The sequence below is a fragment of the Phoenix dactylifera genome, chromosome 3, assembly GCF_051530095.1.
Source record: "Phoenix dactylifera cultivar Ajwa chromosome 3, Ajwa_hap1_PhDact_Kaust_v1.1, whole genome shotgun sequence".
Taxonomy (NCBI): Eukaryota; Viridiplantae; Streptophyta; class Magnoliopsida; order Arecales; family Arecaceae; genus Phoenix; species Phoenix dactylifera.
Genome location: NC_143192.1, coordinates 10409642 through 10480961, shown reverse-complemented (window position 1 = coordinate 10480961; position 71320 = coordinate 10409642). Strand labels below are relative to the sequence as shown.

General features: G+C 41.8%; 3 protein-coding genes across 13 annotated transcripts; 2 read left to right on the top strand and 1 right to left on the bottom strand.

Annotated features, from left to right (window-relative positions):
• Positions 1-5361: 5361 nt before the first annotated feature.
• LOC103714800 (alpha-galactosidase) lies at positions 5362-12911 on the top strand. The gene is made up of 15 exons (XM_088717292.2): positions 5362-5633; positions 5880-5938; positions 7017-7073; positions 7212-7246; positions 8354-8457; positions 9054-9129; positions 9278-9336; positions 9491-9556; positions 10569-10652; positions 10742-10806; positions 10932-11014; positions 11136-11226; positions 11323-11372; positions 12301-12441; positions 12610-12911. Exons 1-15 carry the CDS (start codon positions 5458-5460, stop codon positions 12694-12696), a joined length of 1233 nt encoding a protein of 410 aa, XP_088573418.2. The 5' UTR covers positions 5362-5457; the 3' UTR covers positions 12697-12911.
• Positions 12912-18253: 5342 nt separating this feature from the next.
• On the top strand, positions 18254-33197 carry LOC103714799 (nodulin MtN21 /EamA-like transporter family protein). 5 transcript variants are annotated; one of them, XR_016399757.1, is made up of 8 exons: positions 18254-19047; positions 19224-19271; positions 25511-25633; positions 30571-30720; positions 31534-31705; positions 32388-32491; positions 32569-32741; positions 32829-33197. XR_016399757.1 is itself a non-coding variant. In XM_089929447.1 (7 exons), exons 1-7 carry the CDS (start codon positions 18313-18315, stop codon positions 32675-32677), a joined length of 1398 nt encoding a protein of 465 aa, XP_089785573.1. In that variant the 5' UTR covers positions 18259-18312; the 3' UTR covers positions 32678-33197. The 5 variants fall into 5 exon arrangements, 1 of the variants encoding a protein (XP_089785573.1); XR_016399756.1 differs by lacking the exon at positions 32388-32491 and adding an exon at positions 32255-32315 and having other exon boundaries at positions 18255-19047; XR_016399758.1 differs by having other exon boundaries at positions 18255-19047; positions 32255-32491.
• Positions 33198-40129: 6932 nt separating this feature from the next.
• Positions 40130-63638, bottom strand: LOC103714801 (uncharacterized). 7 transcript variants are annotated; one of them, XR_016399755.1, is made up of 8 exons: positions 62952-63091; positions 62668-62851; positions 61676-61893; positions 61388-61574; positions 61221-61306; positions 60817-60908; positions 60556-60722; positions 40130-41169 (listed from the first exon to the last, which is right to left on the bottom strand). XR_016399755.1 is itself a non-coding variant. In XM_088717726.2 (8 exons), exons 2-8 carry the CDS (start codon positions 62755-62757, stop codon positions 41100-41102), a joined length of 852 nt encoding a protein of 283 aa, XP_088573852.2. In that variant the 5' UTR covers positions 62758-62851; positions 62952-63091; the 3' UTR covers positions 40555-41099. The 7 variants fall into 7 exon arrangements, 5 of the variants coding, with proteins under 5 accessions (XP_008800439.3, XP_088573852.2, XP_088573850.2 ...); XR_605274.5 differs by lacking the exon at positions 60556-60722 and adding an exon at positions 41273-41401 and having other exon boundaries at positions 40261-41169; positions 62952-63638; XM_088717726.2 differs by lacking the exon at positions 60556-60722 and adding an exon at positions 41273-41381 and having other exon boundaries at positions 40555-41169.
• Positions 63639-71320: the final 7682 nt, after the last annotated feature.

Sequence of the window (71320 nt, the reverse complement as noted above, 5' to 3'; positions counted from 1 at the left end):
CAGGAAATAATGGGATAGACAATCTGATAATTAGGTAAAAGCACAAACACTCAAAGACATATATTATGTATTGTTAAAAATTCCATGTGTCCACATATGCTGTTAGCTGAAACTACTTGTATAGAATATAACAATAAAAAAGAAATGGTATTATAAATATGGATACTCTAGTTATTGGATTAATAGCTCCATTATTATAATATGGTTGTCCATGTTTGAGAAAAGTGTTAAATAAAATACAAAAATTATTCAAAACTTATTATAGAGATATCGGTTATCTACTTACTGGTTAAAAACTAATTCCGATTTCAATCCAGCCTGTTAACATATATATATACACTAATAATTTGCATTTGCACTAAGGTCAAGATATCGGTTCGAATATGCACTATATAATATTTGTAAAATTTGATGTTATTCTCATGTATTGATCAAGATTTTCCAATCTTTCTTTTACAATCAAGTATAGATGTTTCAACAAAGTAGAAAAACAAAAACAAAAAAAAAATCGAAATGGATCAATATCTTAGAAAGAACCGTTAATCTTGATTTTGTTAAACCAGACCGTCAATCGAGAATGTTCAAAGCTTTCATATATAAACTGAGATTTCGGAGTATCTGAAACATCAAAATTAGGAAATTTGGACAATAGCGCAAGTATGTCAAATGCAAAGCGTCAAACAATGCGTCATCTCCAATGCTGCCGGCTTTCTTCGTTTTTGTCTCGCCTCCGTCCAAGGGCCATCCATTATATATCCATTTGGATTTATCCTATCATACAACTTCCTTTGTTTTCTTTGCATGGCATCCATTAGCATCATTCCATATATATATATATATATATATCCATACACGCCAGATCTGTAACTATATGATGGAGTTTCACAATGGAAGCTTTGTGCTCACCGTCATCCTCCAGCAAAGTGATAGTCCTTCAGGCTCTCTTTCTCACTCTCTCTCCTGCAGCTACGCTATAAATTAATATGCCATTGCCATCCCATTATTATGTGGACTCGAGCACCAGTTCTCTCTTCCTCTGAAGCGATCGAGAGATGCGAAGGCTGAGACTTGTGATGGGCACCCTCGTGCTGCTGCAGCTGATGATCGTCCTCATTGTGCTCCAGATGATGGTCATGACAGCCAGGAGAGAAACGACGAGCGAAGTAAGGAAAGCCATCAGGAGAAGCTTGTCAGATAACCGGCTCGGCCTTCCTCCTGCCTATCGCTTCATGTAAATCAGTTCGGCCAAAAGAAGAGAAATCTAATAAATGAGAAGCTATGGGAACGACCAGGAGCTGGTGAAAAATAATTGAATGAAGCTATCCTCTAATTCCTGTAATTATCTTATGTAATTGCATGGATCAATAGTGTATGCTCTCCCATCTCATGTTCTGAGAACGCAACACTTCCCATTACAAGTACCTTCCATAATAGCTGATGTACAACTTAGTGGATTGGACCATCTAATACTTGTGGTCCAGGTTGCAAATGGGTCGGATCGGGTTGGATCATGAGTGACTTTGATCCAAGCCGATTTTTTGTTCGGATTCTAATTTTGGACTTAGATCCAACCCAATAGAATATTGGGTCAGGTCAGGTCGAGTTCACCGCTACATTTTTTGCTTCAATGGATCATTCAAGTCAGGTCAAGTCCATATATAATCCGGACCCAACCCAAAAAATTCGGATCAGGGTCGGGTCCGGGTCGAGTCCGGTTCGGATCAACCCATCTATAGCTTCAGAACTTCTTTGTACCTCCGTGAGTTGTGGCCCGCGGGCCCAAATATTTTTACAAATTTGGGCCGGATCGGATCGTAGGATTGAAAATCTAAAATTATTCAAATTTTAAATAGGTCAAATCGGATTGGATCGGAATTCGGTAAATCCAGATCCGATCCAGAAATAGAACGGATCCAATTTTAGGACCCGACCTAGTCCCACGGGTCCTCCAAAATAGGTCGGATTAGATTTAAGCGGGTTGGGTCGGATCGGATCACGGATCAACTCGACCTATTTGTACTCTTACCTATGGTGAAAAAATTGTGGGCCTGAAATCCAGCCTACAATCCTTGAACGATTATTAATGTTGCTTTTTAAAGCTTTTATTGAAGAATAATGGATTGACAATAAAAACATTAGCTAATAATTAATTAGAGTTGCATCAATCCCTTCTCGCCTTGTGTACAAGAATAATGGACCACCTAAACCGTTCATTTCACAAGCCAAACAACCTATAATCTTCGTCTTACACTTTTTGGTTACCTCGATGTATCATGCGGGTCTTCCCACCTTTTTATTTGTAAAATTTTCGTAGGCCAACGCCACAAATTGTATATCCAAACAAGCCCTTTGAATCTTTTCCATGTGAATGCTTACATGATCCTAATTTGCCATTAAATTGTATTGCAAATTTATCTATATAGCTGCTCATCGTGCCACGATAGTTCATTATTTGACTGTCATTTACCTTGAAACTAATATTCTTGAAGAATCAAGTTCTCTTCCTCTTTTCCTCCTCCTTCCATGCACGCATGCATGCATGCATCAAGGGACGGTGGCACCAATGGCCGGAAAAAGGGGAAAAGAGATCGAAAAAAAAAGGAAAAGGGGGTTTCCATGTCTTTTTCCAGTGATTCCATGCCGGAATCCGGCTGGCAGTGACTCAATTCAGAAGGGAGAAGGCCAAGGAAGAAAGTATAGGGAGATGAAAGCACTACGTACCTCATCTGCGACAAGGTTCGACTACAATCTCAAGAAGAGCACAGACGGTCCGGCAATGAGAAGTCTCAAGAATTTGGAAGAGAAAGAAGAAGAGAGAATAGGGGAGTTTGGCACAGCCTCTTGAGAGGCGATGGGGGTCTTAAATAGCTCAGTGATCCAAGAGAATGAGGAGTTCGACTCTTCCTCGGATTGGAACAGGGGCTCTACCCTGTTTTATTTGGAAACAGACCTTCGGGCCTTATTTTAGCTATAAGGCCGGGCTAGAGCCAGGCACTACGATCATAGTAATGCCATCTGAAGCAGCACAACTATCTATAGATGCTACTACATTTGCCCCTAATGGTTGTTTTGATCGTTGCACGAAGTACTGTAGAATTCACAAACTCTGGTGGCTCTGAGATATAGAAAAATATAAAATATATAAATAAATCTATCCCATTCTATCCTATCAGCTTAAGTTTTTGGAATAAGTGGTCATTTCAATATGGTACCAGAGTAGAGGTCTAGATGGTGATTTCAACATGGGGCATGTTATGCAAGCATGGATGCACTGAAAATTTCCATCATGCAGAGTGGCAACTTCCCTATCCATACATCATGTCAGAGTGAAATCTGACTCCCATTCCCAACCTTCAGAAACAAGCATTGTTTGAATAAGCCATTGTTATGCATCCTAGCATGGCTGCATAACAATTCATAAGCATATAAAACAAATTTGAGAGTGTTGAGGCTGGAACTCTCCTGCCTTGCAAAACAGCAACATGTCATCAGCAAATTGAAGACACTGAATGGGAACATTAACTTCGAGAGGACCAATTCCAGAGTTGAGATTTTCCGAATTGGCAAGCTTAAGAATTCCAGTAAGAGTGTCAGCTACAAATATAAAGAGAAGAGGAGATAAGGGATTTCCTTGCTTTAACCTCTTCTATTATTAATCAGTAACACGGAGCTTGGCAAGTGAAGTAGGGAGAACATCCAGTCGACTTATTTCTTATCAAAACCCCTCCGGTTCAATGAGTTTGGCCAACAACCCACGATTTGCAGTCAAATGCTTTTTCTAGATTACTTTTTACATAGGATGCCTGGAAATTTAGAGCGTTTACAAAACGAGATAATCTCTGAAGTAGCTATATAACTTTCAAAAATTATCTATCCTTTAACGTAAGCTGTTTGAGAGTCAGAGACCAGCTCTACAATCTTCTTTTGTAGACGAATGGATAAGGGTTTGGCGATTATCTTGATCATCCCATTCTCTATGCTGGTTGGGCTGTAATCTTTAATGGATTCACAGTCCTACTTTTTTTTTTTGGAATGAGAAAGAGAAACGTGTAATTCAACTTAAAAAGGTCATATGGAGCGTTATAAAAGTCATTAAACAATTTAATATTTCTGATAGAATGACGCTTGAAACCCATGGGGATTATTTTTGACCAGTTACCACCATTTGTCGTCATCATGGTGTCCTCACTATCAATTAAATGGAATATGTTGTTGTGGTCTTACAGCACTAGCTAAAATTCTTGTTCTCGTTGTGCTTGCTGTCGTGGACAAGTAATTTGCAAGTGAAATCTCTGTGCTTTCTGGAAAAACATATATGTTTTTCATAAGAAGAAAGAGCGACCTGAAATGATCCAAGGAGAGTGAAAAGAAAATAAGGAGCTTTGGATCCGAGGAAGAGCTTGAGCACCTTGATAACATAGAGGCCAAGATACAATGATTTTAATGCCATAGAAACACATATCTTTATACAATGGGGAGGTGAAAATACGGAGCAAGGCTTGAATTTTAATGTCTTCATGGCCATTGGTCTCTAGAATTCTCCACACTGGCTGCCAAAGATGACAAAATCAAGAGAGAGAAAGGAATGAGCACTGAGGAAACTCAGCCCTCTCCTGCCTGCCTTTACAATTACAGGCACTACAACGTTGATGGTTGTATGAAGACCAATTACAACGGGCCATGATGTCTCTCATCCAGCTAGATCATGTCAGAGTTTGTTTGCATGAATTATATCTTTCCCACCTACAATACGTACACTGTTATCTAGATTCACACTGACGTCATCTCTTAGGTGGAAGGAGGGAACAATGACCTCTTCCAACATATCTATCTCTAGAGCTAAAAAGAAATAGATAGATCTTCGAACATAACCTAAAAGAAACTTCCTAAATCCGACAAAGCCTAGCAAACTAGATGCTAATAGCCACCGTTTTAATTACGCTCAGTCCACCAAGTGTCCTCCCACCGTCCAAGCTCCTTTCAGGTGTCGCTCCCCGGCCATGCCATGAGAGCCCCTTCTCCCTCAGGACCGGCCTCCCCTTACCTCTTTCTCCTAACACGTAACCCCACAGGCCACAGCCTCTCAAAGCTAACCATCTCTTGCCACCTTCCAGCAGGAAGACATGGAAGCAAACCATGAGCTAAGCTGCCTGTTTAATGTTTTGTTGGGACAGGAATGCACCGAAGATGGATGTATAGCCGGGGGTCACCCAACTGGCACGCAATACGGAGAAGGCCAGAGGACAAACACTATCCTAACCAAGGTTTACTAAATCCCAAGTTGAGATATGATAAATTACGGCAGTAGATGGCTTCCACCGAGTACTTTGGCCTCTATATAAGGCCTCGTACCTGGGACCATAGGGGCATCATCACTGTTTCACACGCTCTTGCTCAAAGAGTGGGTGTGGAATTACTAGCTCTGCCCGGCCGGCAGTGTAATTGTGCAAGCCAGCGATGGCACGACCATGGACCGGGCTGGGTGGGGCTATGGTGGTGGTATCCTTCTCCTTCCTGCTCCTTGTTTCGACGGCCGTGACGGCCGGTCGAGTCATGAAGGATGCCGAGCCGGTTTCCGAGACTTATAGGAGGACCATGCTGGAGAATGGCGTTGGCCGTACTCCTCAGATGGGGTGAGTCTCACATCCTTTTTTTTTTATACCAGTATTACATTTACTGTAGCTGTGCTTTTATATCATGGTAACTCTAGGCTTGTTCTCGGATTGTTAGCCATTAAAATCCATTGGTTTCGAAGCATGAGCCAAATTATTTTGTGGTTGGTTTTTATGCGCCTCTAGTTTTCATCTACTTTGTATCTTTCTATGATTCCATTGTTCTTCTCGCCTTAAGACTGCGATGGATGAATTGATGGCTCGCAGGTGGAACAGCTGGAATCACTTCACCTGCAACATCAACGAGCAAATGATCAAGGAAACTGGTAGGCCTGCTCAAGAACTCTTTCTCTCTCTCTCTCTCTCTCTCTCTCCCTCCCTCCCTCTCCCTCTATCTTCGTGAGTAACGAGGGCATGAAGGTGGGATCCATGGCGGATTGGGAGAACGTGGGATCCATGGTGGATTGGGAGAACGCGGTTGGCGTTTTGTGGAGAGTTGGTATCCGTGGAAGAATTATTTAGAACGGACGCCGGCCTGGGTTGGCGTTGGTGCAGGTGCGTACGTGTGGGGCACTGTAATATTTGCGCCGACACCACCGACAGCATCGGCATATTTATACTTGATAAATGAGATGCCATCGAGCTAGTAACTTAACCTCCGTACTCGTTTAGTTTTATTTACGGGCCACGGGGTTGTGTCCATAGCCAAAGTAGGGAAGGTTCCACCATATTTGCTAAAAGATATATAAATAGCTAAGCAATTTGGCTGCTGGCGATCTTGGTCAAAATTAGCTGCATCTTGTTTTTCCAGTAAAACAGAAGGAAAGGAAGAACGAAAAGCTTTACTACATCAAGGTGTACTCTGACCATATGGTTAATATGTCAGGAGGACCGGGTGTGGATTCATTCAAGGGAAATTCTTTTCATTTTATGCAATCCTTCAAGCTGATTACCATCAACATTCCATGCAGTATGCGTAGCTACAGAAGAAAATTATCTTGATATGATATCTAACAAGCTCAAGCATTTCAACCTTCATTAATACCATTAAAAGAGAGGAGGAGGTAGTGTGATTTATGTGAACATCTACTATGTGCAAAGGTGTCTCTTTTTTTCCCTTTTGTTTGAAGAAAAAAAAAACAATGATAGATTAATCATTTCAAAAAGGATATGTTTAGGTCAAACGCTTAGGGAAACACCTTATAAGGTTTGAGGAATCTCCCCACTTTCCTTAACCAGATTAAAAGCATGTCCCTCTAACACTGTGGAAAATACTTCTTGGGTTCAAACATTTCACATGCAACTTAGCAGTGCTTTTCTACACTTTAAGCTGCTGATATGCTTAGCATGCATGCAGGCATCCATGAAATAGTAATCATGACTTCCATTGGTTTCTTGATGCAGCTGATGCACTGGTGTCCACTGGTCTCGCCAAGTTGGGGTATCAGTATATCAATTTAGGTCTCTCCATTCCATCCTTCTTTTCACTTCTCATTACAAACATTCTTTTTTTTTAAAAAAAAATTATATGTACTTAATGCTACAACCATATGCTAAATTACTTTTCTTCTTTCATGATTTTGTTTGGGTAAATATCAGATGACTGTTGGGCTGAATCGAGCAGGGACTCAAAGGTGATCATGTCTCTTGTCTTCTTTCATTTTGCTTGGATTTTGTTAGGTATCATCCTGTGGCAAGTGGCATGCTGGTTCTGTAATACCTTCATTGTATCTTTACCAACGTAAGAAGTTCCATTATATTGATCCCAGGGTTGTTTGACAAGTGTTAGGCTTTGCTGGCTGACTCCCCTCATTTTCCGTAGTCCATAGCACGCAAAGTGCGACCAGGAGAGAGCCTTTTGCTACAAGAGGCTGATCATCCTTGTTCTCCACTTTAACACCTACAAGTGCTTAAAAGCACAAGTAGACGGGTGGTTGGTATTAGCTTGCGTTTCTTCCTCCCAAACAGTCAGAGGTGCTAACAAAAAGACATTGGTCACTATTTGTTTTGGATCATCACCTTTTTTTTTTGTTGTTGTTATTCTTTATTTTTAGTTGCTTTCTGGAAATAAAACTTAACATCTTAAATCTCTTTCTATTTATCATGGTAGGTTGGCCAAGCCTGGTGTTTCCCATTTGGCAGCAGCCACACATGAGCTGCTACTGCCGGAACATTCATTGGAGCTTTAACTCTGTCATAAACCATTAATGGAGAGGGAAAAAAACTTACTGCTTGCATTCAGTACTGTGAATAAAATTTATCTTCCAAAGAAGTTTTGTATAATTCCATTACCATAATTAACACACAATGGAGCAGCCTTTATCTATTAGGGGTTATGGTTTCTTAAGGCTAGAATTACAAGAACCTAATATTCTTGCTATGGTGTATTTGCAAGGCAAAGCAAATAGTTGGCGGAACTAGGAAGGAGCTTGTGACCATTTGTGTGAGCAGACAATTCTGTTCCCTTTCATGATTGAATCAATCAACTGTAGAGCATGCCTAGCGTTTTGGGATGTCTTTTGTGCAGCATTTTAACTGAAATAGGAAAATGATTTAAGTAATTAAATATCACAAATAATGAATTTGCTAATTAAGCTATAATTAACTTATGTAGTGGTACTTATTTTTCCTTCATGAGTTTTGGTGCTTATGGATCTGACTATATTTTTAACCTATTTTGAACTATAATTGATTCTTCTTGCCTTTCCTATACTAATTGCTACTTTATTCCAACTTTACAGGGTAATTTAGCTTCCAAGTCATCAAAGTTTCCCTCAGGCATAAAGGCTCTTGCAGATTATATCCATGCGAAAGGGCTAAAGCTTGGAATTTATAGCGACGCAGGGTAATGATGTTTAAGCAAAACTTAACGAGCAGATAAACTGACAATACATTTTACATGTTAGAATTAGTTATGATCAGTAAATTATTTTCTATGATAATGATTTTACTAGATGGAGCAACTTGGAATATATTTTGCACACTTGGTTTGTTAGCAAGAACCAATATCTTGCACAAGAGTATTCAGATTAATGTAAAGAGAGATCTTGACATTTCTTGGTAATTTCTTGAGATAAATAGCTAATCGGTCAATGCTATTTTTTGATTAAGAGAAATGGCTATTTTGAAACATTAATTGTTGCAGAGACTGTTTCCCGGTAGGCCATTTCGAGTATTACTGATTTATTTCTTATTCTACCAGCTTCAACAACATACAACTCCACATGACATAAATATAAAGCTAATATATTTGAGAAAAATGATTTTCAGAACATCGTCTATCATGATAATTGCCTAATCCTGCCAATCTTTTTATAAGTATGCTCTATTAGAGACTCAGGTCTCGCGAACTAGTCTCCACTTGTATCCTGAAGCTTTACCTTTAATTCAATATTTTTCCATTGTAGAGAGCTGAATTGTGGATGATGTCTTTCGTTTCAGGTTTTATACATGTAGCAAACAGATGCCTGGGTCACTTGGATATGAAGATCAAGATGCAAAGACCATTGCCTCTTGGGTATGTTCCATTTATTAAGCGTCAAGCTAGAAGAACTTATCCACTCTTATATGGAGTAACATCTAACAAAATATAAACCATTAACACTACAAGTTGGTATCTTTTATTGTTATGTCTTGACCGATGATTTTTATAATTTTATTTTCAGGAGGTTGACTATTTGAAATATGATAACTGTTATAATGATGGCAGTAGTCCAAAAGACAGGTAATTATCTAATCCTTCTTCATAAAATTAGTTGCTATTTTTTCTTCAAAAAAAGAGAGAGAAAGTTTTCATGTGATTTAATTAAACTTCACACATGGTTTAATTAGTCATGGAATGTATGAATCATTTTCTTAATTGTTTGATGACTACACAGATATAATAGAATGGGCAAAGCTCTTCTGAATTCTGGGAGAACCATTTTCTTCTCTCTATGTGAATGGTGAGTTTCTTTCTCCCAATTCAGTCATAAAATTTCAGTTATAGAAAGCAGACAATGCAATTTTTATTTTCCTTTGCGGAGAAATACAACGAAATATCATAGAATTCCTAATTATACATGCTTACTGTTAGCTGTTAGAAGATTAGAAAATGATTAAAATAGAACCATTAATCTTACTGATACATGGATTATCCGTAGTGGAACCTTGTTCTTCGAATTAGAATTAACTTGTAATTGGGACACGAAAAGCACCATAACTTGAGTGTGTCAGCTGGTTGGGTTGGTAAATTCTCTTGGTGTTGATACAAGATACCTGTGTTCAACTCCCTCCACCACACTTCAATTATCTCAATAAATCATCAGTGGGCTTCCCTTTCTTCCTCTCAGGGGACGCATAAAAAAAAGGGCACTATCACCTTATAATCTTGTACTGCTTAGGAAACACAGTCACCTTATAATCTTGTACTGCTTAGGAAACACAGTCATGCTTCCTTGCCAGATTCATAGACTTTGTTATGCTTGTACCACTTGCTATTTTCTTCTATGAGTTTCTTTGAATTAATCAAAATTGATGCTCTGTTACATTTCTTTTTCAAATGATGATCTAGATAATAATAATCTTATTTACATGATCTCATAGAATCTTGTTGCAGTATGATTTTTCAATAAAACGATATTCAGTTTTATGCTCTTTTAGGCCCTTGCCAATTACATTTCGGGAGCTTGCCTCCCTTCTCCTGCTTCCAGTGTTGTTCCTCTTGCATCTTTATGAATATTTGGAGGTCACAAGTTGCTCGAGAATTAGACTCCAAAAAGCTGGGATCTAAGAATGGTTTCATCTCATAAGAGCTCATTGGCATTCCTTATACAATTCCTCCTGCATTATAAAATGATGCATTAACTGCACAAGAGCACTAAGGCCTAGATGTTTAATTTTGCCTAGTGTTTTATTATCATAGAAATATTTATAAAGACTCACTACTTGATTTAAAATGAAAAAAAAAAACTGCAGGGGCGAAGCTGACCCGGCGACCTGGGCACGCGGCGTAGGAAATAGTTGGAGGACAACAGGAGATATTCAAGACAATTGGGACAGGTAGAAGCAGTTAACTTATATAAGCCTTTTTTGAAGCATCATGAATTTTTATAATCTGATTTGGAAACTGATGTTTCCTATGTTATTAGTATGACATCTTGTGCGGATGAGAATGACAAATGGGCAGGTTATGCAGCACCTGGTGGATGGAATGGTAGCTTCTCACAACCTTTTAGAATTTCTCATGTTGCTTATGATCACAATTTTTTTTTAGTTGTCTTCATTTGAGCTTATTTAGTATTAATTTCGATGCATTTCTCATATCGATGATACATTCAGATCCCGACATGCTTGAAGTTGGAAATGGTGGAATGACAACAGAAGAGTACCGCTCACATTTCAGCATATGGGCATTGGCTAAGGTATTCAATCAAAACCAAGTGTTTCATAATATGTTAATGAAGTCCTTATAGTTTCTTTTCTCATTTTCTAATAATCAAAGATTTATTTATCCTTGAGCCACATTACCTTGTATGTCTTCAGGCTCCTCTTTTGATTGGGTGCGACATTCGTTCGATGAGTGATGAGACCAAGGAGATACTAAGCAACTACGAGGTGATTGCAGTCAATCAAGGTAAACACCAAATGAACAATTTTCTGCATTTCAAATGTACATGATTAATATCGCATTAGATGAGTATTCCGATGTGATATATTTTCGTATGAACAGATAAGCTTGGAGTGCAAGGGAAGAAGGTAAAATGGGGTGGTTCTGACGAGGTATGGTTTCTTAATCCTCTTTTATCAGCATAATGTTACTTAAATTTTTAAATTTAAGCAACCCAATAGGTAGTCACAGATGATTGACAGTAGATTTTACATTAAGATTCATCAACTTTTCCAATATTTTACATGGTGGAGATTTTTTACTCTTCTCTTCTTTTCTTTTCTCTTTTCTCCTTTTTCCTTTATGGACCTCTCACAATGGAGAGGGATGCCAACAAGCCAAGGCTGGTTTGTTATATTCCTGCAGCTTTTTCAGATTTGGATATTTTGTGAAGCTGTAAATTTCAAAGTTTCACTTCTTTGCCTTTTTCTTTTAGAAACTTAGTTTTTTTTAAGGAGTTTTTTATAACAAAATTTCAGTAGTGAAACAAGGTTGCGAGAGTGTAAAATCACCAACTCCAAAAATTGTACTGAAACTAGAAATAACTAATTTTGAGATAGCAAGCTTTCCTTTTACTTTTCGGAACAATCCAAACTTATCTTTTTTCTTCCTCCACCCTATAATTATAGTTTCTTTGATAAAAAGATGCAAGTAGAGACACGTCAAATCAAGGTTTGCCATCTTGGTACTGGACCCCGTACCGGTGCCATACTAGCACAGTGTATGGTATAGTACGAGATGTTTTGGACATACCGAGTATCGATACGCTTTCCATACCGTGTACCGGTACCGAATTGATACAGTATGGTACGACCTGTATCGTCTGGTTTGGGCCGATACGGCGAACCACACCTCAAATGCTAATTATACTATTGGCTATCTAACTAGTGAAATCCATGGATGGGTAGTATTCAAATTTTCAAAGCTTATGTGTATCAAATGATTCTAGATGCAGGCTTGCTTGGATTACATGTCTTATCAATTCTTAGTGATAAGTGAATTGCAGCTAAATGTTGGTCATCACTGCATTCATAAATGTAGGTTTGGGCTGGTCCACTTAGTGGTGGTAGGGTAGCTGTGATCCTATGGAACCGAGGTTCATCACAGACATCTGTCACTGCAAATTGGTCAGATATTGGACTTGATTCATCAGCTGTAGTTGATGCTCGTGATCTTTGGGAAGTAAGTTTTGGAAGCAATCTTCTCTTTTCTACTCCTCTCTCTCTCAAATGTCATGTCCATGACTTCTTATCTATGTTAGAAGCTACTCCGATAAATTCAATATAGATTTAACATTCCACTATAATATGTATATGTTCTTTTACTCCAATGTTTTTTTTTCCCTTTCAGCATTCAACTAAATCGTCCGTTCAGGGAAAGATTACGGCCACATTGGATGCTCATGCTTGCAAGATGTTTGTCTTGACACCAAAGTGATGCTCACCGTTGATGGATATTAGAAATAATGGTAGAAGACATTGGTTTTAGTTTGAGCACATCCAGATTTCAGATGTGCTACTCCAGTGGCAATTGTACCTACTTTTCATGATATTATTCTACCATCTTATATTGATAATATGGAGAATAAAAGAACTTCGATGCTCCTGCTTGGCATCTGATTGAATGTGAAGCACCTTTGTTCTTCTTCTTTATTCTTTTTGTGTTATTTCTTCACTTTAAATCACAAAATTAAAGAGAGAAAGATGGGAACCTGCTCGGTTTATGGCCTTAACAAAACTCTGAATCGTATAAGAGATAGGATTCAGAGGAAACGTAGAATATGTTATCTTGTACATTCTCAAGAATTCGGTGATAACCATTACTGAGACCATTTATATCACTAAATCCTGATATTCTTCTTGATATTGGGGTGTCAATGAGCTGGCTGGCTCCCTGGAAAGCCCATGGTCGGCCTCATGAAGACTAGCAATAATCTGAGAATAAAAGATGTGGTTTCGGGCCTAGGCTTGGGATCTCAAGAAAATTCTGTCCTGATTGTTAAAACAATCAGACCTGGCAAAACTTATTAATCTAGGGACAGGTAGCGCTTGGGTGCTATTTGGTTGGGTTGGGTCTGGGATTCAGTAATCTAGCTCTTGTAAGGTTTCCTGCCTAAATTTTATATCCGACATTTGAAGGATTCGGTAGAGTTTGAGTTTAAGTAGTAAAAATATAATAAGGCTTTGGGTTATTGGCTCGAGTTCAGATTTGTTAAGTGTCATAACTCAGGATCTTATCCAAAAAAGTTATCTGTAAGATGTTTTTTGGATTCCTTAGCTCTGTATAAATATCTAAAATGTACACATTTGTATAGCTGGATATAGGACTAAACATGCCCACACGGATCCTCATATGCTTTCCCCATTTAAGCCATGTCATTCTCATATTTGATCAAATCTAAGTAGCTATCAACATGATCGGGAGCACGGGTTCAATCTAAGTAGGGACAACATGATCTAGGCTGTTGATCACTTGATCTACTAAGATTAGATAAGGATCTATGATCTAGTGGCGTAAAGGCATTAGGGAGGAAAGAAAGAGAGAGCAAAGTGGAAATAGAGAGGGAGAGAGGGGTTAGTCCCTTCTCAACAACCTATGACACGACCACCAGGTAGGTAGAGTTGGCCTTGGTCACCTGAGAAGAGAGGGAAGAGAGGGAGCTGGTTTGATACCATTTGTCACAATATAGGATCTCACGTACCACAAATCTAATCACGAAACTACGAGTGGCCTGTGGTTCTGCCCTAATAATCCTATCTTGTAGTATCTTCTAGTCCACATGGGCCATAGGTCAGGTCCACTCTGATACTGTTTGTCACAACCCATGATCTCATGCAAAAAGCTAGCTAAAAGATAGTATTTAGGTTCCTTGGTTTTGTATAAATAACCAAGATCTAGCCAATATATAGCTGATATAGGACTAAATATATATCCACACAGGTCCTCACATTATGACCCTTACCTCTCCTGATATGCATTAGATTTAGGTCATTGTCGATTGCATATCTAGGTTCCTATTAGATACCAAACAATATACCTTGAACAAATAATCCGTCTAAGATCATTTATGTTTTGAGAAGTTTATCAATGAAACATTCAATTACATGATCCAAATACTAGATCATGAATAAGCACTTAATAGTGAACCATATAACAATGATTAATTAAAATTTGATGCTTACGTTGTAACCATGTATAAACACCCAAACATGTTATAACTTATAATTATTTTTATTTTTCAATCCTATTAAGTTATTGTTGCTCCCTTTTTTTCCTCTAAAGATGGGATAGAAAGGAGAACATGTCGATGGCTGGGTTTGGATAGATGTGCATGCATGCCACTAGTGTGTGAACTAGAAAGAGTTAGACGGTAGTGTGCCTACTCTCTTGATCTTTAAGGACTTTCTCTACCAGGTGTTGCCTTCTTAGAAAAGGAAGTGGTGACAAAGAGCTATGAGATACGAAATACGAACTACAACTAAATGATAATGATAAATGAAAGATAAAAGTAAAATGATAAAAAGACTAGTCATTGATTTTGGCGCAGGGCTTCTTCTCAAAGTTATAAAATATTTCTAAGTGGCTTCTGTTAAGTAATGGGATTTGTGTCACTATTCATTGGCACTTTTCTTTCTTAGTCTATGCCACGTGGGACACTATTTCCATACATAGCATTGACCTCCTTTTCACCACTCTTATATTCTGGATAGTGCTACGTACCACTCTTTCCATGTACTAGATAGTGGTAATATTGGTGTCATTACTCAATTTTGATACTTGTCATTGTTGGTTTGCACCACATGGATTGCTATTGTTATATATAGCAATACTTTCCTTCCACCATTACTATATTCTAGGTAGTCTTATTACTCTTCTCATATTTTCAATAGTGGTAAGTACTAGTTAGCCACCTTCTCTGGATTCCTCCACTAAAGGTCTCATTCTAGGCCAATAGCTCTCAACTTCTGATACCCTAGATACTTAGTTTGCACCTTAGTGTATCAACCTGCATCCATGATTTTTTGGCTTGCATCCTTAGTATTTTGGACTACACCTCAGGTAGTTCACCTGCACCTTTAGTCTTTTGGCGTGCTTCTTTGGTACCCGATCTCAGGTTGGCATTACAGTCATGTACTTCTGCCTGCTAAGCAAGTACAACTTTGGCATGCTGGCCGAGTAAATCTTGGCTTGCTATCTGAGTATAGCTTCTATTTACCAGCCAAGTACTTCAGCCTGCTGATGAAGTTTTTGGTTTGTACCGTGGTACTTGATCAAAGGTTGACATCCTTCTAAAATTTTTTATTCAGTCTATACAAAATGTCCTTGTTGAAGACCTACTACTACTTGGTCTATATTGGATGACTTTTCAAGACTTGTTAATTAGTCTACAAGTTTTAGCCATCAATTTGAATATGGTGTAAGTAATGCCCTCTAACATCCCATTAGTCAATGGTTTAGAGGGTGATAGGATAGATGTGGCACAACATCCATCGGCCTGATTTTAGACTTAGCAATTATCCATTTTGGCTGATTTGAAGGAAAAGTTGATCAAGATCTTGTAGACTTATCAATTATTTGCTTTACTTACTGAGGAGGCGGACATGGTCACCTCTAGAAAAGATGAACTTGAGCAATAGGTAGAGACCATAGATTCGGTATCCATAATTGATTTAGAGGGAGAGACAATCAATATTGTCGATTCCCTGAGTTCTTAAATTTGGAGAAACATAGGCTATTTGTTGGTACAAAGATGGCTCCAAAACTGTCGCATTAGGAGTGTGTACGGGATCTATCTTGGGACAACTCACAAACCAATATTGTTCCTTCTCACACTTTATTATGGATCATGGTGCCCTAAATTCATCTTAGGTTTTAAAGTCAGTCGAAGATTGACTAAGACATCTATGTAGTGATAACTTGCTCGACCTGATTTGTAGGACTCATATTTGCTGGGAGAACATCATCTCCATCACCTTGGTCCTTAGACCTTGACGATTCACCAATGCAATATTTGGCCTTTTCTTTTTCATAAGTGATATATTTTTGAAGGTCAAATTTTTCTAGTATCACAACACTTCCATATTGTAGATAAGAGTTATTATCAGCCACATTCACCACACGATTGACTAACGGATATTGTGGTATCTAGTATTGATTGGATAGTATAGAGACAAGTCTAGAAACTTGGTTTGCAATCAAAGTTGAGAGAGATTTCAACTGCTCTACAAATGGCCTTAACATACTGACCACTTGGCTTATAATTGTTTCTAAGAAGTCTCACTGCCTTTTTTCTACATGAAGTCTGAAATGCAAGACAACATTATGCTAAGAACCGACTAAGGGTTGAACTAATCCCACTTGAGGAATCTGACCTTTGAGGCCATGATCCCTTAGAGGGCTAGAACCAATTTGTGTGTTGAAAATCTCCACTCTAGGATAAGTCATCTATATATGCTCCTTGTTTATTTTGATAACTAAAAGCCTAGACTCTTTTATCAGAAATTTATAAAGGAAGGCATTAATTTTCATGGTTACATGAGATATCTTAAAAGAAACTATCATATAGGGGGATGCAAGTTGCTATTGTTAGTTGCTTAACAATGTGCTAGTTGATACCATGGTGATGTTACATTCCTATTGGTAGTCAGATTTGGTTCCAATTTGAAGGCTAAACATGGATAATATTCTGACTTCCATAGTGTAAATAAATAATTTTTCATTTGTTATTATGAATGGAGTTATCCATACATGCACTTCTTTATTTAGACAACCAAAAGGCTAGATTTTTTTTTATCAACAAAGGCGTTCCTTTTGCCTTTGCCTTGTGGAAGTTTTAAAGCATCGAACAATGTTAAATGTTCATGTGGCTTGTTCTAAAGAATATATTTTACACCTTGGAAGTTGTTGGAAATAAATACTAGATAGTTGGCACTATGCTTTCTGCAACCATTAAAGAGTTTTATGCATTTAAATCCAAGTCTTAAGCATAATACTTTTATATCTAATTCGATATGTCCTATATCACATATTAAATTGGAGGGCTTTTTATATATTTGTTGAATGGAGAGGTAGGTATCTCCTGTTGTGCGTGATATACTATCGGCTTGTATAGAAACATGTATTAGGCATTTGTCTTATCTTTTCTTTCTGTTCTTTTTTATTTTGGAAACAACATTTGGCTTATCTCTGATGCAAGTGTTGTATAATGACCTTTCTTTTTATTTAATGTAGGGTCAACATATAGATTAATTTGAAGTTGAAAAAGTTTCATGCAAGAACTAAAGTGTATTTGAAATTGGCTATGAACCTAATGTGAACCCTCAAGAGATTTGTGCTAAGTTCCAATGCAAGACAAATGCAAAGTTTCAATTTGTTGTACGCAAATCAAGGTTATAAATCAAAGAAGATATTCCAACAAAAAGATGACAATTTTTAATATAGGTAGTTATGCTTATCTTTAAATTATGAAAAAAATCAAAATGTTAAATAAAGTGCAATCCTACCAAGTTGCACTGCACTGACCAATGGTCTTATCTAAATAGGCTGGCCAAAAGATTATTACAAAACTGCCCAAAATTGAAAAAAAAATCTATAGCTAGGTTATTAGCTTGGTCTTCTCTTGGACGATAAACAACTAGACAATAATGCATGAACCAACTTCTATTACATGTCTTACACAATAATTTCGGCCAAAGTCTAAAGAAACAATAATAACTCGGCATAGGAATATATCGATCTTAAACATGATCGGACCATTTAGTTGATAGTTGAATTACTCTTATGTAACTGAATTTTTTTAGCTTGTGCAAATGGTGATCGGTATAAAGATCCCTGCATGCAGAAATACATTGTTCTTCATGCAAACATTCAGGAGAAATTCTAGCAAAACCATTTGAATTAACAAAATAATGTGAATTTCTAGATGGTAGTGTGAAGCATAATTATCAAAATTGCAAGGTGGAATGTGTAATAACTCCTTGCGTGGCTCTTCAAGAACCTGAAACTGGGAGATAAGCCCCCCCACACGTTCAAACTTAACGGTAGCCACTGCCAATGTCAGCTGGAATCCACCTTCCTCACCTTCCCATCATCATAACATCCCACCAACTCCGGTCTCAAATTTCTTGGTTCAAATATGATATCTATCATATAATATTATTATACTTCGTCGCCTTCGAGCTCAAGCATAACGGGCCGATGTCAACGGCCGCCTCCCTCTTTCTCCTACCAAATCTTTTATTCTCTCCACCAAAACCCCATGGACTGCTCCCCCTTCGTCCCAATTCCAGGGTTAGGGGTAGGTTTAGGGTTCCGAGTACCCTCGTCAGTTGCGGCACTGGTGGCGGCAAGAAGACGGCGGCCTCCCGCTCCGACATGGACTCGCCGGCCGTGGACTGCGTCGGTACCGGCGCCGATGTCGAGTGCTTCGTGCCTGAGTCCTCCTCCGAGGGCGACCAGCTGCTGCCGCCGCCGGCGAAGAAGAGACCGGCGGCGAGCTTCGAGATTGGGAGAGGGGAAATGGGGGAGGGTTCCGACGTTGGGTTGGTCCAGAAGGCTTTGGATTGGGCGCTCCTGGTGTCGCCTTTCTTCTTCTGGGGCACGGCCATGGTCGCCATGAAGGAGGTGATCCCCAAGACGGGGCCTTTCTTCGTCTCGGCCTTCCGGCTGATCCCGGCAGGGGCTCTTTTGATCGGTTTCGCAGCGGTGAGGGGGAGGAAGCAGCCGACCGGGGCTCTTGCGTGGCTCTCCATCGTCTTGTTTGGGGTCGTGGATGCTGCTTGCTTTCAGGTGCGCAGGTTCATCGAGTTTTTGCTGCTGAATTATTAAAATGATCAAGTAAGAACTAAGAAAATGTATTCTTTTCTCTTTTACCTTTTCTTTTCTTTTCCCCTTTTTTTTTCTTGAATTTTTCATATGATGTGGTTTGATGGCAATGTTGAATTCTCTGTTTTCTGTGATGGCAGGGATTTCTGGCTGAGGGTTTGCAGAGGACATCGGCGGGATTGGGCAGTGTAAGTTTGTAAGCTTTAAGCTCTTTGAACTTCTTGACAGTGCCGGGTTTGTTTCAAATGCTTACCATTACGTGTCTTATTGCATTTACTGTTGGACTTTAGCAAAAGAATTTAGGACTCTGAATTCTACTATTGGGTTCACTGAAAGGTTGGATCTTGCAACATCTATTTACTTTTTCTTTCTTTATGCTGACTTCGGCATTGTTCTAAGCCTTCTTTGAATCCTAGAATTAGCTATTGATCCTAGGAATTCTGTTAAAGGGTGTTTCTAATTCAATTGATTGGGTTGGATCGGAGTGTCATCTTTTCATTCCTTAGTATTGAAATGAGAAAAGTTCATTTGGAATAGTTGTCAGAGTTTTACAGGCCCCTCTGTCTCTGTTTTTTCCCGCCAACAGGTCTAACTAATAGGATTCTGTGTGACTGGGACACCTAAGAATTAGTTTCTGGTCAATGTTGTGTAAGCATATTCTGCATATTTGGTCCATTCTTCTTAAGTTTTTTCCATCTTTGAACAAGTAACTTATTTTCCAGTTATGCACCTGAGTTTGCTCATCCTCTAGACAACAACAATATGAATTTTTTTCCAGTTTTACTAGGCAATACACATGCATTGCACATGAGTTTAGTACAGGGTAACTCTGAATAAATCAGCTAACCGACAATTTAGAAAAGGAATGACTAAAAGAAATATATTGCTTATATTGAGCATCACAAGAGCATCAACTTGAACTTCATGTACACATATTATATTACAAGATCATATAGATGACAATTGGTTTGAAGACAATGAATTGAATCCTCCGAATATGATGTTGATCTGGCTCCAAAATTTTAGACCTAAGCATAAGTTGGTTTACTTTGGATTTCATCTATTCAATATAATATATATCAAGGTTTGCCGTTTTGGTACCGGACCCCATATCGGTGCTACACTAGTACAGTATTAGTATGGTACGGTATAATTTTTTTTTGGCGTATCGAGTGTTGGTACGTCACTCCTATTGAGTACGGATACCGAATCGGTACAGTATACTACGTCTCGTACCATCCCGAACCGGTACGGTATGCTACGCCTCGTACCATCCCGAACCAAACTGGTACAGAGCGTAGCGTACCGTACCACCTGGTTCGGGTCTGTACGACATACCTTGATATATGTATCTTTTGTTTTTTTCCTCTTTTTTGGAATTCAATGTATATCTTAGTTGGATATTTACCATATATTTGGTTTTGATCAAGCAAATGCTTTAAAAGGCAGTTGTGGTATGTGAGTGGTCAAGCTGCTACATAGTGCATATGCATTTTATGGGCTCTATGTGTGCATTTAGTGTTTTAAATATTTAGAAATGTTTAGAATATATTAAATATAATAGTAAAAGCAATATTTTAAATAAATAGTAGCCATATTAACAAGAATAACATCTAGCAATTAGTGTTTACTATTTAGTATTAAATTCTGACTAGCAACATTTGGAGCAATTATTGTCGGTAGTACTAATGAGATCATAGTCAAAATATTGATATTATTAATGTACATGTATCTGGCCTGTTTGAAACCCACATGCAACCTAACCATTAACTTGTACTTGCCTTGTTTACATAGGAAACTAGCCAAATATATGGTTGCACAATATAGAAGACCCACATATGCAATTGTGCAATGATAAGCATTGCCATATATACAGCTGCAAAATGTTAGTCCTGCTGCATATGTGCCCTCAAAGTTCTAAGCAAACTATCTTTTTGGTCAATATGTGGCCCAACCAGATCTAGTAGTCGCATATAGGGTATGCTGCCGGGAAGCCGCGAAAGAAGGGCTCCGCTCGGATCCCTTATTTCGTTCGAAACAAGGCCTATAGGGGGCCGTTTTATTTTTGAAGTTTTTAAATGAAAGTCGGCAAAACCATTGCCGACTTCACTTAATTTTTTTATTTTTAAAAAAAATTAAGTGAAGTCGACAATGGGTTTGGCGACTTTCACTTAAAAAATTTAAAAATAAATAAAAACTAAGTAAAGTCGGTAATGGGTTTGCCAACTTTTATTTAAAAATCTTAAAAATAAAAGGGCCCTCTTCAGCTCTTGTTTCAAACGAAATAGGGGACCAGAGCGAGCCTCTCTTCCGTGGCTCCCTCCTCCGCGCGGTAGCTATTCGGCCTCTTCCTCCCTCTCTCTTTCTTCCTCTCCCTCTCCCTCCCTCTCCTTCTCTTTCTCTTTTCCTCTTTTTCCTCGTCTTCTCCCTCTCTAACACCAGTCTCGTTTTTGTTGTCAGAATCGTCCCGATCCGCAGCCGGTACGGCTCGGGGACTGAGACGGCTCGGGACGTCCGGAATCGGGCGGTTCGGGACGGTTCTGCCAAACTTGGTCATGACAAATTGGTCCATCTCATTCAAAGTTTTTTCATTCTTTATAGCACTATGTGACATGGTCTTCTTGGGGGCATATGATGTGAGACCTTACATTTATAAACCAGACTTTGATACGTAAGCTTTGCTATAGAAAGCCTACAACTTGATGGGTTACCAACAATCACCCTTATATTTAAGGAATATATCAAAGCAGAATATAAAGTCCCTTTATCCACCTTCGCTTGAATGTATGCGTCTTTATACAAATCACTTAGTTCTTATTTAAGTTGGGGTTGTATATTTGGATGCATCACTCAACTTGAATATACCAAAGCATAGCCATTGTAAAGTTGGTTATAAAATATCATAAACTAATTGTTGTATTAAAGCTGGCTTCTCCTTCTGGGAAAGATCCCATTGCCCATGTTTTTCGGTTTGAAGAGACAGGCCATATTGCCAATGTGTATTTGCACAAGATCAGTTTGACCATGGAACATTTAAGTGTGGTAAAAGCTTGAATCTAAGGTAGATATGTTTGATCTGACACTGTGAGGGAACCCTTGTTTGTCCAACAAGTTTTACTTGGATGATAGAAACTTAATGTATAATGGTGATACAAGGAGCTTACTTATGTTTAGTATTATGAGATCCCTGTGATCTGGTAATTGAATCTAAGTTTTAGCCTATTAAATGGGTCTTTAGGTGGTACTGCTAGATGGAACATATTCACTTATTTGGGTGAGGCAACTAGATCACATAGATTATAAAACATCTAGTTTGTTTCTCCATATGCTGGCCTGTTCTGGACCATGCAATGTCATTCCAATGACTGCTGTCAGTCTTCTTGGCAAATTGCGCATCTTCTTTTATATGATTATGCATGGTATGCAGTTGCTTATTTTGATACTAAGAACAAATTATTCAGATTATCAGTGGTGTTCTGGATACCCTCTTAATGGGGTGTTTTCTTTCCAGCAGTGGGGTTGGCTTTGTGGGGTAATATGGATCAAGGGGAAGCATGTAAGAAAGAGCTGTGTATAATCTACAAAAGAAGTGAGTCCTCATGCATAATTTCTAGGACAAATTGATGATGTGTAATTGAGTTACAGGCCAATTTTGCCTTGATGCTGGATTATAAGCAGACAGGTCCCAAAAGTATTTCTAATTCCAACATTAAGGGAGCTTGTTGAGTTCCTGAAGGCCATAATGGCCTTGAACTTAAATTATTTGCTAAATTGTGAAGATTGAAGGTAGATTATAAACCTTTTACAGATGCCATTGAAAAATTTTAAATCCTAAGCGACGAAATGGGACTGCCAGCTGGTCACCCTATAGGGTAGACTTTTGTTATGTTGTCTCTAACAAGAATCTTAAAGAATAAAAATATTTGATTAATCGACTACAATCCCTTTTTCAAATTATAATCAAGTTAGATGTATATGTAACTGCCAGGTTTTTAAGAGAGGGACAAGCTAGTTGAAGTGGGAGATATTCATGGGAAAAAAGAAAAGAAAATAGCCTTTTCTCTCCATCCCTTTCTCTTCTTTCTTTTCCCTTTTTTCTTGAAATTGTTACATCAAATGCCATTATTTGAAGATTCTGTCCAAAAGAAAACTAACAACAAATTACATTGAATATTCACAAAATCTCTAAGATCCTCTCAAATCTTTTATTGTCCAATGTCATACTTGTATCAGAACTCAATTCTGATGTGCAACTATTTTCTTGCAGGGATAAAAACACAAATTCTAAGTTGATCTACTTCTGATCCCACACCCCTGCTTCCTTATACCAATCTAACTGTTGATATCTCTTCTTTCCCTTATTTTCATTGTTTTGGCTATCCTGTCACATATGACACTGGGCTTTCCGCAAAAACTTAAACCACCTATTTTTAGACCCAATCTCCTGTCAAAATTTTAGCCCTTCAATCTAGCCCAAATTTTTGGTGACTTTAGTTCTCTAATATTCACAATCTTCTATCTTCTTTTAATCTTATCCCCATACCAATCAGTCCTTGCTCAGAACTTGTAATTGCAAACCTAGGTCCTACATAAGTTGGTCAGCATTCAAAGAAGTGAAGGGAAAGACATTTTGTTAACATGTTAGCCTGTAGTTTTATTATGAGCCTCTGATGTGATGACCTAGCCATGCCTGCCATGAATATTGGAACAATTGATTACCACATCTTTCTAGGTGATATGCACAATGTCTTGGTGCTCTTTGAGACAATGAACAATTGCTTGCTCAAATAACAGGCAGAAAAGCATTCCAGTATATATGCTACACTGCAATGTACACACTTGTGCCGGGTTATCTGTTAATTTTAGAAGATTGACAGATATGATATAAATCAGGGTTGGTCCATTGAGCTAGTTGCAATAATCATAGAGTGCTTGTAGCATGAAAAAGTATAAGAAAGAATTGAAATTGTTCAGTAAAAATTACTAGCCACTTGTTTTTTCGATAGGGTGTAAGATGGATGTGAAGTTAAACCCTGTCGAAAAAACAAGTGGCTAATAATTTTTACTAAACGATTGTCATTCTTTCTTATACTTTTCCATGATACAAGAGCTTTATGATTATTGCTACTAGCTTAATGGACTTGTAGATTAGGAAAAAAGATGCATGAAATTCAGTGTTTGGAGTTTCAATTGAGACTGAAACATTTTGGCTGATGCAAATTAGTTTCAGCCAAAATCTATCTGAAACTTATTGTATTTTATTATCTTCAGCCAAGATCTGCAAATGTTGGTCGAATCTTACCATTTTTGTCCAATTTTTGGTAGTTCTGGCTGAAACTGCTTACAAATAAATATAAGTCCCCAGTTTTCAGGTTGCTTCTTTTTTTTTTTCCATTTCATTTGGAGCATGCTTATGGTAATAAGTTTGTTACGAGGCAATATTTGCAAGATAAAACTTGAACTATATGAGTTTTCAGTAGATTTGAGAGCAAGATTAGATTACAAGAAATTTCAGAGAGATGCACACACACATAGAGTAGATTTAAGAGCAAGATTGGATTACATGAAAATTATCGGAAATACACATTATGCATGTATGTATGTATATGTGTATAGTATGCATGTATATATAAATATTTGTGTCTATATTATATAGACAACTTCAAACTTGTGTCTGCAGACCTTGCTCACGTTTCATAAAAAATCACAAGATAATTAAAATTCATAATATTTAATATAAATTCTATAAAAAACTTAAAATAGCTTTATTTGTTCAATATGAATTCATAAATTGTGTAACTTATTGCAATATCAACAGTGTCTAATCTGTGTCTATAACTTGTATTAGTTTTCTATTTTTTTTTCTAGAGCTTTATGTATACATTATTTTTAATAATATATAACAGTTGTTTGTAAACGTTCAGACTACCGAAATTACATACTTTACACCCATGGGTTTCAAACTATGATACTTTCTCTTGACTTGCTTAAACTTTTATCCATTTTTATGACATTTTATAATTTTTCTTGATGTTTCTATTATTTTTTGGCTAAGACTTCAAACTTTTAAACTGGAACTATCAAAAACTTAGTTTTCAACCTTGCTGTAAATATGACATGTAAATATGTGCCAGTTGTTAGCACTTTATAAAATAGTTTTTGCAATAAATTATTGTGAACATTTCTTAGTTTTTTATTCTTTTGGAACATGTTTCTTTTTTCATCATCTTTAAAATTGTCTATATTGCTACTATCACCTCCTATTTTCAAAATACCAGTAAATATGCGGAACATGATGTATCTAAACTCTTAGACCATATGTAGGGTTGAAGTTTTTATCTGCCTGATGTACATTATATAATATATCCATATACCCTACTATCCTTTACTATGCTTGGTAACTTCTAATTTAAAGTTAAAATTACAGGTCATCATTGATTCCCAGCCTTTAACAGTTGCCATACTTGCAGCGGTGTTGTTTGGTGAAACAATTGGTGCAATTGGAGCTGCTGGCCTTGTACTTGGTGTTATTGGGCTTCTACTTCTTGAGGTTAACTTCTAAAAGATAGTGACCTTTCTCATGAGAAATTCTTTCAAATACTTCAATAGAAACATCCATAATATTCATGAAACAGAATCAAAGGTTATCAAATTAGCTGATGTTTGCATATTTGGTTGGTCAGACAGATTTTTTGAAGAAATACATGCATAGGATTGGTCTGCGCCCTTGTCTAAGTATATGCTTTCGAATATATTCCAATGGCAATGTTTGTTATTCACAACTCTAAGAAAAGGTCCATTTTTTATATCACTTGATTATAAAAGAAAATGACATCATTTTGTCTTTGATTTGATATCAATAGGAACTCAAATATCTATAGTTCTAGTGGTGGCATTTTTAAGTTGCAAACTGATGGAAGCTGAATCTTATATGTTGATAAAACCTCGAGTTGTCAAACTGAACTTCTAATCTTGTTTGATGAAGTATTAACTGTTCTCTGACAGATAAAGTCTATATTAGATTCATTTTTCTCCCTCTTTTTTTTTTGTGGTCATCTTTTCTTTTTTCTCAAAAAAATTGCTACTGCTTTCCTAAACTACCTTCCAATGATAGTTGTTATCTATCATCACAGTCAACATACCAACTTGTCAGGCCACAATATGTAATTATGGCAATTAAGAGCTAGGTTTAGGCACCAAAGATTTACTTATCTTTTACAATTGATTCAATGTTTGTTTTTCAGTCCATTACTTTGAAATAGGCTCATTGTGGATTGTTTTACTTATTCGATCTTGTGTGTATTTTTCTTTTGGAATGCTTGAGAATTCAAGACCCAAGATATTTTTTTCTCACTAATTAGAAATGACTGTATGTTTTTCTCTGTAGTTTGTTTTCATCTTCTTCCTTCAGGCTTTCTTCGTGTTGTTGATTGTTTTCTTGTGGTCACTTTTCCCTATATAATTTTCTCTTTACTTCTGCCTCCTTAACTATTAAGATATATGTTTTTGATGTTTTTGATATAGATATTATTAATTCTGGATTCTGGTTGACTTGTTACCTGGAGATGAAAACCTACTTTTTCCTCCATTTCTTTATTGAAGAAATATTACTGTTGGCTTTAAAGCATCTAATTGTTCAGAATTTTATTTGCTAAATCTTTATGTTTTAGACATTGATATTACGTTTGTATCATTTCTTGGTCCTAACATGAACTTGCTTTTGACATTACTTGAGAAGTCATGTCCCAAGTTTTATGATAGATGTTTGTTCTCTTAGAAAGTAGGTAATGAGATGGATGTGTCCTTCAACAATGTCTGCAGACAGTATTTGTTTATTCATAGATTGATGGTAAAGGATGGAAATGACCTCCATATATGTTATTGGTACCACAAAACATCATAGAATGAATTTTCAAGCCCTAGCAACTAAAGGTCCTATTCTACCTATACTTACCAGCCAATAAGCAAGCCTATTGGCTTCCTCTGCGAGTTGGAAGAAAACCATTGATGGTCATTCCCCTTTCTTTGAAGAAACCCAGTTGCATTAATGCTCTCACTCTCAACTAGGAAGTTTTATGATCTCATGGTCTTGGCATGGTACATATCCTCCCAGATGGCTTTGGATTTCATGATTGGGAGTTGGTGAGAAATAAGTACCTTTTCAAGGAGCGATGTTGGCCACTTGGTCTCTAGATATATAGTTGGCACTACTGCTACCAATATGTTTTGTACCAGTTCATTCAGAATAAGCTTTCATCTAGTTGGTGGAAGGAGATTTCAATGAGATTTCTAGGGAGGGACAAGTGCTACAAATTTCCTGTCTAGGTGCTTCCTCCTTGATTTTGGGATGAGGAGAGGAGTATACTTCAGCATTGTTGACTATCTATAGGAAAAGGTCTGTTACTATTGCCTCAAAAGTTGATGGCTTTCATTTGCCTCAAAAGGTCTCATACTGAGGACCATGCCCAAAACTGCTTATACAAAGAAGGTAGTTTCATAGCCTTTCATTGAAATAACTCCATCCACTGAGCTGAGGTACTTCCTTGTCTGGATGGGCTGAATGATCTCTTTAATCCTTTTGTAAAATGGAAAACCGTGCTCGTTCTTCATCATGATCCCACAAAGGGAGTAAGTGGAACTATAAAGGATTCTGATCTAGCTTAGGTAACCATTTGTTAGGAGTTTACTTGTATTGATCACTGAAGACAAGTTCTGATCAATCACCAAAAGAAAAAGTTAAGTTTTGATTCCAAAATAAGTGGAAATTGTCCAAAGTCCCTCCCAATGCTTTTGGTAGCTCCATGAAGTTGCTTACCATGAAATGAGGTTCATAAGCTCCTTGCTAAGCATATGCTTGCATCTCACTGCCCTAGGAGCATACTTATATGGATCACTAAAGAAAAGTTTTGATCAACCACCAAAAGGAAAAAATTAGTTTTGATTCCAGAATAAGTGGGAAATGTCCAAAGTTCCTTCTAGTGCTCTTGATAGCTCAAGGAAGTTGCTTACTGCGAAACGAAGCTCATGGGCTTCTTGCTAAGCATGTGCTTGCATCCCGCTAATCCCAAAGCAACTTATCAATTTGAGTTCCAGTAGGGTGATTAATATTTACAATCTAGCACATATTGCTTACTACCAAGTCCTTACTGCAGTTAAATGACATAGATGGTTCATTGCTTAGGATTATCGAAGCAACAATGATCATTCATGATGAAACTTTCACCACCTTTTTCTGACCACCACAACCCTTCCTGAAGAAGGGTGATGGTGTTTATGAAAGCTTTGTTAGACCATGAAGATTTGGTTTTATGGTAGATCAGATTAGTATTTAGCAAGTTCGCCAAACCAGTATCGAGGTCATACTAGCCAGTGACTGGTTCGGCATGGTATGGGTTTGAACTGTGCTGGTCTGAAGCATACTGAAACAAGGAGAGGAAGGGGGAGAGGGAGAAGAAGAGAGAGGGAGGGAGAAGGAGAGGGAGAGGGGGAGGGAGAGAGAGAGAGAGAGAGGGAGGGAGAGCAGCCAGTATTGTTGTGGTTCGAGGAGTGGCCATGGTGGGATCGGGCTCTGGTTCTTTGCGGTGAGGCACTTTCCAGTGATAGAAGGTGATTGTAAGAGGGACGAGAGGGTTTTCATTGAGAGATCAAGAGCCAACACGCTGGCAAGGGGTGGAGATTGGAACCCCAAGAGAGAAAGTGGGAGGGAGGGAGAGTGGGAGGGTGGCCGATATCGTCATGGTTTGAGGAGAGCAGCGGTCGCAGGGAGAGCGAGCTCCGGTTCTTCACTGTGAGAGGCTTTCCAGCGATGAAAGGAGTCCGGAAGGGAGACAAGAGGGCCTTCATCGGGAGATCGAGAGACAACATGCCACAAGGTGGAGATTATAACCCTAGGCAAGAGGGATCGAGAGGATGATTGTTTCGGGAGCTTAGGACTGCTGCGGGGCAAGGGGGTCGGGGGTCAAACCATCCGGATCGGCCAAACTGTTCCAGTTCTTGATCGGTTCGATTCGAACCGCCCAATTTCGGGATGATTTAACCAACCTTCATATTTAGTATATCATATTATTTTTGCAAGTATTTAGTATGCATTTTAACTTCATTTTGACATCTTTATTTTTAATTTATTATTATTATTCTTGGTGATTCTAATTGGAGATGCTTCCACCATTATTCTAGACAAACAAAAAAGAAAAAACGAACTGGTAGATATAGTGCTTCCAAATCCTCTTGGTGTTTGTGAATAATGACATTCTGCCGCCAGAGTATTATTAATCAAATCAATATTAGCTAAGTTACCTTCTATGCTTTTAATGTACTAATTATTTGTGTTTTATGTATGCTACTAGGAGTGTTATAGGTGAGATCTAGTTTTTTAAGATAAGGTATGGTGCAATTGAGAATCCTGTTTTTTAAGATGGAATTTTAGAAAGAGAGATAAAAAAAGATCTGTTTTTTGAGGGAATTCCAACTTAATTAAGTTTCTTTTTTTTCCCATTATAGTCAATTTTTCTCCCATGTGAAGATTTTGCTCGATAATTTTGTTTTTTGTCTTACAAGTAATCATGTGAGATGGTTGAACTTTCAAGGGTGTACGTTCACTCAGGAGTTCCCATTATGTATAAAGACTGAGTTGGAAGATGTGTGGCATGGAGATGGGAGAAGAGGTGGAGATAGCAGTGGTTCTTAAGGCAGTTGGGAGAGAGAGGGGATTAGGATGAGGGAACTTTACATAAAGGTGATGAGAGAGGAAAAGAGAGACACTACCTAGGCCATCTCATCTTTAAATTTGAACAGGATTCTTATCCAATGAGAAAAGAATGTATTGTTGCATTTTTAATCATGGATATAATCTATATAATATAAAATTTAATAAACAGATTTATCAGTTTCAATAAACCCTAGGACCTCAACTCTTGCTTTTTGAAATGGTATAGATAATTTGACTTATTATGATATTTTATGCAAAAACAGATGGAGCCACACCTATTGATACAACATTTGGAGATAGGACATCTTTCTTTATGTAATAGAATATTGCTTTAGTTCTTCTTGATGATCTGAGGCCGGCCTTGTCAGCTACAAACTTTGCTGGCCTTGGTTATGCTTTATGCTGGTTAAGTCTTACATATTAATGTGATATGCCCATTTATCATACTATAGTAACCTGATTTGTTACCAGAAATGATACCGTATTACCTAGACATTGGATACCTGTAGTAAAGATAATTAGGCACATAATTGCTCTTTAAACATCAGGTGGAGCATGTGTTAGAAAATCCAGTAGATTAAGGATGTTTACTATTTCTGTATTCTTGTCTTTTCAAAAAAAGTGTTTGGTTAGAATGTTGTAATGGTTTGTTTAAAGAAAATATATGGTGCATAAGAACCACAGATACATGAGATGAATTATATATTTAGTTCATTCTTTTGCTTTCCCCTCATAAGGAAAAAAACACTAACTGGCAGTCAGTGATGTCTATCCTACAGGTTCCAGCACTTTCATTTGAAGGAAATAGTTCAACAATATGGGGCAGTGGGGAATGGTGGATGTTTCTTGCAGCTCAAAGCATGGCAGTAGGAACGGTCATGGTCCGTTGGGTGTCCAAGTATTCTGATCCTGTCATGGCCACTGGATGGGTATGTTCTGTTATAAGTTGCAGCTTTGTTTGATGTGAACCTAGCAGATGGGGGATTTGGACTTTCAACCAATCTAGTAGAAAGCAAACCTTCTAACATAGGCAATGGTTTCCTGAGCTTTCTTCTTTTTCTTCTTCTACTTCTTGCGACTGTTGGCATTCCAAGATTTACCAATTCCCACTGCTAAAATGTTAGGGTGGTGTAGCATCTAAAGATGGCTGCTTTTCATAGTCTTTATAATTAATTAATCTAGTCAGACCTATTGTGCTGAAATTTGTAGAGTTCAATTCCTTTCATGGTTTATTATATGAGTCCTTGCAGAGCATCATCGTTTGAAAAGTAAGCCTGTTTGGAGTGAATTATGATATATGAATGCAACAGACAATAAATATAAATTTGCAGGAAATGCTCAATATTACAGTTTATGTTGCGATGGAGCACTTGCCACAGTTAATAATATCAACTGATACCATGTTACTATTCATCAAGTTCTATAGAATTTCTCAGGCATTTCTGTACTGAAGAAACATCTTAGACTATGCAGCTACAATATTCTAACTTCTTCACCTTACATTTCTTGGAATCTGAGGCCAAAAAATATGACAACGAAATCTGGCAAGTTTACACACTCTTTCAATACTTTTTCTTGTTAATTACTTTGTCTACAAAAGAATGGATCCATATTCTATCCCCAACCTTGCTTGAGAGTTTCATCATGTCTTGGTACTTAGTATACTGCCTTCTTACAAGTGAAGCTGATTTTAATTTAATTAGTTGATTATGTATTAATTTGATCCTATTATTCTATCACAGCACATGGTTATTGGTGGGATCCCTCTGCTGGTGATATCTGTAATCAATCATGATCCTGCTACGAGTGGGAATATTATGGGACTAACATCCAATGATCTTTTAGCACTTTGTTACACCTCTATTTTTGGAAGTGCAATAAGCTATGGTGTATACTTCTACAATGCAACTAGAGGTTAGACTGTTCTAATTTATTTATGATTTCTACTAACTGCTGTACCATTTCAAATACTTGCTGCCACCTGTGGTTTTCGGTAGTCTGTATATAGATTTCTGTTTATATGCTAGGCCATGAAATGAGGCCTTCATTTGTTTTGATTCTTAATTTCTATATAACTAACCTTTTGAAGCAAAGTGGTGTTACTGTGTTACCATTCTAATTCACTAGTGCCTGTCAAATGCTACCTACTTGATATATTGAAGTATTTGATGATGGTGTGATCTATTCAATCATGATTATCCAATATAATTTGGAGCAGATTTGACAAATTTACTTCTAATTTTAGTTTATGTACTTCATTTCTTAAATTTTTCGGAGAGCATATATTAGATTCATTATTTATTAAATAAGAGTGTATTTATAGAATGAAAATGATGTGCATGGCTGCATGCACAAAAATCCTGCCACTCCGGTTTTTGGGTAGTATTGTACAGATAAGTACTAATTATCTGGACTTGACTAACAGTTGATTTTTCTCTACTAATATGGCCGACATGCATGCAGGTAGCTTGACAAAACTCAGCTCCCTCACATTTTTAACTCCAATGTTTGCTTCAATTTTTGGGTAAGAATATCAGGATCTTTGTTTTGTCTCTTGTTTGTTTGAGGAAATTGCTGTCTCTTGTTGCATTATCAGGACTTGTTACTGCAGTACTTTGTTTTGCCTTAAACTCTCTTTCAATACATCACATGTCCATCCAAAGAACTAGGGAGACTTGCTTTTGGTTTTGCTTAAGCAGGGTGAGGATTAAATTATGACTTGTTTTCATACACATGGATTATATGCTATCTTATATACAATGTAAAAATGTCCCCAGGTTCCTCTACCTAGGTGAGACGTTCTCACCTTTGCAACTGGCTGGTGCTCTAATCACAGTGGTAGCTATTTATATGGTCAATTTTCGTGACACTGTAGATGAAGCATGAAGAAGTGATTGGTCGCAGCTGGTGGTTGATTGATAGCATTACTGGTGTACTTGCTGAGTTGCTGGTAAATGATTGTATTTGGTGCAGTTCATTTGCAAATATGAGTAGGTATTGATTATATTCAATACACCATGTGCATCCAAATTGACAGGAGACAATCCTGGTAAAGGCCTTCATTTCCTTCGGCATGTCAGCTCCAGTTACCCACTGAAGCATGCGAGCAAGACCAATTTGCCATTTAATTCTTGACGTATGAAATCTTGAGATAAATCTCTCCTTGCTCAGATAGATAAAACAGGAAGTCATGCATATCAAGGCTCATAGGGACAAAAATTACAAGCAGCATTTTATGATTCAACCCTTGTCAAAGCTGTGCTAGGTGATATACTTTGGTTTTGTTCTTCTTCCAAATCAGAATACTGTTCAGCACAAGTGGCATGGCACTAAAAACTTTGCTCGTTGTGCATTTTATGTATACATTTGATTTTTGAGAGGAATTTATATAATGCAATTTTTACTACATACTGGTTATATTTCTTGTTGTATATATATTGGAGTAATGTGAGGTTACTTGTGCAGGAAGGGTTGAAATTGAGTAATGCATATGATTATTGAATTGAACCTTTTTTATTCCTTAAGGAGTTTGCAATGTTAATATGCTGTTGTATTTTATTAGTTATCAATAACAAAAACATAAACATCATCTAGTGATATTTGATGGCTCTTAGATGGCATGCACATGTTCTTTAATAAACATGATTTTCTAACATTTTCTAACATTCATAAAGCATGTAGATGATCACAATGATATTTATTATCCATGGCATGCATTCCTCTTCATTGTGGAACTACATTGCTTGTACGAGACAATCCATCTATTTTGGTTTTACAAAAGATAGAGGACGGGAAAGGGAGAGAGTGAAGTAGAGGGGAAGGGGGGAGAGGGAGAGACAGAGAGAGAGCTGCTAGCCAGAATGGAGGTGGAGCTAACAAAGAATAGAAGGAGAGAGGAGAGAAGTGAGAGGAGAGACACGGATCTATCAGGAGAGACTGAGAGAATGGTAGAGAGAGGAGAGAGTAGCAAAAAAGAGAGTAAAGTGGGAGAGAGAATGAGCAAACAAGGGAGATGTAATATGGAGAGGGAGAAGTGCGTCTTCATTCTTCATCGGTGACTACTTTCTCTCTCTTGCGGAGGAATGGGAAAGAAAATTAGCCGGATGTATATAGTGATGGGATTAAATCCTATATTTGGGTGGTTATAACCAAATCTACATCTTTTATATATATATATATATATATATGTGTGTGTGTGTGTGATGAGAAAATATGGGATACCTCGACCTCAGGCTAGATTGATCTCTCGACCTCGGATATGAATTAAGGTGAATGACTTTAGCTCTAACCGAGTCGCCAATCGAGGAGAACCATCAGCATGCAGCGATCAGAGCTAACAACCCTAACAACCGACAACCCTGGCAGTTCGTAGTTGTGGTAGCTTCACGTCCAGTATCAGACTTGCATTGCATTCTACCCACAAGGATTGAACTCTGCGTTGCGGCCATATCACTGGCCGCTGTTTAGCATTATTGTACCTCACGTTGGCCCAGATAACGACAAGACTGGCTTTCTTATATAAAAGAGGCAACCCAAGGGACTGAGGTACGCACATATCAAGCACTCACTATCACTTACAGAGACCACCCTTTGCTGAGATCTCTCTTTTCCACACTATTGCCTTGTTATTCCGACTTAGGCATCGTAGGGTCCCTCACCGGAAACTCTCCGGCAAGTGGATTTCTTGTAGGCCACCCAGTGGAGGAGACCGATTCCCGACACCTCAACCAGCTTGCTCAGCTCGCCTCTAGCTGATCATAGGGTTGTTCGAGCTACACTCCCACCTCAGTGCAGATTTGGTGGCAACAGATTGGCGCTAGAATGAGGGCCCAGCCTTTAGCTATATGAACTTCAATTGGAGGGAGGGACAACTAGCATGAGGTTGCGAGGATCCTGTGATGCTTCGTGTGCTTCATAATACCGGCCCCAATCTCCCGAGGGTCGTTGCAGAGCTCCGAACCTGCTGCACCAGAATGGCCCACCCTGGCCTCTGATCCACCACCTCCAGAGCAAATTGACAATCGCTCAATGACTGACGTCATCAACACCATCATTGGCAATACTTTAGGCGACCGAACCCCTCAATAGGAAGACCACAGAGCGGCCACAAGTCATGTGCGTGGATGGGTTATTGAGTCTGGGGGGCAGTGGGGTTAGTCCCACTCTTACTAGCCCTAGTGGAGTAATCATGGAGTGTGCCCTTAAGTACGAATTCTCCATCTTGAGTAACGAAATCAAGTGCAAGGCACTTTGTACTGGATCTCAAGATCCAGTAAGCCTTCGGCATACAAGATAGGGACCTCGACGGCACGCCGATCTCGCGGGCTTGGATCTACGGCATTCTGCGCCCCTGTCATCCGTAAGATTCACTATAATTTAAACTCATTGCTAATAAAAATTCTCTCATTTTGTTTGTCTTTCAGATCGGACGATCCTCACAAATATATTCTACTTGGGACACCTCGAGGATGCTTGGGACCTAATAAAGGAGATGCCTGGGGCCTCCCTAAATCGAGCTTGCTCAAGATTCCTCCGAGACCGCAGTTCATAGATGAGAAGATGAAGCCCACTTGAATTTTCTTTAAGTAGCCAACCCCAGAGATGCCTGCGGGAGCATGCTCTAGAGATGAAAAGACCGTGCCTACTCAGATTTTCTCTAGGTAGCTAACTCTAGAGATACCTCCGGGAGCATATTTCAGAGATGAGAAGATCAAGCTCACTCACATTTTCTTTGGGAGCCAACTCCAAGAATGCCTCGGAGAGTATACTCTCAGGATGAGAAGACCGGCCGTCGTGCCAAAGGCTCAGCGAGTCAACCAACTTCTTCAGGTTGATAATGGCCCGAGTAGGAGAATTGACCATTGCGTTGAAGGTTTGGTGTGCCAACTGACCTCTTCAGATCAAGAATGGCCCGAGCATGAGAACCGCTCATCGTGCTGAAAGCTTGGTATGTCAATCGATCTCTTTAGATCGAAAATAGCTCGAGCAGGAGAACCAGGCGTCGTGCCAAAAGCTCAGGGAGTTTACTGACCTCGTCAGATCGAGAATGGCATGAACAGGAGAACCGACCATCATGCTGAAGGCTTGACGTGCCAACTGACCTATTCAAGTCGAGAATGGTCCTAATAGGAGAATTGCCATGGCGTTGAAGGCTTGGCATGCCAACCGATCTCTTTAGGTCGAAAATAGCCCAAGTAGAAGAATCGGCCGCCGCGCCGAAGGCTTGGCGTGCCAACTGACCTTTTCAAGTCGAGAATGGCCCGAGCAGGAGAACTAGCTGCCACGTCGAAGGCTTGGCATGCCAACTGACCTTTTTAAGTCGAGAATGGCCCGAGCAGGAGAACCGGCCGCCATGCCAAAGGCTTAGCAGGCCAACCGACCTCTTTAGGTCTAGAATGGCCCAAGCATGAGAACTGGTCGCCGTACGGAAGGCTTGGCATGCCAACCAACTTCTTCAGATCGAGAATGGCCCGAGCAAGAGAACTAGCTATTACGCCGAAGGCTTGGTATGCCGACCGGCCTCTTTAGGTCGAAAATGGCCCTAGCTAGAGAACCGACCACTGCACCGAAGGTTTGGTATGCCAACCAACCTCTTCAGATTGAGAATGGCCTAAGAAGAAGAACCAGTTGCCGCGCTGAAGATTTGGCGTGCCAACTAATCCCCCTTAGGTTGAGAATGACCCGAGTAGGAGAATCGGCTGTTGCGCCGAAGGCTTAGCGTGCCAATTGATCTCTTAGGGTCGAAAACGACCCAAGCAGAAGACTGAGCCCATGCAAAATTCCTCGAGAGCCGGACTTTAGAATAATCAGTTGAAAAGCTTAAGACAAGCTAAAGCTTTACGAGTAGGAGGTTCAGTAAGACAATCTGAACTCGAATAAAGAAAAAAAGGATAACAAGTAAAAACCAAAGCCAGTTATTCGTTCACGTTATCTTTTGGCAAGTCCATTATGTCAGCGAAAACTAAGCAAAAAGAGCTACAGTGAGAGGTCGAGGCTTGGCGCAAACTCAAACAAAGAGCAAAGAGCAATACGACACAAATTAGGACCGGAGTCAGGTACTTGGGAACTCTTTGTTTTCAACAAAATTGTGAATTTTTTACATTGACCTCAACAGACGCTAAATAAAAAGAAGAGTACATTAAACTTGGTTCACCTAAGCGAAAAAGAAAAAAAAAGCAACGAGGTAAAGGGCTTCATTCCTCGCTTTCACCGCCTACGCTACTGTTGAGGTACCTAGTTTTCTTTGGTTGAAAAGATGCAGTTCTCGTGGAGAGCCCCATTGGCTAGGCTGCTGCCCAAGGGGTTCGGATCCTCAGATGCGATTTGTCATGTCAAGGCCAAGATCCAGGACAAGGAGGGCATCCTCCCAGATTAGCTCTGTTGCCCCTTCTCCTCGACGCCTCTGTCGTTTTTGCCACCGCCGTCGGCCTCAATTTCTTCGTGGACTTCGGGGTTGTCTCCTTCATTGCCACCTTCACCGACGTCGCCTCCGTCGTCATCAAGGATAGAGAAGTCCATCCCCGAGAAAAGCCGATGAGCTTGAGCTCAACATGCCTCGAAGCCCTTCCCAAAGGCATTAGCTGCAGTCTTCAAGGCCTCCTCTCAGAACTTCTCTAAAGCGTAGTACTCTTCGACCACTTCTGCGACCCTTGCCTTGGCATGAAGGGCCCACTCGTTGGCCTCGGCAACTCGCCAGTCCAGCTGCCTGAGTTGATCGGGCCATGTGTAATCTATGGTGCAATGAGGGCGATTCGTTGGATCACCATAGTAATGGCGTCTCGAAGTTGCCCTGCAATGATGACATCTCGAGATGGCCTGGATCCGGTGATGCTTTGAGAAAACCGATCGGCATGCTTAACACCTCTAACGAAGGTCTCAACCTCAATTGAGATAGTTGCTCAACTTCCATCACTTGAATCGGAATAGAATATGGTCTCGAAATTGGAGGGCAAGTGATGAAAAAAATATGGAAGACCTCGACCATAGGCCAGACTAAACCCACTAACCTCGAAAATGAATCAAGGTGAACGACTTTAGCCCAACCAAGGAGTTGCCAGCCGAGGAGAACCATCAGCACACATCGACCAGGGCTGATAGCCCTAACAACTGATAGCCTTGGCAGCCGCAGTCGTGACAGCCCCATGTCTTGCGTCAGACCTGCGTCGTACTCTGCCCATACAGACTGACCCTCACGCCGCGACCATACCACCGGCCGCTGCCTAGCATCATTACACGTCATGTTGGCTCAGGTAACGACAAGACTGGCTCTTCTATATAATGGAGGCAACCTCGGGTACTTGAGATACGGGCATAATAAGCACTCATTATCACTCACAAAGATCATCCTCTATTGAGATCTCTCCTTTCCACATTATTGCCTCGTTATTCTAACTTAGATATCGGAGGGTCTTCCGCCGAAAACTCTCCGACAAGTGGACTTCTTGCAGGTCACCGAGCGGAGGAGACCAGTGCCCAACGCCTCAACCAGCCTGCTCAGCTCGCCTCCAGCTGACCTCAGGAACGTTCAAGCTGCACTCCCACCTCAGTTCGGATTGGGCGACAACAATATGTATGTATGGTTAGGATTAAGTTACATCTACTATCTTTAAGATACTTACAAAAAATTATATGATTTGGAGGTTCATGGCATATGCATTAAAGTCGTCAAAAAAATGTATTTATTTTATGTTATTTAAATTATCCAAATATTGACCATTTGATATATAGACTAAGATCTTCAAATTACATGATTTTTGGTATATAAGTAGTTTAGAAGTATTAGATCAGATCCAATGGCTCGAATCGTTGACATGGGATCCATCATTCATTCAAAAAAGATATACTATAAAAGTTATATCAAATGTAACTTGAACCTAACCTTATATGTGCATATATATATATATATATATATATATATATATATATATATATATATATATATGTGTGTGTGTGTGTATATATATATATATATATGTATATATATATATAGCCGAATTTTTGGTCAAGCTGGAAACCTTAGCTATCATGTTTTTCATGTAGGATGACTGCTTTGAATTGCCAGGTATATAAGCACTATGCAACAAAGCAATTTATTGGACTGACTAATTTGAGGGATAGATGTTGTACCTTTCATATGGTAGAAGGATCCACCATCCTTCAAGCAAATCCACCATTGGATCACTCATTGTACAGATTTTGAGGTGCTGCAACCTCTACTATTCAACATATGTATACATCTCAAAATAATTATCGAGTCATTAGAAGGTGAATCCATTCCTGCGAAGGATGAAGGAGGGAGAGGAGAGAGTCCCGTCATCTCTCTTGGATTTGGATTCCAAATGGCAGACTCGAGAGGATTCCAATTCCTCTTTCCTTAACTAAATAAGTAGACTAAACCACTCCGTCTTCCATCTTGATAAATGTGCGACAACGAAGACGATGTTGTTGTTGTCATCACCGTATCGTGGTATCTTTATCATCATGATCATCATTACCATCATCATCGTCATTAGTATTATAACTTAGAAAATCTTATATTTAATCAATATGAGAATTTATTTCATTGAAGGTGTTCTGCTGGTTGTACCTAAGGCCTGTATTCAAATATAGCTTTCACCAAGATCTAAGAGATCATGGATATTTGGGGACAAGGCAGAAAAAGAGAACGATAAATGGAGCGAAGATGGTTTACGTAATAGCGACTTCACTGATCATTAGCCATGGCTATATTAGCCAACAGCCAGGATCATGCAACGACCTTGATAACTCTTGGGAGATAAAAACATTTATATCTATAGATTTCAGGAAGCATAACTCTTTTAAAAACATGCTTTTATTCACATGGCACTTGCCACGCTAGTAGAGGTAAATCTGAGAAGGTGTGGAAGTTGATAGGCCAGCAAGATTCGATAGAAACCAAGCATAATCTGACTCATATACTGCACTATCATGGCCAGTTTCTACAGTAAACAGCCATCCAGCATGGCCAGCCAGCAACTTATCAGTTGGAGATACCTGGGCTACTCTATCATAAAATAGCTAATCTTCCATCACTTTGGCCAGTCATATGACATTTGGATTCCCCATATCATATCCTTGTGAGGAGAGGAATTGTAGAATGGATGAAGGGGAAGTCAACATATTGGATCCCCCGATCCCATTTTCGATTCCAAATATCACTTTTTAGATGGACTATGGGATCCTGAACAGTAGCCTCCCCCTTCTCCCTCTTGCTTCTTGTCTTCAGACCTTCCTACCTGTGCTGTGCAGTTGCAGGACATCCAGACAGGCTCTTAAAGACAAAGTCACAAGCACGGTGTTCGAGAAAATTCAGCAAGAGATATAGATTCAGGACTTAGAATTTAGTCATGATCAATTCAAGAATAAATCGCAAGATCCATGTTAACTAATTATGGAGTTCTTGACCAGTTTGTGTCAAGAATAATACACAGAACATTAGGCAAGACAACTGAGCAATTCAAGAAAATTCATTGAATTGGAGAATGATGTTACAATGTTTCAAGATACTTCTTCAGATGACATTACCCTGCACAAGCTGTTCAATCTCTCTCCAGCTCCCCAACATCCTTTGAGCCAGGAGGATTTGTAGAACCACAAGAAGATAGGTGCCAACAAGGGGGCTGACAACCAAGTAATAACATCCAACCTCCAGTCATCAACATGAATGTGGCTTCGCAGCACGAGAAGACAAGAGCGCATCCATATTGCTATAGATTTGAGAAATTGGTAAGAGCTTTCCATTGAATATACCAACCCAAGATGTCATATATAAGAGTTCTGTACAATAAACAGTTTTCTTTCTGTTCCATAAGGAAATTGAAAACTACCCAAGTACCCACCTATTTAGAACCACCACCTTCTGAAGACAAAAATTTTAAGAGAAAAGCGAGGCCTAAGATCTTTCTGTTCTGTACTCCAAAATCAATCTTTCAATGATCCAATAAAGCCTTCTTCTTCACTAACATCTACAAAATCGACCGGATTCAGCTTTCTCAACGTTCATTGAGTAATCTGAATGCCGGCACAGCAATGTCATGGCATGGGGCCGGTCAGGAGGTTCTCAGAAAACTAGAATGGTTCGTATCATGCACAGTGGGGGGTTCAGTGAGTCACGAAGAAGTTGAAGTCATCGTGGTGAACTTTAAGCTGACTCAGCCAGCAGTTTGCAGCCTCGTGGAGGGAGGCAATTTTTTCATTATCTCCACTTTCAGGATTTGCCCAAAGGTTTCCCCGTGCTCTGGAGGTGGTGAGGCCGAAAGGGTGAAGAGAGATGCGGTTGCTCTTCTCCTCAGATATACTTCCATTCCTCCAAGCTCCAGTGTGAGACAAACTTTTTACGGTGCTCCTCTGCATATGATCTGCAAGAGCATCACAGGAAAATGGTCAATTAAGAAAATGAAGCTTGGTAAGATTTTGAACACAAGTATATATAAGATGAGAACCATAGAAAGAAAGGATAACCTTCCAATATACATGTTGCATTCAGTTCTCATAACACAGCTGACCGAAAGTGGATAAATTCCTAAGATACAAATGTCCAACTGAATGTTGGATTTGGATCCAAACCTGCCTGACGCACAGACTGAACAACTATTGGCAAGGCTTGTCATTAGAAACAGCAATATGATATTGTAAACATAACTATGCCTCCAGGAAAAAAAAAAATATAAACATAAGAAAAAGATAGTTACTGAATCAGAAAAATACTTGGTTGGAGTTATCTTAGAATTGGTTAATGCATAGCTGATAGTCATGACATGATAAAGAGAATATACAACTAAAACCCAACCTGTCACATGTGAGGGCACTGAGGTTGGGAACAGTCGCTATGTTTGGAGAGAATTTTCTAGATCTTTCTGAGTATAGAAAGCAAAGTTTCCATATTAATATATATTGTATTTATTAAGAACCACACGGTGCTATATCATGTTGTTTACCACTAGATACCACTTTAGTATAAGCTTCATAATTTTATTGTCAGATGATAAAGGTTATGAGTTAAATTTTGTCAACTATATCTTCTGCTAAGCTTTCAAATGCATATAGTAAAATGAAAAAAGAAAATCAAATAGGTAGACTATGACAGATAAGAATACATAAAAGAAAGAAAAAATCCCTACAGATTAACTGATCAGAGGTCTTGATATCAAGAATAAATTATCATTTAGGCAAGTCAGCTCGGAAAATGGATATGTTTAATACTCATAACAAATTGAATTGTTATTCTAAACTATAAATCTCAAACATATACAGGATGATGCTAAACTTAATCATAAAGCTTCCTTCGAGAAGCATTTATATGCCTATTGAAGCAAACTCAGATTGGACATTGAACTGCATCAGTCTTTTATCGAAAAGAAGAAGAAAAAGAAAAGGGACATCGGTCTGAGACTCAACCACCATACACCACAATTATCATATGCAACAGAGAAATATCTTTTAGTACTGAATAGTATTATTCCATACATTAAGTAGCACTCATTTAGTCGTATGAAGCTATCCAACATATGGATCCAAAGACCATAATGTTTCTGGTTCTTACTGCTTATGCACACATACCATGAATGACAGAGATATGGTCTCCATACTAAAAATGCACATTAATGGTGGAATTCTTTTTGGTCATTAATTTTTGGAGTATTCAGTTTCACAAGAATCTCACCATCTTGTCCATAAAACCATGCATGTAATGCAACATGTAGCTATCCATCGTCCTTCAATGCAGTCTAGCAAATGCTAATCCCTGCTCATAATTCTTCCATCCATAACCATGAACTATAAACTCTAACAAGAATTTTTTTTAACTTACTCATTGACTTAATACTTGGAAAGTGTGTTAACTGGTAAATATAAAATAGATGTAAAAAAGAGTGCACTACACAATTATCTTATACAAGGTAGGTTAATGATATGAGTGTGGAATCTTTGTGCTGCAAAATTTGCAATTCTCGCATGCCAGTGCAGTACCATGTCATACTGTCCATATTATATTGGTAAGGTACTAATTGGAGACCTTAAACCTTCATAAAAGCCTAACTTACAAAAAGAATATTTTATTCCACCTTTTACATCCAATATTATAATCGTAATTCTTCCCATCTTGGCATATTACCTTTCTCCGACCTCTTCTTTTCATTGGGTCCTCATGTCATCATTTTAATGAACTACGAAGCAATTAAGTTCTACCATGTTTTATGGATTATCTGGATCATGGTCCCACTCGTTGAAGCAATTATCTAATTCACAATTGTGGGTTGCAAGAATCCAAAAGCAAGGAATCAGAGGACAATAGAGATGGCAGGCCTGCTCTTTGTCTATATATTTTGTCATATCTGAACACTAACACTCTGCAGAGTTGCCAATGCAAATTAATCTTGCATTTAAGATGTGGCTTCCATAAATATTGATAATGTTCGAGTAAAAAAAACATAATAGAGAGATTTTTAGTGGATAAGTATATGGAAACTAGCTAATTGAAGAGGGAGACTATTATTGAGTTACAACTATCCAACAACATTAGGGAGGATAGTAGTTTTATATGCAATAGGAATGCAACAAGATTCCTAGACCCTTAGTAAGCATACAGTAAGATGTTTAACCCAGAATAAAAAACCAACTCACATTAAAGGCCAACTCCAAGAATCCACTGACCTATCAAATTGGTTGATAGTTTTAATCCAACAACAGAGTCATTCACTTGGAATGTTTAAACAATTAGCAACAACACCCCCCCCCCCAAAAAAAAAAAACAGGGAGAAGGATTTTAGCCTAAGTAAAATGGTTGTTCCTATCTATAGGATGGATGAAACAAATTATCATTAAAATTCTTGCAAAATCCTTGTGCATTAAAATAGTAAGGGATCAAGTAGAGATAACAACAGGTTGAGTTCCACATGCTTTCTGTTGCTGGTGGTCCAAACCGAGAACGATTGACACAGCGGTGTGAACGGGGTTCCGTCTGAGTTGTCTTGGTTAGTGTTGGTTACGCTCCACCTTCCACCGGAAAACCTGCGAGCAAGCCTCGCACCACCACTGGGGTAGTGGGGGCCCTCCGACGATCAAGTCAGAGGAGATTGGAGGAGAAGGAGAGATAATAATCGCAAGCAAGAGAGTGCTCTGGAAGATATTGCTTACCCCCCCCTTCTCCCCCCAGCCGCATATATACCTGGCTGGGGGGTCTCTGAGGGGGGTTTGTCATCGTGGGCGCGGCGGAGTGGCCACTGACATGGCTGTTACAGGGCGTCGTGGAGCAGCGCTGGGTACGGCCATGACAGGGCGTAGTGGAGTTCCGCTTTGTACGGCTGATACAGGAGATCGTGGAACAGCATCGGATACAGCCGTTGCAGGGAGTAGTGGAGCAGGAGGCCTCGGCGTGCCTCTGGGAAGCAGCCTGTCGTTATCAAGAGATCTCCGACTCGGGGTCGGAGTGCTGGATCAGGGGGCAGCCGACCCGGGGTCGGGCTGCGGTGCTGAGGATATCCGACTTGGGGTCGGATTGCTAGATTAAGGGGCAGCCGACTCGGGGTCGGGCCGCGAAGCCGAAGATGTCCGACTCGGGGCCGGACTGCTGGATCGAAGGGCAGCCGACTCGAGGTCGGGCCGCGAAGCCGAAGATATCCGACTCGGGGTCGGATTGCTGGATCAAAGGACAGCCGTAGTCTTCATGGGCGCGCGTGCCGGTCACGTGGAGCATGGCGGCTTAGTTCCCCCGTAACAGTAGCCCCCCACTTCCGAGCCTGTAACCAGAAGGGGAACGGGTGAAGGGAGTGATGCTTCGAGATTGCCGCCATCCCTCGGAGAGGCGCGCACGCTTCGAGCTCCCTGCCTTCTTTATGGCGTATGGCGGTTGTTGCTGACCTGGCAGTCTGAGGATTTCGGCGGACATCCTTCCTTAATGGTGTCGATTTGCCTTTGGGGCGCGAGCGACCCTTCGGCGGCCAGGCGTCCTCTGGCGTCATCGAGGCATCACCCGCCTTTCCGCCTATTTAACCGGGGGCCCTCCCCCGTCCGTCTTCCTCTTTTTTTCTTTTTAACTCTTGGCGGCGTCTTGCCGACTCCTGACTCTCGAAGTTCTTCCGGCCCTAAGCCAGGCATCCGAGGGTTAGGCCTCAGGAAATTCTTCCGGCGCTAAGCCAGGCATCCGAGGGTTAGGCCTCAGAAAATTCTTCCGGCGCTAAGCCAGGCATCCGAGGGTTAGGCCTCAGGAAATTCTTCCGGCACTAAGCCAGGCATCCGAGGGTTAGGCCTCAGGAAATTCTTCCGGCACTAAGCCAGGCATCCGAGAGTTAGTTAGGCCTCAGGAAATTCTTCCGGCGCTAAGCCAGGCATCCGAGGGTTAGGCCTCAGGAAATTCTTCCGGCGCTAAGCCAGGCATCCGAGGGTTAGGCCTCAGGAAATTCTTCCGGCGCTAAGCCAGGCATCCGAGGGTTAGGCCTCAGGAAATTCTTCCGGCGCTAAGCCAGGCATCCGAGGGTTAGGCCTCAGGAAATTCTTCCGGCGCTAAGCCAGGCATCCGAGGGTTAGGCCTCAGGAAATTCTTCCGGTACTAAGCCAGGCATCCGAGGGTTAGGCCTCAGAAAATTCTTCCGGCGCTAAGCCAGGCATCCGAGGGTTAGGCCTTAGGGAATTCTTCCGGTACTAAGCCAGGCATCCGAGGGTTAGGCCTCAGAAAATTCCGCTCGTTGGTCGGCCAAAGCTGGCGCAAGCCGAGGCGACCGGTCGGGGCTTCAGGCTAGTCTGGTCCCGGGATGGTCATCGGGTTAGCCTGGCATCCGAGGACCGAGCCTCGGGAGATTCCGCTCGTTGGTCGGCCAAGGCTGGCGCAAGCCGAGGCGACCGGTCGGGGCTTCAGGCTAGTCTGCTCCCGGGATGGTCATCGGGTTAGCCTGGCATCCGAGGACCGAGCCTCGGGAGATTCCGCTCGTTGGTCGGCCAAGGCTGGCGCAAGCCGAGGCGACCGGTCGGGGCTTCAGGCTAGTCTGCTCCCGGGATGGTCATCGGGTTAGCCTGGCATCCGAGGGCCGAGCCTCGGGAGATTCCGCTCGTTGGTCGGCCAAGGCTGGCGCAAGCCGAGGCGACCGGTCGGGGCTTCAGGCTAGTCTGCTCCCGGGATGGTCATCGGGTTAGCCTGGCATCCGAGGGCCGAGCCTCGGGAGATTCCGCTCGTTGGTCGGCCAAGGCTGGCGCAAGCCGAGGCGACCGGTCGGGGCTTCAGGCTAGTCTGCTCCCGGGATGATCATCGGGTTAGCCTGGCATCCGAGGGCCGAGCCTCGGGAGATTCCGCTCGTTGGTCGGCCAAGGCTGGCGCAAGCCGAGGCGACCGGTCGGGGCTTCAGGCTAGTCTGCTCCCGGGATGATCATCGGGTTAGCCTGGCATCCGAGGGCCGTGCCTCGGGAAATTCCGCTCGTTGGCCATGCGCCTGTCGCTTGCAGCCCGACGGGGTTTCTCCGTGGCCAGCTGCGATCGTGTTTCTCCTCTTCTCCAAGCGTTGCCTGGGGAACACCAGAAGGGCATTAAACGCTAATTGATGCGTTACCTGGGAAATCGGATCGCCAGTTGCTGCTTGCGAGGAGTGTCAGTTAAGCGGCCGCGATGCGCGCGTTCTTCGAGGCGGATGCGGCCTGGGCGCGGGCGGAGATACGTGGACCTAGGGGTACAGGGCACCCGGAGTGTCCTGCACAAAAAATGTGATTAAGGAGAATGACGCTTAGGAAATCGCGGGAAGATACGCCTTGAGAGTCGGATCGGCTCCGGATTCAATGCGCCCGCATTTATTGGAGCCACCCGTATCGGAACGACCGGGGGGCCGCAGTTTGGCTATAAATATAGGTGCAGGTGCGATGGAGCCTGCCAAGCCGGAGCTGTTCAAGTTGCCATGGATCGTGGACCTTCTCTCTGGCGCATGGCTGAGAGACTCCTGCCGAAGGAACGGGAGGCGCGCCCCTCGCGACTTCAGCCAACTAGCCGTTTCATCTGGGATCAGCAAGGAGGGTCTCCCCGGCGGAACTCCGCTCTAGGCGTTTCATCCGGGATCACATCTCCCCTCCTTGAAGTTCAGCCTCCCGATTGAGCTCTGCACCAGGCGCCTGATCCGGGACCGCGCCTCCATATGCTCTTCCCCCTCGTATTCCTTCTCTCCCCTAACACTGGGGAGGACCGGAATATCCCTTGGAGGTGGCGTTTCTCTGGAGGCAGCGGGAGCTTCGTCGGCGGCGGCTCCTCATCCTCTTCATGGGGCGTGGATGGCGCCTCCGGTTGGAGGCAGTGTGGACTTCTCCTTCGTCCACTTCTTCATCCGCGCCGGCTCTTCGTCTCTTTCGTGAGACGCCGATGGCGCCTCCGGTTGGAAGCACCCACTTCCGACGGGATTGCAACCGCTTCAGATGGAGGTTTCGGGATCCCAGATCTTCAGCTCCTCGGAGTCTCCACCTCTTCTTTACTTTCTTTACACCCTAATTCCCCCCTGGGAATTCCTTGTAATCACACGAGCACGCCGTTGTAACCAGAAATTATTGAAATGCAAAGCGTTATACATTTTTGAACTGTCTTTCTGGCATCGTCGTTCTACTGGTAATACATCCGCAGGTTAGCGGAATTCCAGCTCCTTAGAATTTCTCGACCATCTAGGGCCTCCAACTGGTAGGAGCCAGGTCGGTTTACCCAGCGAACCTTATATGGGCCTTCCCAATTTGGCGCCAGCTTCCCACCTTCCGCAGGTCGAGATGCTTTAGCTCGCCTTAGCACCAGATCTCCGATTCTGAAAAGCTTCGGTCGGACCTTGGAGTTGTAATATCGGGCCACCCTCCGCTGATACATCGCCATCCGAACCTGCGCCATTTCCCTCGCTTCTTCCAAGAGATCCAGGTTCCCTCGGAGTTGTTCCGAATTGGCCTCGGGTCGGTGCGCGGCCACCCGAGGTGAGGGGAGTCCGAGCTCCACGGGGACAACGGCTTCCGTGCCATAGGTTAGGCTGAAAGGCGTCTCCCCGGTAGGGGTCCGATGCGTGGTCCGATACGCCCAAAGGACATTCTCGAGTTCTTCGACCCAAGCTTGCCCCGTCCGACCGATTCGCGCTTTGATTCCTTGGAGGATTGTCCGATTCGTGACCTCGGCCTCGCCGTTGGTTTGGGGATGCGACACAGATGTGAACCGATGCTCGATCCCGAACTCCTCGCAGAAGTCACGGAAATGCTTGTTGTCGAACTGTCGCCCATTATCCGAGATGAGGACCCGAGGTACCCCAAATCGGACAATGATGTTCTTCTTCACGAACTTCCGGACTTGCACCTCCGTGATAGTGGCCAGCGGCTCTGCCTCCACCCACTTGGTGAAGTAGTCGATTGCAACAATCAAAAATTTCCGCTGAGCTGAAGCGACGGGGAATGGTCCGAGGATATCCATTCCCCACTGGGCGAAGGGCCAGGGTGCAGTGATTGGCGCCAAGGGGACAGAAGGGACTCTCTGGACGTTGGCGTGGCGCTGGCAGGCGTCACATTTCCGCACATGATCCTTTGAGTCCTCCAACAAGGTAGGCCAATAATAGCCTTGCCTCATGATCTTATGCGCCAAGGACCTAGCCCCCAGGTGCGATCCGCAGATGCCTTCGTGGACTTCGCTGAGGGCGTAGGCCGCTTCCGAGGGGCGGAGGCACCTTAAGAGGGGGGCGGTGAACGAGGTCCGATACAGCCTCCCTTCATAGAGTACGTAGTGGGCGGACTTCATGACGAGTCGCCGAGCTTGATCTTCGTCCTCTGGGAGGATTCCTTCGGCGAGGTAGGCGACGAGCGGGTCCATCCAAGATGGCTCCGGATCAATCGCCATCACCGCTCCGGCCTCGCCGATGCTCGGGGCATCCAGGGTCTCCAGGTAGATCGCCCTCGACAAGTTGTGCGCGTCTGCGCCCACCAAGCGGGACAGCCTGTCGGCCCTGGCATTTTCGCTTCTTGGGACCTGCTGAATGTCAACACTGCCGAGGTCGGGAATGAGTGCTTGCACCTTCCAGACATAGCTCTGCATGGTCGGGCTCCGAGCCTCGAACTCCCCTCGGACCTGCCCGACCACCAGCTGGGAGTCGGTGAAGACCTTCAAACGCCGGATGCCGAGCTCCTTGGTGAGTTTGAGTCCTGTGACTAGGGCCTCGTATTCCGCCTCGTTGTTGGTCACTGGAAATCCGAACCTCAAGGCATACTCAGCTATCACTCCATCGGGACTGGTAAGGACCAGCCCGGCCCCTCCACCTTCGGGATTCGACGACCCATCAATGTGAAGCGTCCAGATTGGGAGGTCGAGGCTGGGTGTTTCCGGCGGCCTAGGTTCCGCCTCCTGCACAGTGCACTCAGCGAGGAAGTCCGCGAGCACCTGGGCCTTGATGGCGGGTCGGGGCTGGTAGCGGATGTCGAACTCACCAAGTTCTACTGCCCACTTCACCAGCCGTCCTGCATTCTCAGGATTGCTGAGGATCTGCCGCAGTGGTTGATCGGTCAAGAGGGTGACGGGATGAGCCTGGAAATAGGGGCGAAGCCTCCTGGCCGCGGTGAGCAGCGCGAAGGCGATCTTTTCCGCCTTCGTATACCGCGTCTCGGCATCCCGTAGGACCCGGCTGATGTAGTACACAGGCTTCTGGAGCTTTGCCTCTTCCCGAACCAGTACTGCGCTGACTGCGGTTGGGGAGACCGCCAGATAGAGGTAGAGCATCTCCCCCTCTTGCGGCTTGGACAGCAGGGGAGGAGACGCCAAGTACTCCTTGAGTTGGTCGAATGCCACTTGACATTCGGCCGTCCAAAGGAAGTCTTTCGGGCGCTTCAACACCTTGAAGAACGGTTGGCAGCGTTCGGCCGATTTTGCCACAAATCGTCCGAGCGCGGCGACCCTTCCAGCGAGCTCCTGAACCTCCTTCACTTTGGTCGGAGGGGACATATCTTGGATGGCCTTGATTTTGTCAGGGTTGGCTTCGATCCCCCGCTGGTTGACAATGAAACCGAGGAACCTCCCGGCCGAAGCGCCAAAGGCGCACTTCGCTGGGTTCAGCTTCATGCGAAACTTCCGCAGGGTGGCAAAAGTCTCCTCCAGATCCGCGATGTGCTGGTCGGCATGGCGGCTCTTCACCAGCATATCGTCCACGTACACCTCCATGTTCCGGCCGATTTGCCCTTTGAAGATTTTGTTGACGAGGCGCTGGTAAGTGGCGCCAGCATTCTTCAGACCAAAGGGCATTACCTTGTAACAGTACAGCCCCCGGTCTGTTATAAAGGCAGTTTTCTCCTCGTCCTGTGGAGCCATCATTATTTGGTTGTAGCCGGAGAAGGCGTCCATGAAAGACAGCAGCTGATATCCGGAAGTCGCGTCGACCAGTTGGTCTATCCGTGGAAGCGGAAAGCTATCCTTGGGGCACGCCTTGTTCAGGTCGGTGTAGTCGACGCACATCCTCCACTTCCCGCTCGCCTTCCGGACAAGTACGACATTTGCCAGCCATTCGGGGTAGCTGACCTCCCTTATGAATCCTGCCTCCAAGAGCTTGTCTACCTCCTGGTCGACCACTCGGATCCGATCCGGGGCACAGTGTCTCTTCTTCTGCTTTACTGGTCGGTGGGTTGGGTCGACGTTGAGGGCGTGAGAAATGACCTCCGGGTCGATCCCAGGTACATCGGCCGCCGACCAGGCAAATACATCAGCATTGGCTCGGAGGAATTCCACTAACCTGAGTCGAGCTTCCGAGTCGAGGTTGGCACCGACCCGGACCGTACGGTCCGGGCGACCCTCCTCAAGGGGAACTTCGATCACACCCTCGGCCGGCTCCCCGTGCCGCAAAGCCACCTCGTCTCTGGCGTCAAGGGACTCGACGCTTAGGGCCTCCACGGGCTTCTTCCCTTTGAGAGTTGCTAGAAAACATTGCCGTGCGGTCGGTTGGTCACCTCGGACCTCTCCAATCCCGGCCGCCGTGGGGAACCGCATTAGCAAATGGTATGTAGAGACTACCGCGCGAAGGGCGTTCAGTCCGGGTCGTCCGAGGATAGCGTTGTAGGCCGAGGGAACACGGACGACCAAGAACCCGAGCCGCACCGTGGCTTCTGCGGGTGCAACGCCCGCAGTCACAGGCAGCTCAACGACACCTTCGGCCGAGATAGCGTCTCCAGTGAATCCTATGAGCGGGGTGGATGTTTTGTGCAACACTTGTCGGGACAAGCTCATCTTTTGGAAGGCCTCGTAAAACAAAATATCAGCTGAGCTTCCACTATCTACAAGAACACGCCTTACATCATAGTTCGCCATAGTGAGGGAGATCACCATGGCATCATCATGGGGGGTCTGAACCCCCTTTACATCCTCATCACAAAAAGTGATTATATTTCCGACCCGCTGCCTCTTCGCGACGGCCACCCCTGATGCTTCCACCGAGCCCCCTGCATTCCTCACAGGCCGAGAGCAGCCCCCAGTGATGGTGTGGATCACGCCCGCGACGGGTCGATTCTGCTCCCGAGGCTCCTGAGGGGCCGGGTCGGCCGGGCGCGAGTCTGCGGGGGGACGTCGGTCGTTTACATATCGACCGAGACGCCCTCGGCGGATGAGAGCCTCGATCTCGTCCCGAAGCTGGAAGCAGTCTTCGGTGTCGTGGCCGTGGTCTCGGTGGTACTCACAGTACGCTCGAGAGGGCCTCCTCCCAGGGATTTTCTTCATCTGCCTCGGGACCGGGAGGTTCTCCCGCCCCTTGACCTCCATAAGGATCTGGGCCCGGGGGACCAGGAGTGGGGTGTACCGGTTGAAGCGTCGGTGCGGAGAACGAGGGCGTGGGGCGCCGTGGTTCCTCGCCGGTGACGGGCTTCTGCGCCGATGTTGAGGCGTCGGGCTCCTCCTCTGGGGTGCCTCTTTTCGCCTTTTCTTTCCGAGCTTTAGAGGGGCCTCGGCGGCCTCCTTGTTCCGGTGGGCGGCTGCCTCCTCGGCGTCTGCATACTGGTTCGCCCGAGACAACAGCTCCGGGAAGCTCCGCGGCAGGCGTTTGTCCAGGGAGAAGGTGAGTCTGCCCTTCCGGAAGCCACGCTTCAGGGCTGAGAGAGCCACCTCCTGGCTCAGGTTCCGGACCTCCAATGTAGCCTTGTTGAAGCGGGTAAGGTAATCCCGCAGGCTTTCTCCCTCGTTTTGCCGGACATCAAAGAGGGAGTCGGAAACCAATCGCCGCCGGCTACTGACGGCGAAATGGCTGATGAAGAGGCGAGTGAACTGGTCAAAGGACTGGATAGAGTCAGCCTCCAGGCCGGCGAACCACGCCCTGGCTGGGCCACGGAGGGTCGCCGGGAAGGCCTTGCAGAGGAGGGGATCTGATGCTCCATGGAGGAGCATAAGAGTCCTGAAACTCTCCACGTGATCCCGCGGGTCCGCCGCCCCGTCATAGGGCTCGATCGCCGGCATTTTGAATCCCGGCGGATTTGGGGTCCGCAGGATCCTCGAGGCAAGCGCCGGTTGGGAGGAGATCTCCAAGTCGGCGAAGAGATCTTTGGAGTGGCCCTTCAGGACCTGGAGTTGTCTGTGGAGATCGTTCACCCGCCGGTCCAGGGAGCGCGACCGGTGGGTGGGAGACAAGGAGCGGCGCGAGGGGGACCGACTGGAGTGCGGGCCCCTCGAGGACTGGGGGGTCGGAGAACGCGCCCGGGTCCGCCTCTCGTACCCCGCGCAGCTTCGATGAGAAGGTCCTGGCAGAATGGACCGTGCTCGAGAACCTTCCTCGCGCCGGCGCTCCTCCCCATGAGAGAGGAAGGAGCGCGGGTTGAGGAAGACAGGTGAGCGCTCGGGGGGCAGCGGCTCCTGGGCCCGCTGTGGCGCTCGAGACATCACACCCTGCAGGTTCTGCACTACCTCCGCGAGGGTGCGAACCTGCTGGGCTAACTGGTCGAACTGAGCGGCTTCGACCATCTGAATGGGGGGTGGAATGGTGGAGTGTTGCTGAGAATGTGTTGGAGACGCAGCGGCCTCCCGGCCGGAGGCGCGAGAGGCCCCGTGACCGGAGGCATTGGAAGCTCCACGACCACCTCGCCGTGCCATTACGATCGCTCTGAGATCAGTCCCTTCCTCTAGCGCCAACTGTTGCTGGTGGTCCAAACCGAGAACGATTGACACAGCGGTGTGAACGGGGTTCCGTCTGAGTTGTCTTGGTTAGTGTTGGTTACGCTCCACCTTCCACCGGGAAACCTGCGAGCAAGCCTCGCACCACCACTGGGGTAGTGGGGGCCCTCCGACGATCAAGTCAGAGGAGATTGGAGGAGAAGGAGAGATAATAATCGCAAGCAAGAGAGTGCTCTGGAAGATATTGCTTACCCCCCCTTCTCCCCCCAGCCGCATATATACCTGGCTGGGGGGTCTCTGAGGGGGGTTTGTCATCGTGGGCGCGGCGGAGTGGCCACTGACATGGCCGTTACAGGGCGTCGTGGAGCAGCGCTGGGTACGGCCATGACAGGGCGTAGTGGAGTTCCGCTTTGTACGGCTGATACAGGAGATCGTGGAACAGCATCGGATACAGCCGTTGCAGGGAGTAGTGGAGCAGGAGGCCTCGGCGTGCCTCTGGGAAGCAGCCTGTCGTTATCAAGAGATCTCCGACTCGGGGTCGGAGTGCTGGATCAGGGGGCAGCCGACCCGGGGTCGGGCTGCGGTGCTGAGGATATCCGACTTGGGGTCGGATTGCTAGATTAAGGGGCAGCCGACTCGGGGTCGGGCCGCGAAGCCGAAGATGTCCGACTCGGGGCCGGACTGCTGGATCGAAGGGCAGCCGACTCGAGGTCGGGCCGCGAAGCCGAAGATATCCGACTCGGGGTCGGATTGCTGGATCAAAGGACAGCCGTAGTCTTCATGGGCGCGCGTGCCGGTCACGTGGAGCATGGCGGCTTAGTTCCCCCGTAACACTTTCTTTTATTGTACTTCATTATATTTTTCTCACCAAGGAAAGTTTAAGTGTTAATTAATCGCAATACCTTGATCTCCTTTCTATTGAATTCAGAAAGGAAGCTTTCCTCATAAAACTTCTTCACATAATGAAGTCTCTTCATTACCAATAAAGAGAACATCTCATTTAGGAAAGCAAGGGCTTAATCTTTGGTATTGGGGCTTGCTTTGAATTTCTGATCTGGGGCTAGGACGGTAATGATATGGACTAGCACAAACAGTTTGGAGAGATCCACGGCCTCAAAGGTGTCCCAAGACCCAGTCTATCTCCGGTTCAATATAGTAACTTTGAGATGGAATATGTCCTTAATCATTGTTGGAAAGTCTTAGGTTGCTCTTAAGGTCTGATTTGAAATCTATCAAATGATTCTTATGTAGAACTAGTTATGCAAAAAACAAAGGGTTTATTAACTAAAAGGAAAACAAAAAAAATATCACCATTATCTAGACCTCTTCCCATCAAAAAGAGATTTATGTGGAGTATAAGTATAAGATAATAAGGAGAAGAACAGAATGGGAAGAAGAACAGAGTCGAAAACGTTTCAGTCAGTGGATTATAATATTTTCCCGTTACACCGTTCTCGTTCACAGTATTCTATTTAAATATGTTACAGAGTTTGTTTTGATAAGAAGAGGAAACAGAATTGGTTATTAGGTGGGATTGGATAAAGCCTGCCGTTGTGGTTCCGATGGCAGATGACGATGGCTCCCACGATATGAGGAACCGAGATCTTCAACACGCCCCCGCAAACTCAATGGGAGAGGGCGGACGTTGAGTTTGGAGCGCAGACATTGGAAACGAACCGTGGAGAGAGGCTTAGTCAGAGCATCGGCAAGCTGATCGCGGCTGGAGAGGAACCGCACGAGAAGTTGGCGTTGAGCAACTTTCTCTCGAACAAAATGAAAATCCAACTCAATGTGCTTGGTGCGAGCATGACAAACGGGATTGGAGGATAGGTAGGTGGCTCCAATATTATCGCACCAGATCGTCGGAACTGGTAGCTTGGTGAGTCCCAACTCATGGAGCAAGTAGCCAAGCCATTGAAGTTCAGCAGAACCATTGGCCAGAGCTTTATACTCTGCTTCAGTAGAGCTGCGGGCAACAGTAGCTTGCTTCTTACAACTCCAAGAAATGAGATTAGTGCCAAGATAGATGCAATATGCACTGATAGAGCGACGATCATCCTTATCACCAGCCCAATCAGCATCGGTGAAGGCGTGCAACTGAAGTGATGAACACGGTGAAATAAGGAGGCCAAAGGAGATGGAGGACTTCAAGTACCGAAGGATCCGTTTGACAGCTTGCCAATGAGATTGCAATGGGCGATGCATATATTTGCAAACGGAATGGACAGAGAAAGCAATATCAGGCCGAGTAATGGAGAGATACTGGAGTCCCCCAACAATGCTGCGATATAGGAGCGGATCATCAAAGGGAGTGCCATCATAGGCCGAGAGAGAACAACTGGAGGCCATTGGTGTCAAGCAAGGCTTAGCCAGGTCCATGCGGCTTCGACGAAGAAGGTCAGCAATGTACTGACGCTGAGAAAGAAAGAGACCAGAGGTAGTACGGAGGACCTCAACACCAAGAAAGAACCCGAGGTCCCCAAGATCCTTAACTGCAAACTCGGTCCGTAGAGAAGAAAGAAGAGAGGAGACCATGTCAGGATTGGAACCAGTGATGAGAATATCATCAACGTAGATTAAAACACAGAGCAGCCCAGTAGTGCGGCGAAGAATGAACAAGGAAGCATCCGCGGTAGAGGCAACAAACCCAAGGATCTTCCCAGTAATGAAAGCATCTTCCCAGTAATGCAATGGAAGAGAGGCCCTAGCTAAGAGAGAGAGGCCCATCTCAACGATCTGGCGATGACGCCGCTCGACAGATCCCATTTGATGATGAGAATGAGGGCAAGCTAGGCGATGTTGGATACCACAAGAAGCAAAATAGCGATGTAAGCGTCGGTATTCACCTCCCCAATCAGTTTGGATAGCCTTAATTTTCCGAGTGAACTGTCGCTCAACAAGTGATTGAAAACGGTAAAAAATATTCTCAACAACAGACCGCAGTTTAATAGGAAAAAGCCAGATATATTTGGTGCAATCATCAACAAAACTAACATAATAGCGAGAGCCAGTTGTAGAGAGGACAGAAGAAGGTCCCCAGACATCACTGAAGATGAGATCCAAAGGTTCCAAAGATTTATGCACTGATTTTTTAAAAGGTAAACAATGGCTCTTAGCCATCTGACACTCACTACAAACACGAGGAGCAGTATTTGAAGACACCAGGCGGGGAACTCGGGAGAGAATCCGACGAACAGTGGGGTAGGCAGCATGACCAAGTCGGCGATGCCAATCATGGAAGGAAACACGAACACCAGCGAACGCCCATTTTGTTGGGAAGCTTGATGAGGAGGAGAAGCAGTACAGACCATTACGCAGAGGACCGCGATGCAGGATGTTCCCCAAGCAATCCTTAATCAGGAAATAAGAAGCATGAAATTCAAAAGAAACATTATTGTCCTTAGCAAACTGTTGAACGGACAGTAGATTCTTCTGAATATCAGGAACTAAAAGGATTTTATCAAGAAGGAAGGAGGTACGGGATGTGGAAAGAGTAGAAGAACCAATACGAGAGAGATGCAAACCTGCACCATTGCCGACCTGAATCTGATCATCCCCAGAATACTCATCATTACGGATAGTGAGGTTGTTCATGTCCGCAGTAAAATGATGTGTGGCACCTGTATCCGGATGCCAATCAGGGGAAGAAGAACTGTTAGATGCTGCAACCATCGCATGGGCCGAGTTCTGCACATTGGGAGGAGAAGAAGAAACACCCTGCAGTGAAGGGTCAAAACGACGATAGCATTGTAACGCACTGTGACCGAGTTTATTGCAAATTTGGCAGACAGGACGAGAGGAATGACTGTGTCCTGCAGAGGCATACTGGGACGCAGGAAAATGACCACCATTTCCACGGTTGTTGCCACGCCCTCGAGAGCGATAGAAATGATTGTTGCCACGACGACTTCCGTTGCCAGAGCCACGAAACAGAGAGGAGGAATGCCGAGTAGCAACGTGTGCAGATGGTTCAATAACATCAGCAAGAGAAGAGGGCTGATTTTGGTGTATGAGGCGGGATTCATGAGCGAGAAGATGACAATAGAGCTCCTCAAGGGATGGTGGATCAAGCCGAGTTGTAACAGATGTAACAAACGGATCGTAGTCCGATCCAAGACCAGCAAGTAAATAGCTTTGAAGGTCATCAGTGCTTAACGAGTGACCGGCCGAAGCAAGTTCATCGGAGATTTTCTTCAGGTTGAGGAAGTAATCAGTGATAGAGAGATTACCTTTCTTCAAGCTTGCCAACCGGGTGCGCAACTGCACAACTCGTGTGCGAGAATGTGAAGCAAAACTCCTCTCCAAGGCTTGCCAGACTTCATGGGAGGTGGTATAGCCAATGATTTGGGCAAGAATACCTTCTGAAAGAGAGGACATAAGGGTGCTCAGGATAAGTTGATCCTGTTTGACCCATTGATAAAAGGCAGGATTGGGAATCTGAGAACTCTCTGCCTCATCATGTGAAGACGAAAGTAGCCAAGGGGATGGTGCCTCGATCGATCCATCGAGGAAACCGAACACATCTTGTCCCCGGAAGTATGGAACCATTTGAGCCTTCCAAAGGAGAAAATTATCTCGGGTAAGCTTCACTGTAAGCATATGAGGGATTGCTGTGAAGGGTGGGTAAGCGACAGTTTCAGTAGAGGCTGCGGAAGGAGATTGCCCGGTGATCGACATCAAGACGTTTGCCAATAAAGCTCTGATACCATATAAGATAATAAGGAGAAGAACAGAATGGGAAGAAGAACAGAGTCGAAAACGTTTCAGTCAGTGGATTATAATATTTTCCCGTTACACCGTTCTCGTTCACAGTATTCTATTTAAATAGGTTACAGAGTTTGTTTTGATAAGAAGAGGAAACAGAATTGGTTATTAGGTGGGATTGGATAAAGCCTGCCGTTGTGGTTCCGATGGCAGATGACGATGGCTCCCACGATATGAGGAACCGAGATCTTCAACATGGAGCAAAACTTTTATTCAAGAAGACTCCCCGGAAGGAGTTAGAACTTTTGTTGCCAATTTCGAGCTTTTTATGCTGACTGGATGCCAACTTGGCTTTCAACCTCTAAGAGTTGGTGCAATATTTTTGGCCAAGGTCGCTTTAGGCAATATAGGGACCTACCATGTAACCTAGGATAATGAGTACGTGACCAACATTACAAGTTGCAATTAAAAGAAAATGACAAGTTTTGGTATTTGAAACCATATTAATCTCAAAGGCATAGTTTGGAAATGGAGTTTGAGATAAAAGAATTATACTAGGGATACATTATTAAAGAGTTGCACATAGATCCTCGACAAGTTGGCCAAAGGCTATAAAATCAGGGATATGTGGTTCCATAGGTTAAACAGGGCATCCTGATTCTTTAATTCCACTTTATATTTTGAATAGGGGTGGCAATGCTTCACCATTTGATCCATTTAACTTGTTTCAACCCATTGTAGATTGGGTTAGATCACCTCCTTAATAAAATGGTCAAGTTTAGCTCTGGATTTTTAACCTATTTAATAAATAAGTTTGATTTGGGTTGATAGATTTTTGAACTATCGTGTATCCAACCTGACCTATATTTGATCCGACCCGACCTGATTACCAACTTTAATTTTGAAATGGCTAGAATACCCATATATTAGGAAAAAAGTAACTTCAAAATCAAGGGCTTCTTTTTCCTCTTAAACAAAAGCAAGCATACCACTATTTTTACTATGGTACCATGCAATCATTGAGTGGGGATAAGAAAGCTTTAGGCAAAAGAGGACTATCCCATTTTAATTGGAAAGTAGTTATACCTATTGAGAATAAGATAAATTATTCTATAATTCTTTATTCCTTTTCAAAAATAGGTCTAGAGCATCTTTACATGCAAAACCATAAAGTTGAATAGAGTCTAGATATTTAAAAGACTAGAAGATCATGCTATAAGATATATTAGAAAACAATTTTACAGCATCGATGTTGGTGCCTAGACTAGAACCCTACTAGTATGGTATGAATCAATAGGGCATTGCACATTATTGACACACATTTTGTCGAGTGTTGTTCTACGTTGATATGGAGGATAATTTGATATACTTGGAAATCTAGCATAAGGGTTGACCACTATATGCACTTTACTAGTTCAATCCCTTATAGCCGAATAGGTGAATAATGGTACTTCACTCCTTGCCAAAAAATCCTAGTTATATGTGGAAGTCATACCTTCGCCCATATATTGTCAAGGGTAAAGTAATGCGTCTTGCTTTTACTATCATAGGCCACGATATGGGTCCATGGCAATCACTGGTTGTTAAGGTACATACGCACCATGGTACCTACCATGCTAACACAAAGCATGAGCTAATCATCAATAAGCACCAACAAGGAAGAAAAGGCTGCACAATCACTTTTAAGCTTAGTACCACGTTGTACAAAGCACTATTTTCCTAAGCATGTACCCCTCTAAGAATAAGTAATGAGAGGTTTTGCTTCAATTCGTGTCAAGTATAATATGTGTATTATACCAGCTAGAATAAGCCAAAATGCTTAGCTCCTTATGTTCATGACTTAAATATTACATGCTTGATAAGTCAAGAACATCACCAATAAAAGCATGAGTTTTACTCCTATCATTTGGACTTAATTATCGGTTCATAATCATTAACCAAAAATATGGTTAATCAAATTACAACATATCACCATATAATGGTCTTATAATTCCAAAAAATAAGGCCCACTTAGTGTTATTTTTTTGTTCTTTGTTTTTTGATGGTGTACCCACTTAGTATTTTATGACAAAGAAACATGTGATTGATAACAACAAGAAGAGGAAAAGACAGGCAAGGAAATGGTTTCAAGCACATAATCTAATATGAGCAACCAAATTATGATTTTTTAGAGGTTCAGCGCTATATAGAAAAGCCTAATTCTTGGTTCTAAAGTAGTTTGACATCTCAGTTTTTGGTTTCAATTTTGATCGTTACGACAAGAAAAACAGAAAAAAAAGAGATATCTTTACAACAAAAAAGTAGAAAGAATCACTAAAAATATGAAATCTGCAGAAATTTAAAAAAAAACAAGTTAGTGCATCTTTAACATGTTTACTTGATGTCATACCAAACTGGTAGTTAGCATTCAGATAATATTATAATAATGATCACACCGAGCTGCATATATATCCATAAAAATAGTGAAAAGAAAATTTTTTTGCTACCATGTAAATGCAATTATATATAGTAAGTAAGAAATATGTAGTGTTAATGCATTTATAGGTCTCATTTTCTTTCCTATGTATCATAGGATCCATGTACTCCGACCAAAACCATGTATTTTGTAAAAAAAGTTAATTTGGAAACAAAATAAAACAGGACCTAGATCCAAGTAACCCATCTAAGCATCTTGTTTCCTCTGGAAAAAAAATCTGTTTTTGATGATGTTGTGTATCCATATGATGAGAAATAGCATAGCAACAAGATTTAAGCTCTAATCACTTGCTGCAAGTTAATTAAGTTCAAATATTTTTTGGTCCCACAACTGACCACTCAACAACAAGGATTACAATTGGGTCATGTTCCATCCTCAACTGATCTGGCTGGATAAGATGCCTACAATGACCACTAAATAAATTTCACAAAGAATTCTTGAAGAGGAAAAGATCTAAGCAAGAGATACAGTGAAGTCTAACTGAGATAAATGTACTTCAAGCAGTCAGACCTGAGTATATAAGAAGCCCAAGATGATCAATGAGCAGATTTCAGAAAGAAATCTTGAAGAGGAAAACAGCAATAGGAGTTGGAAAGCTGGATAATGTAAGCAAGTGACATTCTCCTATCAAGCTATGGCTCCAAACTAGAGTCTGAGAAATTCTGAGTCAAGAAAGGCTGGCAAAACATATTTAGAGTTATGAAAAAAGAATTAACAAGGTCATGAGAAGATCGATGCATCTATGAGATTCCATGAAACACAGCTGCATACCTTGATATGGTAAGGTGAGACCATGATAGGTCAGGAAGCACGCCGACAGGTCCTTCACATTTTGCCTGCGGGGGATTTGATAAATAGGATACCTAATTGATAATAGAAAACAATGAGAGTAGAAATTAGAATAAACTTGAAATGTTCAAATCTACTTCCCTATAGAAGAGAAGAACAGAGAAACAAATAAACAGAATGCTTAGTATTTCCGCAAAATAAACAATTCTTCTGAAAGTTCGAACTAAATCATCGTAGGCTACGGAGTAACTTAACAAAATCCAATCTGGGTGCTATTTTCATATGTCAATCCCACTCATGGATTTCCAATGAACAGAATAATAATACAAGATAACATGATTGTTTCAAATCAGAAAACATAGGAGCAATGCAGAACATAAGCCTACCAGGCGACCGACATCCAGCTAGCAGGTGAAAGCTCCGTGCTCTTGAAAGACATGAGGCCCGGATAGATATTGGCCAATTCCTGGACCTAACATACCGGACAATCAGAAAGCTGAACACAGAAACAAAGAGAAAATCATCCGCCAAAGAACAGGAGCACAGAATGTACCTTTTCTAAGAGAGGCGGCCTCCCATAAGGGGAGGCATTCTCAATGAACTGGAAGTAAAGGTACCCCCATTTGTCTTGAGCTTGTCGGGTACCTTCGACGTCGGAGCTTGTATCCGCAGCAGAACGCCGCGGATTGACCAGCTTCTTATAGGCAGTCCCATTGCTCCAGCAGTTGCTTAAACCATTCCTATTTCCAGCAGAACATGCAACCAAAGCTTGGTTAGGGATCTGATTACATGGAAGCAATGCAGAACATCAGCATTCAATTGTTAGGACTCAATGAAGGACCTCGATGCAGCGTGGGACTTGCTGGTGTATATCTGGATCGCCGATAGGGACGGCACAAAGAACTGGTCCACTTTGTCTCCACCGGGGAGGAGGACCTCAACGCCGGCACCATAGGCACTCCACTCAGTGTACTGGTTCCAAAGGTCTCTGAGGTTGAAAAATTCCACAGTATCCCTCCCTGCAGGGAGCCAGAGGTTATCCCAATCTTGGAAGGACCACTGCATTAACAGCATATATATTTCTTATGAGGATTATTTTCCAAACATATAAAGAAAATATGTATCAGCCTGTAAGGAAAGCAATAGGCTTTGAACAGAAATACAGAATTGCCGGAAAAGGAAATAAATATAAGTACATGTAGGAATTCAAAATCTAGATAATAAAGGAAAGTGGCTTTCTTAAAGTAGGAAAGTCTAATCTCAAAAGGAAAATCTAATAGATAACAGAAGAGAAAATAACTATGTTGCCTAAATTAACAGATATCCACATGTACACATCTGTTCATGTATCTAGTTTCCATCAATGATGACAAAAAAAAAAAAATAAAATCTTGAGGACCCTAACTAGGTGGGTCTCCATAGAAGGAAAATTTGAATTTGTATGGGATCCCAACAAACTCCAAAGGATCCCCAACTAAACAAAATTCCTAAAAAATGATCCAAAATTCCGCCCATCAATCATCTGGCGTCCATATCCATCCCAAAACGCATATTCCATTAAGAAATCAAAGCATGGATGCACCAATGAGAAAAATTAGTAGTACAAAGGGAAAAGAGAACACTTCGTAAAAAATTAATCTTTTCAATGTTGGATCTACGAAGCTAGAGTAGAAAAAGTAGTAGAAGAGGATGGTCTTCAAAGCCATGAGTGATCAGCATTGAGATCGATAAACGAACATGAGTAAAATAACAAAACACACCAGAAAAAGAAGAAAGAAAAGGAGGGAGAGGGGGGGAAAAAAAGGGGGGGGACTTTGAGAGCAGAGAGAGGACCTTAGGGAGGTTGTGAGTCAGCACGGACGGCGTCGTGGAGTTGATGAAGGACAGGAGGTTGGAGTCTCCCTGTCGCGAGGTTGAAGCCATCTCGATGCCTTCCTTGCTTTTTCTTTTTAATAGTATTCTATTACTGTCGCTGTCCCTCCTTCCTTTCTAACATAAACTTTTCAACTAGTACCACCTATAAAAATCAAATCTTTTCACCAAAACTCAAAAGAAAAGTATAAAAGAAACGAAGAACAGAGGAGGACGAGGAAGAAGAGGAACGGTAGAATATATACCAGAGGTGGAGAAGACGAAGAGGACGAGGAAGAAGAGGAGAACGGGAAGAAGAGATCGGGTGGGAGACGGCCGCGCGCTCTCGCTCTCGCTCTCTCTCTCTCTCTCTCTCTCTCTCTCTCTCTCTCTCTCGTTCTTGGGAAGGGAAAGGAAAGCAGAGATTAGAGGGCGTAAAATACTGACTCACCCGCAGATTGGCCTTAAATTATGACTCATCAAGATGACTCCGTGAAGAACATCCACAAGGAACCAAATTTGGAAGGATATGACTTCGCTCCATCAATGCCCGATCCCCCACCCCACCCCACCCCACCCCCTCTCTCTTTCTCTCTCTTCCCTCAGGAACTACCCGTTGTTATAACACCAGAAAGCAAAGCGGAAGAAGATGCTGACAGAGATGGAAAAAGAGGAAGGGAATTGAATGCAGGGGAGGGGGGAAGGGACAGGGAGAAGGGATGACACTTGGAAGGGACTTCTCGTGCTAATGCAACGCTTCTAGTTCTTACTTTGTCCTCTTTGACACCCCCGGCTGTCGCTGAAATCTCCTTTTGGATTCTTTCCTCCCTTTCCCCGCCCCCGGATGAGAGAGAGAGAGAGAGAGAGAGAGAGAGGAGCAGGGTGTGATGGCCGGGACGGGAAAAGAAAAAGGGGAGGTTTTTTTGTCTGCGTGCGGGAGCTCGCTTCGCCGCGTGGTCGGGACACCGGGACACCATTGGTTTGGAGCGAGGTGACTCGGACCGGACTCGGGGAAGTTGGACTGAGTTGGGTTGACTCGGGACAAATGGCAACTGAATCATGGACTCGGGGAGGTGCTCCCTGGGCAATGAACGAATCATGGATCGCATGGTTCCACGTCTACCCTGGGGTTTAGGGTTTTACAAAGAGTAGTAAAACAAAGAAAGAAGTTGAGAGGTTACTGGTCTTTTCCGAGAGCCATGAATGCGTTTAATAAGGATATTGTTCTGGTAACTTAAACGCATTATGTCATTTGTTGGCTTTGGAACAACATGGATTGTATGCATTGAATATGGAATTAATGAAGGTGTAAGATTAATGGGGGAAAAAGTGAGATAAGATACATTAGAGATACGAGGAAATCAAGGCGCAATCCTATTTTAATCTGAAAAAAATAGTCCCTTCTCTTTATCTTGATTGTTATGAATCCACCATATTTGGGTGGATGACCACTTAACCTTCACCTCTTGAGTTTCTCTCCACCTCTTGGGTTTTCCATCTTTTGTAACTCCTAAATATGCCCCTTATCCCTTGGGGATGTCTACATTCATCCACCTTTTCACCTTCTCTTGTCCTTTAATTGTCTTGTGATTATGACTATTATATCTCCTTATTATAACCCTAGGCCTATAAAAGGGTACCTTGAGGAGGATGAAATGTACAGAAGTGAAAAGAGAAAGAAAGACATAAAAAAGAATGAGAAATACTATTAGTTCTTGAAGAACTAATTTTCTGCAATTTCTGTGTCTTATTTATTTGCTTGTCTCCAATCTCTTTACCTTTTATTTTACAACACGTTATCAGCACGAAGGCTTTACCAATTATAGAAGTACGTGGTGTTCTTTCTACAAGAAAAATATTTTCTGTGCCATTCTCCAATCTGTAAGTTTCTTTTTCAAATTAGTATTCTCAATATCTAATTTATGTTTTTTATGATTGACATAGAATGGTCAAATTGTTCACTTGCAATTTGTATGATACAAATTCATAATCCTATGATTCTTGTTTGTAAAGAATGTCGAATCTTACCAAACTTGAATTCGTTGCTCTTGATATTTCTGGCAAGAATTACTTGCTTTGGATCCTTGATGCTGAGATCCATCTTGATGCAATGAACCTTGGAAATACTATAAAGGAAGAAAATCAAGCGTCCCTGCAGGACCGTGCTAAAGCAATGATTTTTCTTCGGCACCATCTTCATGAGGAATTGAAAACTGAGTATCTAACGATAAAAGATCCCCTCATTTTGTGGAATAATTTAAAAGAGAGATATGAGCACCAGAAGTGCGTAATCCTCCCAAAAGCTCGATATGATTGGATGCACCTAAGGTTACAAGATTTTAAGAGTGTTAGTGAATATAATTCTGTACTCTTTAAAATTAGCTCACTTTTGAAATTATGTGGTGTGAAAGTCACCGATGAGGATATGTTAGAGAAGACATTTACTATTTTTCATGCCTCGAATGTGCTCCTGCAGCAGCAATATCGAGAGAGAAAGTTCACAAAGTATTCTGAACTTATATCTTGTCTTCTAGTGGCTGAGCAAAATAATGAGCTTTTGCTGAAAAATCACCAATCTCGTCCCACTAGTTCCATACCATTCCCTGAAGTGAATGGCACATCATTCCCTGAAGCGAATGATAAATCATTCCAAAAGAATCGTAGATATGGGAGAGGACGTGGTAGAAAAAAATTATCATGGTGGCACCAGAAGTGAAACCAACAAAAGAAAAAATAACAAGCGGGATGCACCGTACCACCAGAAGGGGAACCACCAAAAGTGGAATAACTCAGATAAAAGAGAAGGCTTTCAGAGTAAAAAGAAATCTAAAGATGTGTGTTATAGATGTGGTATGAATGGACACTGGTCGCGTACCTGTCGTATGCCTAAACATTTAGCAGTCCTCTACCAAGCCTCTTTGAAAGAAAAAGAAAAGGAAATTGAAATAAATTTTGCTGAACCATCAACACATTTCAAAACCTCTGATGGGGTTGATATTACTCATCTTGATGTTTCTGATTTCTTTGAAGATCCTAGTGGTAGAATTGATCATTTGATTGGTGATGGAAGTGTTTCCTTTAATTAGTGCATTTTTCTTTATCATGTTGTAAGACTTTATGTTATGTTTTAAGTAATAAAAATTTACATATGTTTTGCATATTTGTAGAGACATGGATCTTACTGATGAATTGAATGGTGATGATGTTTGTCTGGTAGACAGTGCTACAATGCCAATGCCAATGTCAATACCATATCGGGTTCATCAAATTTAATTGAAGGTTCTGGAAGAGCATATATTATGTTGCCAAAAGGCACAACATTTTGTATTAACAATGCTCTATTTTCTTCAAAGTCTAGAAGAAATTTATTGAGTTTTAAAGATATACGTCGTAATGGTTATCATATTGAAACCACCGACGAAGGCAACAAAGAACTTCTTCTTATTACTCAAATGAATTCGGGCCAGAAGCTCGTTTTAGAAAAGTTGTCTGCTTTCTCATCTAGGTTGTATTATACACCGATGAAAATGATTGAATCAAATGTTGTAATGCACCAAAAATGCACTAATCCCTACAGGAAAAAGGACCTATCCCGGTGCTTTTTTGGACCTTTAGCGACGCTTTTTAGTGTCGGCTAAAGTACCGCCGACGCAACGCCAAGCGTCGGAGATACCAGAGTGGCAAAAGTTTTTGCCGACGCAGGAGGAAAGCGTTGGCAAAAATCGGAATTTACCGACGCTTATGTAGCGTCGGCGATAACCCGACGGACAATTTCGTCATGGTTTTCCTCCTCATTTGCCGACGCTAACATAAGCGTTTGAAGCATTTGATCCAAAGATCTTTATGATTTGGCATAATCGCCTTGGACATCCAGGTTCTATAATGATGAGGAGGATTATTGAGAATTCATTTGGGCATCCATTAAAGAACTAGAAGATTCTTTTACCAAGTGATTATCCATGCTCTGCTTGTTCTCAAGGTAAATTGATTGTTAGGCCATCCCCCTCAAAACTTGTTGTTGAATCTCCTTCATTTTTACAAAGAATTCATGGAGATATTTGTGGGCCTATACATCCATCATGTGGACCATTTAGATATTTCATGATTTTGATTGATGCATCAACTAGATGATCACATGTTTGTCTTCTTTCTACTAGAAATGTTGCATTTGCTAGACTTCTTGCTCAAATAATCAGATTGAGAGCACAATTCCCTGATTTTCCAATTAAGACAATCCGATTGGAAAATGCAGGTGAATTTACATCTCAAGCTTTCAATAGCTATTGCATGTCAATTGGAATTGATATTGAACATCCTGTTGCTCATACACATACTCAAAATGGTTTAGCTGAATCATTTATCAAAAGACTTCAGTTGATTGCTAGACCTTTGCTTATGAAATCAAAATTACCTGTTTCTGTTTGGGGACATGCTATATTGCATGCAGCATCATTAGTTCAAGTTAGACCATCTGCTTATCATAAATATTCTCCCTCGCAACTTGCATTTGGTTAACCACCAAATATTGCTCATCTTCGCACTTTTGGTTGTGCTGCATATGCTCCAATTGCACCCCCACAGCGCACTAAGATGGGTCCTCAACATAGACTTGGTATATATGTTGGTTTTGATTCTCTATCTATTATTAGATACCTTGAGCCCCTTACAGGGGATTTGTTCAAGGCACGTTTTGAGGATTGTCATTTTGATGAAACAGTCTTCCCATTATTAGGGGAAGAAAAGTTGATGCCTGAAGCACGACGTGAAATCACTTAGAATAATTTGCCCTTATCTCAATTTGATCCTCGTACAAATCAATGTGAACTGAAAGTTCAGAGGATTATACACTTGCAAAGTGTTGCAATTAAATCAATTACCGGATGTATTTACTGACACCAGAAGTGTAGTAAAATCTTATATTCTTGCTGTTAATGCTCCAGTAAGGATTGAGGTCCCTGAAAGACAACTTGCTAATAAAGCAGCGAATGAGTTTGACGCACGCCTAAAGCGTGGAAGACCTATTGGATCGAAAGATAAGAATCCTCGAAAGAGAAAAGTACAAAGAAAAGAAACTGGAGCTCCTGAAGAGGCCATACCCACAAAACAGACCATAAAATTTGGTGCTTCTGAAGAGACCATAACTCCCATTCTACAATCTCTAGAAACACAACTTCCTGAAAAGGAATCTCCTGAAGAGTTATCCCCTGAGGAGGAACATATACTTGAAAATAATGAGATCTCAATACATTATATAAGTACAAGAGAAATATGGGATAGAAATAAAACCATTGTCGACAACATATTTTCATTTAAAGTGGCTCTTGACATTACCAGAAGTAATGTTTGCAGTACCAAAGGTAATGAGGAAAGTGAGCCAAAGACCATCGAAGAATGCCGACGTAGAAATGATTGGCCAAAATAGAAAGAAGCAATTGAGGCTGAATTAAACTCATTAGCAAAATGGAAAGTTTTTGGACCTATAGTCCAAACACCTGAAGGTGTAATGCCCGTTGGATATAAGTGGGTATTTGTATAGAAGCGCAATGAAAATAATGAAATTGTGCGATATAAAGTACGACTTGTTGCACAAGGTCTTCTGTAGAAACCTGGGGTTGATTATGAAGAAACTTATTCCCCCGTTATGGATGCAATTATATTTAGATTTTTGATTAGCTTGGTAGTTACAGAAAAATTAGATATGCGACTGTTGGATGTGGTCACTGCATATTTATATGGATCATTGGATCATGATATATATGAAAATCCCTGAAAGATATAAAATGCCTGAAGCATGTAATTCAAGTACATCCCGAAACATGTATTCTATCAAGCTTCAAAGATCTTTATATGGGTTGAAGCAATCCGGGCGCATGTGGTATAATCGCCTCAACGAATATTTATTGAAGGAGGGATTTGACAATAATCCTATATGCCCATGTGTTTTCATTAAGAAGTCAGAATCTGAATTTGCTATTGTTGCGATTTATGTTGATGATCTTAATCTTGTTGGAACTCCTGAAGAGCTCACAAGAACCGCTACTTATTTGAAAAATGAGTTTAAAATAAAAGATCTTGGGAAAATAAAATTTTATCTCGGTCTGCAGCTCGAGCATTTTTCGAATGGAATTTTTGTTCATCATTCAACATATACAGAAAAAGTCCTGAAGCACTTTTATATGGATAAAGCGCTTCCTTTGAGTATCCCAATGGCTGTTCGATCACTTGATGTGAAGAAAGACCCATTTCGTCCTCCTGAGGAGGATGAAGAAATTCTTGATCCCGAAGTACCATATTTGAGTGTTATTAGTGCACTAATGTATCTTGCAAATTGCACTCGACCTGATATAGCCTATGCAGTTAACTTATTGGTAAGATTCAGTTCTACTCCAACTTGAAGACATTGGAATGGGGTCAAGCATATACTTCGTTACCTCCGTGGAACAACTGATATGGGATTGTTTTATCCTAATGGATCAAACTCACAGTTGATTGGATATGCAAATGCTGGCTATCTATCTAATCCACACAGGGGTCGATCTCAAACAGGATATTTGTTTACTTATGGAGGTACTGCTATATCATGAAAATCTGTGAAGCAAACATTATCTGCTACTTCTTCGAATCACTCGGAGATTATTGCTATTCATGAGGCAAGTCGAGAATGTGTTTGGATGAGATCAATAATTCACCATATTCAAAAAAAGTGTGGTCTATCCATAATCAATGATAGCCCAACAATTTTATATGAAGATAATCCTGCTTGCATCACCCAGATTAGAGGAGGCTATATTAAAGGTGACAGAACGAAGCATATTTCACCTAAGTTCTTTTATACTCATGAACTCCAGGAGAAAGGTGATATTGATGTCAAACAGATACGGTCAAGTAAAAATCTGGCAGATTTATTCACCAAGGCATTGCTAACTGCAATATTTAAGAAGATTGTGCATAACATTGGAATGCGACAACTTAAAGACCTTTGATCATGCACTTTTCAGGGGGAGTCAAGGACTTGAAGTTTTGTGCTGATTGTACTCTTTTTCCTTCGCTAAGGTTTTGTCCCACTGGGTCTACCTTTGCAAGGTTTTAATGAGGCAATCCTAAAGCACTTGATGGTACACAAGAATACTGTACTTTTTTTTCTTTGCCATTGGTTTTTTCCCACTGGGTTTTTCCTTGGCAAGGTTTTAACGAGGCTTGTTCTTTGTGTGTTGTCATCCAAGGGGTAGTGTTATGAATCCACCGTATTTGGGTGGATGACCACTTAACCTTCACCTCTTGAGTTTCTCCCCACCTCTTGGATTTTTCATCTTTTGTAACTCCTAGATGTGCCCCTTATCCCTTAGGGATGTCTACATTCATCCACCTTTTCACCTTCTCTTGTCCTTTAATTGTCTTGTGATTATGACTATTATATCTCCTCATTATAACCCTAGGCCTATAAAAGGGTACCTTGAGGAGGATGAAATGTACAGAAGTGAAAAGAGAAAGAAAGACATAAAAAGGAATGAGAAATACTATTAGTTCTTGAAGAACTAATTTTCTACAATTTCTGTGTCTTATTTATTTTCTTGTCTCCAATCTCTTTACCTTTTATTTTACAACATTGATGGACTTTTTATGTTTAAAAATAGGAAAAATAGAGTGCAAAATAATTAAAAAAAACCCTGTATTATATTATAAAGGATGATTACAAAATGGCAAGCAATTAAAAAAACACTAGATTTTATGATCAAAGGAGAAAGGAAACATGTAATCAATGTTTTTTTTTTTCTAATTGGATAGCTCTGAATTTATTTCTTATAGAAAACATCGCATCTGAATTATATTAAATTTTTTTATATAAGGTGAAAAGGTAGAACACTAGTTGCTTTCTATTTCCAAAATGCTATCAATCATGATTGATATAGTTGTATTGTTTGTTGCTGTCTTGTTGTTGGTTATAAATATAAAATAGATAGTTCAACCTTTTATTCAAATACATTTAATGAGACTTTAAAAACTTTGAAGGAAATGATTATTTATTCAAATTTATCAAGTTCAAATAATAATAATAAGATGCATAACATTACAAGTGAAGATTGAGTTTAACTATCAATTATATAACATGATCTTTTATGATTTTAGTGTACAAAGGTTCTATAGCATGGTATTACATTAATGGTCTTTGATGACGAGAACGTGATTATGTATAAATTTGAATAGTAATTAACTCTCTTTCTAAAATTCCTCACTAGGGTAACTGCTAGAAGTTCAAGATGGATAGGAGGGATGCAATAGTACTCAATTACTCATACAAAAGATCCATCTCCTGAAAAAGATGTGAAACTAAGAGGAACCAAGTATAATAAGTAAATGGACTTGACTATATTTGAATAGTTGTGATTATGTTGATAGCTTCAGTTGCTTCTATGTGAATATAGAAGACCATTTATTGGTATTGCTCGAATGCGGTTAGCTATGCAGCCAAAAAGTCATTATTATTTGGTCACGATAGAATTATCATCATTGATTGATTATCACTTCATTAAAGCACAAATGCGATTGTCATTAATTAGATTTCATGTTTAAAACAAAACTAGGAGAATAACCTCCAACCTAACTTTCCCTTTTTGTCCTTGCATACTTTAAATTT

Bases quoted from the DNA above. Each gene is read 5' to 3' on its own strand.
- LOC103714800 (XM_088717292.2), top strand. From the start codon at position 5,458: ATGGCACGACCATGGACCGGGCTGGGTGGGGCTATGGTGGTGGTATCC. The intron at 11,227-11,322 runs GTAAACACCAAA...TCGTATGAACAG, and splicing joins GGTGATTGCAGTCAATCAAG to ATAAGCTTGGAGTGCAAGGG. The intron at 12,442-12,609 runs GTAAGTTTTGGA...TTTCCCTTTCAG, and splicing joins ATGCTCGTGATCTTTGGGAA to CATTCAACTAAATCGTCCGT.
- LOC103714799 (XM_089929447.1), top strand. From the start codon at position 18,313: ATGTCAGCTGGAATCCACCTTCCTCACCTTCCCATCATCATAACATCC. The intron at 25,634-30,570 runs GTTAACTTCTAA...TCTATCCTACAG, and splicing joins TTGGGCTTCTACTTCTTGAG to GTTCCAGCACTTTCATTTGA. The intron at 31,706-32,254 runs GTTAGACTGTTC...ACATGCATGCAG, and splicing joins CTTCTACAATGCAACTAGAG to GTAGCTTGACAAAACTCAGC.
- LOC103714801 (XM_008802217.5), bottom strand. From the start codon at position 62,757: ATGGCTTCAACCTCGCGACAGGGAGACTCCAACCTCCTGTCCTTCATC. The intron at 61,307-61,387 runs GTACATTCTGTG...CCGGTATGTTAG, and splicing joins GGCCGCCTCTCTTAGAAAAG to GTCCAGGAATTGGCCAATAT. The intron at 60,909-61,220 runs GTAGGCTTATGT...ATTATCAATTAG, and splicing joins AGCTGGATGTCGGTCGCCTG to GTATCCTATTTATCAAATCC.